This window comes from Pipistrellus hanaki (genome assembly GCF_964339955.1).
Source record: "Pipistrellus hanaki genome assembly, chromosome: 17".
Taxonomy (NCBI): domain Eukaryota; kingdom Metazoa; phylum Chordata; class Mammalia; order Chiroptera; family Vespertilionidae; genus Pipistrellus; species Pipistrellus hanaki.
Window position 1 is genome coordinate 33,897,672 of NC_140519.1, and position 72,089 is coordinate 33,969,760.

The following is a 72,089-nucleotide window of genomic DNA, read 5'->3' on the forward strand; positions in this document are numbered from 1 at the left end:
TTTATTTAATTTACACGTAGCATCTTCTCCAGCTTGCTGAACCCTTCTATAAGATCAGGAAACTATATAAGTGTCCACAGCCTTGATGTATAATGGGCAAGAAATTTGAAGCTGAATTAGTGACAAATACATAGAAAATCAAGCAAAGAATACTTTGACAACTCCTTTGGGACAAAAGGTGAGCTATCCTAGCTTGTCTCTGATACAATTATATTGCTGAACTATATGCATTTACATACTTGGTAAAAATAAAAACTGAAGCGAAGGCGGGATTTGTGAAGTACTGGCAACAACTCTTCATATTGCTTCACTCCTAAAATGAATCTATTCTATGAAGGCATTCAAACATTTCCCAAACTAATCTCACAATAAATTTCTCTTTCAACCTTGGCAAAATATGGAACAGAAAGGCTGGAAGACTGGAAACAAGAAGATGTATGGTTCAGCAGTCGCTTTAAAATTGTTCACATGCTACTGGCTTTTGAGAATTCATTAATCATTCACTAGATGGGGCTATCACACCGCAGAGAGGTGACAACTCACTGAAACAGTCCGTTTTATAAGTAATGCCACGTTTGAATTCTGTAGATTTGTAGGATGGAAATTTGCAATTAGGCAACATATTTAAATTATATTAATTTGTAATATATACAGAAATTTTTCACATGTAATAAAAAACAAAATATTATTATGGAATTTTAGATTTTTTTCTTAAAGCTTTAATGATTATCTAGTTGAACTATATGATGGTTTGTATTGGAAAAACTGTGGTTCAAGAAAAAGCACTTGCCTGTCATAGCGCTAGAGATAGTGGCCAGGCTAAAGATATATATATGTTTGTGTGTGTGTGTGCGCACGCGCACGCACGCGTGTACTTACCTAGTGGCCAGATTATTATGCATTCAGAGATAATAATAATCTGGCCACTCAGTGTATATTGACATTATGCTAGGCTCCGAGGTTAAGAGTTATAAAGATAAAGAAAACACAATTTCCGTCTTTAAAGGAGTGAACAATTTAATGTAAAAGATAGATATTCAACAAATATAGAGGAATCAGCAAAGCTGGGGGCAGGGAGAGGTGATGCAATATAGAGATTGATTTTGTATTCAGTGTGTAAATTTCCAAATTAGGAGTTAAATTTTTTTCTAGAAATTCAGTCTTAAGAAGCACAGAATCCACAAAAACAAGAGAGCTATCTAGATGGCCAGCTGCCTTTAAATACTTTTATATTCAGCCCTGCAATCCATGTTTAATTGTCAGTAAAATGGTAGGAAATACAATTATCTTTACCAATTACCTTCACCAGTAAGATAGGCAAGGCCTTAAAAAATGGATCATCCTTTGCAAAAAACGAACACACACACACCCTCATTCACACTCATGCTGATGGGAATCTAAGCTTGTCTAAATTTGGTCGCCATAAAATTGGAAAATAGACATTTCATTGACTTATTATGTCAAGTTCAAAATGTATCCTAAGTATTGATTTATAAACATGTCCATAGTTATATTTACAAAAATATTATAGCATTCCTTATAATAATAAAACAGTTTAACATAGATGCCTAATGATTGTGAATTGGACAAATAAATGTCAAATTAATCTCACTGGGCTGTCACCCATTTATGTCCTGGGAACCATTTATTACTCTGTAAATAGCAGGAAATTTCTAGCAGCCACTGTTCACAATGACGGTATCCTCCTTCAACTAAGTTACTTGGCCCAAAGTGGAGCTTTCTCTAGGAATTTAGAATCAGAACTAAACATAAACAATCAATGTCTGTGCAGCTGAAAGTACAGTGTATATACCTGAGACCGATTACTGTATGTACTTTCTTGCCCTGTGAATGAGTGATTCTGCAGGATGGGGTGAGGTTAGGGGGTTGTGAGGGGATTATAAAGAAGATTCATGGTTAGAAGACATGAGTGTATGAGTGTAGCATTACTCCAGTAGTTGGATCCAATTGATCCTTCTCTTTACAATAATTTGTTTATCCCCAGTCAAGGGTATGTTCATTGATTTGAGAGAGAGAGAGAGAGAGAGAGAGAGAGAGAGAGAGAGAGAGAGAGAGAAAGAGAGAGAGAGAGAAATATCAATGGCTGACTTCCAGTATGCTCCTCTACCAGGGATCAAACTAACAACCTTTCCATGTACCAGACAACACTACAACCAACTGAGCCACCCAGCCAGGGCAGATCTGCTTACTCTTTTTTGTTGTTGTTAATGCTCATCAGAGGATATCCTTTGATTTTTTTTTTTTTTTTTGATTTTTTTTTTTTGAGAGAGAGAGAGGGGAAGAGAGAGAGAAAAAACATTGTGTACATACATTGATGTTTCTCTCTCTTTCTGTGTCTCTCTCCTCCCTTCCACTCTCTCTAAATAAACATCAAAGGATACCCCAAAAAAAAGAAAAAAGAAAAAGAAACATTAATGTGAGGGACATATCGATTGATTGCCTCCTGCACGTGCCCCAAGCAGGCCCAGGGATTGAGCTTGCAACCCAGGCAGGTGCCTTGGACTGAAATCAAACCTGGCCCCCTTCAGTCTGCAGGCCACACTATAGCCACTGAGTGGAACTGGCTAGGGCCCAACTTACTCTTAAAACTGCAGCTCCATTCCTCATCTTGATTACGTGAGACTGCATTGTTTGTTATAAGATATTGACAGTTTGCAAAAATTGGCTCACACAGTAAAGAAAGTCCTATTTTTAAAACAGAAAATAAAAGAACAAACAAACAAAACAGAAGCAGGCTCAAGCAGAGAAGAAAATGATAAGTTGCCAGAGGGGAGAGGGATAAGGAGATTGATGGAAAAGCTGAAGGGGGATGTAGTCAATAATAGCTTGCTAACTTTGCACAGTGACAGATAGTTACTAGATTGTGGCGATTGCATCATAAGATATATAAATGTCAAATCACTGTGTTGTGCACCTCAAACTAATGTAATACTGTATGCTTACTTTAAAAATATTTGAGTGTATATCCCTATAGTGTAATAGAAAATTACATACACACACACACACTGAAATGGAAATATGTCCAAAATATGTGAGAGAAACAAATAGCAAAAAAAGTGTGTAAAGAATGAGCTCATTTATGTAAAAGTTAAAAAAAAAAAAAACTACTTTTTTATGTATGCATATGTGCATGTGTGGTTGTTTACTGAGAGCAAATTTTTGAAGGCATCATACCACCTGCTAATAATGATAGTTTCAGGAACTTGGAAATGACAAAAGAACAGAAATACAAAGTCAAAAGAATCTGAAAACACCTAGGAAAATATCTAATGTGACATAGCAAATCTGAATAATTAGTGCTGGCCAAATGTTCAAATGTTATTAAACACACCCACAATATAAACTGCTGATTACTCATTACATCAACAGTGCTCACCCCCTTAGTTGCCACTTCAAGTGGACCTATTGTTTAAATCAGTTTTGGTATCTCCTACTTGTAATCCAGAGAGTTTTTTTATTACCAATGACTAGAGACATAGGATCATCACAAGCCAAATCCCAACCTCTAATTATTCAGTGATGCTTCAAAGCATCCCTCCAACATGGTTAGCAAGTCAAATATTTAAATGAGCATTTAGCATTGATGATGTAATTGTCCAATTGTATATGAAGCATCAGCCCTTCATTAGAGTGTCATTGTTGAAGGTGAAATCTCCCAAGTCAAGTTGGCAACCGGCCATGCTGATTTTGTTTCAAAGTTTCCAAATATACAAACAACTACCACATCTAATCAGAACTTCAGTGGGTCCACGGGAGACAACTGTTACCCTAAAGCCCCTTGAAATATGCAAAATCCAATCTCCTCTACTGTCCATAGCCCACCCTATGAAGACTTCCATCTTCCCTCCATCACTCAGTCTTACTTTGAGCAAATAAGTGCTGACCTATTTTCCTGCAGAGAATGTCATTGGAGATGCCAAGCTGAAGAAGACATACCCTGTTTCCCCGAAAATAAGACAGTGCCTTATATTAATTTTTTTCTCCCAAAGTTGCGCTAGGTCTTATTTTCAGGGGATGTCTTATCTTTCCATGCGCTAGGTCTTATTTTCGGAGGATGTCTTATTTTCTGGGAAACACGGGTAGATCCAAGATCTTATTCATGGAAAGGGTGGCAAATAACTTAATATAGAGATAGATATAAACCATGATAGAAATAAAGATAGAGATATCTATTAATAGATACATCTTGTTCATAGAAAGGGTGGCAAAGAATTAAATATTTTCATCAAATCTGGCAAAGCTGTGCTTACCTTGCACATCAACCACGTTGCCTGGAAACAAATCTGAAAATATTCAGGGTGTAATTCTCCATCCCTTGGTATTTAATTTAATGTGAGAATTCTAAATATGTTATTCTTTCCACCAAGCTCCTATTCTCCTAAGAGGACTATGATATATATTGTTATAGAAGATAATATCTTTGTTAATATTAAGGTTTTCTTTCCACATCTTTCCTTGCTGCTCCTACATTCTCCTAGCATTTCAAACACAATGATAGTTTTCTATTCAAACTACCTTCAAAGATAGTTCTTGGCCTGTGTAATTCCCTCCTCCAGTCAAGCCTGTGATGTACTAAGGAAATTAAATTCCCTGTTACATGTCCTCTTGTGCAAGGTGAAATATATTGTTTCAGGAGGAAGTACTGAGAGGCAGAACCTGGGTGAACATCACCACTGTGGGCTCAGGAATCCCAGTAACCAAATCTGCTAGGTTTCTCATATGCTTTTAATTTAGTGAAAGTATGCAACAAACCTGTTCCATGAACGCAAAGCACATAAAATAAACTATGATTGGATTCCATCTCTTTTGACCCATGAAGTATTCCCATACTTTTAACCATTTTGAAACAAAAAAGAAAATGCTAGACTACTTCATCCATTTCTACATTCTCTCTCCACTATGCTATATGTCGAAAATACCACCATAACATAAAATAAAAATTGTGAATTATCTTTTGAGATTATAGAAATAATGCAGATTTGGAGTTAGTAAATTTGGATTTAAAAGATGTTTTAATCAAGTACTAACAAAGTGAAAAATAACTTTATTTCTCTGTGACACAGTGTATTCATTAGTTAATAAACACTACTCTAAGCACTTTTCATGTGTTAACTCATTTGATTCTCATTAAAACTTTATAAGTTATAACTATTAAAATCTCACAGATGAAGAACCTGAGACACAAAGAGATGAGTCATTTGATAAAGTGACACAGTTAGATGTGGCAGACCTAGGATTTAAATTCAGGAAAATGGTTCCAGAGTCTATACGCTCATCACTACATCACCTCTCCCAGAGTTCAAAATTATAACATTTTTCAAAATGTTTTAAGATATAAATGAGAGAACATATGCAAAACAATCAAGTCAAAAAGGGTTTGGCAGAGTAAAAAAGTAATAGTATCAATTTTCTGAATAATTTTAATTACTAAAATTCTGCAGCACACCAAAAAAAAAAAAAAAAAAATGTTTTTGGCCAATCTGACAAAAAACATAGGTGCAATTTTGATTCATTCACACCAGACATCTATTGTTGTATTGGCTGTTGTCATTGTTTTATTTGACAATCTAAGCCTTAGATTCTAAGGGAAAAGCGGTCAGTTAAAAAAATCACTGGGTTAAACTATAGTTCCATCAGTCTCACTCTCAGTTAAAATAACAGAAAGGACCAGTACTAATACCTAAATAAGTAGCAACCCTAAATTTTCATGTCCAATATGTCATCGGCTCCTAATCTTGACCTTACTGAAAGATTGCAAGGATAATGTTCCTAGTCAGTACTCATGACACCAAGTTAAGATTTAATAATTTTCAGACTTCCAAGAGCAAAGAAATGGCAGGGCCATAGACCCTTTCCCCAGTTCTGGTCTGAAGTGTTCACTACATCATTCTGCAAAACCCCAACAGATGGCATTAAGACAGTGGTGGGCAAACTGCGGCTCACGAGCCACATGCGGCTCTTTGGCCCCTTGAGTGTGGCTCTTCCACAAAATACCACATGCAGGTGCACACATACAGTGCAATAGAAATTTCATGGCCCATGGGCAGAAGTTGGTTTTCAGCTCTCAAAAGAAATTTCAATCGTTGTACTGTTGATATTTGGTTCTGTTGACTAATGAGTTTGCCAACCTCTGCACTAAGACACTGAAGCCCAGGTGCCATGCAGTTTCTGAATACAATACAAGGCACTCACACTCCATTGTACAAATGGTAACTAACAGGTTCTAAGTTTTATTTCACTGGAAAATTTAGTACATCGTGCACTCTTGACTCAAATAATTAGTAACAGCTCATAAAATCCTCATTGTCATAAGAGTTACATTTTTTATTATTCTTTTGAATTAAAGGGCAAAATGATTGAAATTGGGGTTACTTGTAAATGGCTTTTCTATAATCACAATTATTGCATTCTTATAAGTCAATTTGTACAAATTAATGAAAGGATGGGTAACTAGATCAAAAACTCAGTTTCCTCATTTATTTCTACCCTTCAATAATTAAAAAAAAAAATGTTGCCATGGAAATAAGATAAACCTGTCCTTTGGAAAACAAGTTTTTCACTAGAAAAAAATACATTCTACAATTGGGAAATATTAAAGCAGTTTTGTATTTCTGTAGTTGACTACATTAGCTGAATTTAAATAAAACCATGATAATAACTATGTTAAAGATACTTGAAGGTGGTAAAAAACAGACTGAAATTCCGGGAAAGATTCAGGGAAGCAGGATAATATAGTGGTTGGATATTTGGGCACAAAAATGAATTTAAGTCTAGACTTTACCAGTAATTTACTGTGTGACTTTAGAGGTTTCCTTAAAATTCTACCTTTTAAACTTTTTACTAATAAAGTAGAAATAAATTATCACAGTACCTTTGAGTGGCTGTGAGGACTTAGTGAATTAATACTGTGAAATTTATAGGAAAGTACATGGATGTAAAAATTCTCAGTAACTGTTCATTACTATCAAGATGACTTTATTTGAATCTGAGAGCAGTCAGCTTCAATATACTGAAGTAAAGATGAGATCATGCTGGAAAATGCCTTGAGTAAGAAAATGACCTAAGAAAGATTATTGAATAATTCAAATATTAAAGGATGGATGATGGGAATCAATCACATGAAGTAACTACTATTGAGGAATGTTTAGAGAAACAAGGGAGAATATTAAAGAGGCCAGTTTCATGAAAACCAGTTAGCAAATGCTAGAGAGTTACCAAGGCACGTCCTTAACAATTAATTTTCCCACCAGATTTCTTTGAAGTCAATTCCTTGGTATTAGGGTAGAGTTTACATAAAATAATCTTCAGCCATGTTAAGTGTACAATCTGGTGAGTTTTGGCAATTGTATACAATCATATATATTTCACACCATAACTTCCAATTCACCCATTGAAAGTGTATACTGCAATGGACTTAATAAGTGAACTCTCACTTATTCCTATACCATCTTTAATTATAATTTCTATATTCACAGAATTGTGCAAACATCACCACAATCCATTTTAGAACATTGTCATCACCCCCAAAAGAATCTCCATTCATCAGCTGATAAACACTTGTTTGTTTGTTTTTTATCAATGATGCTATGAATATTTATGTTTTAAAAAAAGTGCTCTTCTTTCTCTTCATATATAACTGAGAGTGAAGTTTCTGAGTCATAAGGTAACTCTATGTTAAACTCCTGGAAGAACTGCTAGGCTATTTGTCAAAGCAGCTCTGCCATGTTACCCTCCTGCCAGCAGGTATGAGGGCTCCAATTTCTTTTCCTCTGATTCTCTCAATAGAGGAGCAAGCTTGTATTCATGGAGTTACCAGGCTCCTTTTAGTTACTTACCACCAAAATCCCCATTGGTGTTCAGGGCACCCTTAGGCTTGAATCCCCCCCCCCACACACACACACACACACTGTTTCAAATAAAGTCAGTTCCTTTTGAGGGAGCTTCGGGGTTCTCTTGGGGACTGCTTCTCTGAGCCAGCTTTTCTCAGCATGACCCCCCGCTCTAGGAGCAGGGCGGTGGGCAGAGGTGATAGCCTTTGTTCTCCTAGACTTATATCCCAAGCACAAAACTAATACCACTAGAAGAGAGCTGTGTGGCAAGGATGACTGAGGTGCCAGTGCTGTCAGCCTAATGCACCGCAGCATCTGCGCCAGGTCTCTCCTCTGAGTGGGGACCAAGTGGGGGAAGGGAACTCCTAGATACCTGGCCACACTCCCCTGTAGTTTGGCCTCTGCAACAAGAAACTGAAGGTGATGTGGCCTGCCCTTCCTGGGGAGACGTCATAATCCCTGAGGAGGGGCTGGAGCAGGAGGAGACCCTTCTTCTTGGCCACACCTGCTGAGAGTAGAGCCTTCCTTGTGGCAGCTGGATTGGGACAGAGAAGGAAGACGGGATTTGGGTCACGTGCCATACACGCTCACTCTTCTTACAGAGATTTAGTAGGTTTTCTTGAATAAATGTTTCTCCTCCGTTTTCACTTTGCACTTAGGACAATTCCCAGAGACTTTAATTTGTTGATTTTTCTTTAAAAAAATTATTTCACCAGTTATGGTTGTTTCCTTGGAAACGGTCCACAGAGCTTACCTGTACTATCATTCTTGATGTAGAACTTGCCTTCAATTTTATTATGTGTCAAGAATTATAACTATAGGGTTCATGTTTAAATGGCATATTCATATTGAAATGTTGGTTGCTTCCTTTACAGACTCGCACTTAATATTGAGAAGTGTTTTTATATGAGTAATGTTAAACAGACAAAAGCCAGTTTTTTACTTGGTTTCGTGAGAATATTGAGTACTTTTCCACACCAATGGGTGGTGTATTCAACACTGAACTTTGAAGAGAACTCTCACTTATTCCTATACCATCTTTAATTATAATTTCTAAAGGGAGACAGGAAGTTCAAATAACAGCTCCTTTGCTCAACTGAAACAAACCTATTACCACTGAAAAATGAGATGTGAAAGAGCTGTTTCAAATTTCCTTCTGTCTCAAAAGTGCTGTCAACACCATTCTGTAGCCTTCTAGCTCCTTTCAATTATAAGACCCAATTAGCAGCAATTTAACACTAATAGCTTACTAATTAATGCATAGCCTCCTGGGCATTTTGTCTAGTCTATCCAAATAAAACACACAGCTCTAAAACACATACTGGGCCTATTTACCAAATTATCTTATTCTATGGAATTCCTGTCATCAAACAGTGAAATCATGCCAAGCTGGTCACTTACAAAACTCCTTTGTTCTGTTTTCTTGGATTAGCACTGAAACTATCCCAAGGCTAATCATAGCTATAATTGAGAATTAGGTTACATTTTCCTTGAATTTTTCCCAGGTAAGCTTGCTGCATTTCTTCTCAGCTCCTGGTGTCCCTTTCTTTAAATACAGTGTCACCAGATACTGTATTTGTTAGAAAAATGTCTCCACATTCGAAAATGACAGTCCATAACTGGCATCTCTCTCTAGATATCCCAACTTGGTTAACGCTAAGTTACACTAAATTGTAAGTGGACAACAGTAGTTCAGTGTTTTACTCTGTTCAAGGTTTATTTTTACATGTAGACACAATATTATATGCAAGGGACCAATGCAAAACACTGATGCTAGGAACTCAAAGATGAATGAAGCAAAAATCTGTGAATTCAGTGAATTGGTGAACTAGTGAATGAGGTAGATCTGAGAATAATAACATTTATGAAGCCTCCACTGTGTACCAGGTATTGTGCTAAGCATTTTATTTGCATTATCTTTCTTAAACCTCACAGCAACCTGTTAAAATGGACATTATTATTTCTTCCATTTTTATATGAAAAAACTGACTCTCAAAGAGCTTGGCTTCTTATTCAGTAAATAAGAAGCCATACAAGGAATTGAACCCACACCTATCGGACCCCAAAGGCAGAGCTACTTACACATGTGCTACCAAATATTAAACAATCCTGATAAAAAAAGAAGCACTTACTATGTTTCGAGCACCATGTTAAATTAAGTGTTTTATGATTTTACATTGAAGACACCAAGACTTTGCTTCATTTACCTAAAGAGATTTGAACTCAAGTTGAGACAGAACAATTGGGGTCATGCCAATAATCTGGTAAATTTAAAAGAAGTATTTAAAAATAATATAAAATTATAATATCTAGAAATTCATTCATTTACTAAAAAAACAAAAACAAATGTGTGCTTATTAAGTGCTGATCTCTAGAGTAAAGGCAGAAAAACAAAATGATGATCTAGAAACACTCCCTTTCTTAAAGTTTATTTTGGTCTTTCATGGAAAAGGGCAGATGGGTAAATAGGCAATAGCTCTGATGGGATAAACCCCAAAGGCCAAACAACAAAGGATAAGCACCTAGTCTAGATTCATCAGTATAAATATCTAGGCTGGAACCAAAAAGCCATGTAAGAGTCAGGCATATGAAAAGAGAAGAGGCAAGTTGTTCTACATAGATATAACCAAGGCCCAGAGAGAAAAGGACCCATTCTCTGAAGTAGGGGTAGTTTAGGATGGCTATAGAAAATGGGAGAGGAAACTAGAGAGGTTTATATGATAGATCTTAAACCACTTTGTGAGCCTTGATAATGAATTGAGAAAGGGTCCCGATCCTTTGAAAAGTTTAAGCAGGGGAATGACATCAGTTTATGTACTATTTAGAAAGATCACACTGACAGCTAAGTGGCAAATATGTTGGAAACTGAGAAAGTGAAACTTTAGTCAGGGAAATCCTATATAGCAAAAAGGTAATATACAAATAGACCAACAGCAGAACAACCAATCAAGGCATAATATGCTAATGATATGCTAAGGCTGCTCAACGGCTCTCTATGCACTGACCACCAGGAGGCAGATGCTCAACCAGTAGGTTAGCTAGCTGCTGGCGTCCTGGCAATCAGAACTGAGCCAGATGAGCCGGACACGCCATGGAGTCCTCCCACCATCCCTCCCCAGCCCGATTGTGCACTGGTGGGGTCCCACAGCCTGGCTTGTGCCCTCTCGCAATCCGGTATTCCTAGGGGGATGTCAAATAGCCAGTTTCGGCCTGATCTTGCAGGCCACTCCTTTTAGAAGGGTGCCAGATGCAGGGCTCATGGCTGGAGAGTGCTGTGGTGACAGCATCAGCCTCTCCTGATCAGGACTGATTGGGCACGAGCCAGCAGCAGGCACAGTAGGGCCAGGATGAGTGTGAGTGGCAGGTAGGAGATGCAGGTGGCATTGGACTGTGGGTTTCAAGCTGAAAGACCCCACCCATGCACGAATTTGTGCACTGGGCCTCTAGTCAATTATAATAATCCATGAAAAACACAATGATGGCTTAAACCAAGATACAGTGGTGCCTCGCATAACGAACGCCTCGCACAGCAAACTTTGGACAGGTTTTTCATGAAACCATCGGCCAAAAAGCAGAAAATGGATGAAGATGTGCAAGATTCGGTAGACTCTACTTAGTCTGTCTTAAAGTTTAAAAAAATGTGTTTTTTTTTTAAAAAAAAATTATGTTTTTAGATGTATCTAAATAAAAATATGTCATCTTAGCATATTTTTTTTATGTCATCTTAGCATATTTTATGCTACAGAACGAATTATTTTTTTTAACATGTATTGTTATGGAAAAACGCGTTTCACATAACGAACTTTTCGCATAACAAGCTTGCTCCTGGAACGAATTAAGTTCGTTGTGTGAGGCACCACTGTAGTAACAGTAGACACAAGGTGAAATAGAAATTGATTATACCTCTTATTAATTTGTTGCTATTAATCTTGCCAAATTTTACACATAATTAATTCATCTTTGGGCATTTTTTATCATTATAGGTGAAAATTCAATATACTATAGTTAGTGAGAATTTTTGTGCACATAAATCTTCTAAAACTCTTAAGTAGCAAATGTCTGCTTGATAAAATAGGGAAGCTTTCTAGCAGTAATTTGAGTAATCTAAACCATAATAATTCATGTATTTAATATATTTTCATATTTCAAAATGGATTACGGTTAGATTTTATGAACAAAACATATAATTATAATCTATGACATAAAACTGAGAACAAGAAGTCTTGAATGTTGTTTATAATCCCTCACTATGGATATAAAATGAGAAGATAATTACTTCATTAGTACTTAACATCTTGTTAGTTACTCTTACTTTCAATGAAGTCTATGGGAATGCCAAGCACTTCTCATAATTGACTAAATGTAATACCATAAGGCACAGTTAATCTTCATATAACATGTTGGTTGGCTTTAGTTCGAGAAAGTAACCCTCCAAAAGTGGAAGTTAATTTGCAACACATTCCACATTGAATAATATACCTGGAGGAGAATAATAGTTTGTACATAGCTCACTCTAATAGAGATGCACTTTCTAAAACTTTCTACTTTATTTCCTACCAATAAATTTATTTGAGCTTTGTGATATGAGATATACAATGAAGAGAAAAAAGCTTTCAATTAGAGGGCCATAGTGTATGATTTAAAATGTTTATGTATCATGATACAGCCTATAGACATTTGGTAGAATTGAAGAGTGGCACAAGGAGGCAGTTAATGGATACCAAGAGCTGATAGACTAGAATAGCAGTGAAGTAGAAAAGTGAATTAATTTTTTAAAAAAAAACAAAGCTCTTTAATTTTTAAAAATGCGACACATTTGACAAAAGAGTACATTTTTCATAAGACACCTCAATAGTCGGAGAGGGTTCCAGAAGACTTGGGAAATGTTAGTAGAAATGGCTCATCCAAAATTCATATCCTTGACCATCAAAAACTCATAGGAGGACTGTTCTTACAACACACTTCACAGACTCATGGATAATAAATGGCCTATTGATAAAATGAGAAGTCAGGCAGCCCTAATCTAACTTCAAACCACACTGGGTTAAAATATGGGAAGAATGGTGAGGTCATGATATCCAGACATCGAAGATCTATGGTGAGCTAAAGCGGAGCCATCAACAGGCAAAGCAAGAAAAAGAGAACAAATATCACTAAGGGTGTGCTGAATCACAGTTTCAAGGCCATAAAAAAGATTTCCTGGATGCTTAGATGGAACAGCGGTTAATCGTGCCAGGTGTGCAGTAATCAGAGACCAACTGGCTCTTTTTGTGTCTAAAAATCAATTTTAAAAGAAGACAGATGCTAACAGTGACTGAAATCATGAGGAAAATAACTGTCTTTTGTGTCTACAATATGCTGCAGGGGAAAATGACTATTGAGAATTTATGACTTCATTTTTTCCCCCAGTCAAACATACAAATAGCAGTCATGGGATATCATTAACACCTTTGTTTTGTATGCCCAGGAAAGAAAAAAAATAGATAAATTTTTTATAACTTTTAACCTCTTTTATACACGATCTCACTTAATCCTCAAATATTCCAATCACCAAAAACTTATCAAGATTTCATCACCAAAATAAAGGTCCGTTGACCCAGTTGACAGGGTTCATCACTCCTTTTCACTCTTTACCTGTCTTAGGGAAAATGCTCCTAACCCATCTGTTTCATAGATGGACACTTAGTTGAACTCTCTACATATTTTGTTTCTAAGTGAACTAACTATGGTTATTGGTATCTTTGAACCACAAATGCATCTTTACCCAAATTTTCCTAAATCAATACTGAGGTGAAAGCAAATGAACAGCAATAGTCACAAACTTGTGAGCAATAAAAATTTAAAATATAGCCAAAACCGGTTTGGCTCAGTGGATAGAGCATGGGCCTGTGGACTGAAGGGTCCCAGGTTCGATTCCGGTCAAGAGCATGTACCTTGGTTGCGGACACATCCCCAGTAGGAGGTATGCAAGAGGCAGTTAATTGATGGTTCTCTCTCATCGATGTTTCTAGCTCTCTATCCCTCTCTCATCCTCTCTGAAAAAAATCAATAAAATATAAAATTTTAAATATATATTGTTAACTCAAAACAACATTGTTATCTCTTATAGCCTCAAAAATAAGTCAATCTCTGACAAAGGTTATTCTTATTTTCAATGAAACATTTTAATAGAGAATCAGATGGAGAAGATGAATCAAATGTAAAATCGAAAAGATGACATGGCTTTCTCTCATGATATTGGTGTCAATAAACAGCTAGTTCACCTCAGGCATGCTGTCAGGCAGCAAAACACATTTGGAATATACACAAATACTGAATATTGTTACAGATTTTGCAACTTGTGTGCAAATTCACACATTATTGTCTTTAATCTGTCTTCCCAAATTAAAACATCTCAGAATTTATACTCCCTGAATCACAACTCAAAAAATACTCATCAAGCAAGTCCTTTAATGTTCTCTTCAAAAAAAAAAGTCAATTCAAATGTGTCTCTTTCATCAGGCATAACGTGCTCATTAATGAATGCATTTTGGGGAAAAAAGACATGATGGAAAAATTAAATAGATTGAAACTGTAAAATAGTTATAAGATTTAACTTTGAAAATAGATCATATTCCAATTAAAAATATCTAATCTGAATTATTTTGTTTGCCTTTTTCTTTTTTTAATTTTTCAATTACAGTTGTCATATATTAGTTTCAGATGTACACGCCTGTCATTAGACATTATAAAACTTACTAAGTGATCATCCTGATAAATATAGAATCCAATAATACCACATATATTATTAGAATATTATTTAAAATATTCCATGTGCTGTAACAACCAATTTGTACAGTACTTCTTAATCCCTTCACCTTTTTAACCCATTGCCCCAAACACCTTCCCATCTGACAACTGTCAAAATGTTCTCTGTATCGATGAGTCTGTTTCTGTTCTGCTTGTATGTTTATTTTGTTTTTTAGGTTCAATTGTTGATAGATCTGTATTTATTGCATTTATTATTCATATTTTTATCTTTTTTTTTTCTTGATCTTAAAGAAGGTCCTTGTTTTTCATCACTTGAAGTATTTCATGCCAATATCTTTTGGCCTAAAATATGCCTTTTGAGAAATCAGCTGACAGTCTTATGGAAGCTCCCTTGTATGTAATTGTTTTTTCCTTGCTGCTCTTAAGAGTCTCTCTTTGTCTTTAACCTTTGGCATTTTAATTATGATGTTTCTTGCTATAGGCTCTTTGGGTCATCTTGTTTGGAACTCTCTGTGTTTCCTGGACCTGTCTATTTCTTTCACCAGGTTAAGGAAGTTTTCTGTCATTTTTATCAAATAGATTTTCAATTCCTTTGCTTCCTTATTTTCCAAATCTCCAATTTGATACCCAGCTTCACCTTTTCTACAGTTGGTTGATTCCCTATAAATTATTCTTCATTTCAGTTAGTGTATCCTCCATTTCTGATTCCTTTTTTTTATGGTTTCCATGTCCTTTTTTATGCTGTTGAAGTTCTCACTAAATTCACCTCCCCTTCTCCTAAGTCCATTGAGAATTCTTATAACCAGTGTTTTGAATTCTGCATCTAGTAGATTGCTTATCTCCATTTGGCTTAGTTTGTTTTCTGGGGTTTTGTTTTATTCTTTCATTTAGGACATGTTTCTTTGTCTCCTCATTTTGGCAGCCTCCCTGTGTTTGTTTCTATGTATTAGGTAAAGCACCTACATCTCCAGAGCTTGGTTGAGTGGCCCAATATAGTATGTGTCCTATAGGGTTCAGTGGCCTTCTTATTCACCCAAGCTGGGCACTCCGTACACTGTCCCCCTGTTTTGTGGGCAGTGTAGTCTTGTAGTTGAGTCTTGATTGCTGTTGGCACATCAATGGGAGGAATTTCTCCCCAGACTAATTGGTGGCAAGGACAGGCTGTGACCACTGTGAAGGAGCAGGATTTACTTCAGCAGGGCTCTGTTCCTTGATTATGTCACTGTGGAGATGGTTGAGCGGAATTTAAATCATATAAATAAGTTGTAAGAATTCTGATTTCAGAATTCAATGTTTGCCAGTAGAGTTCTAGGAATTTTGAATGAGTATTATGCTTTTAATATGTAATTTATTAAATACTAAAGTTTAGAATATTCTGAGTGAACAGTATCAAAATATCTAAGGGACGTGTAATTAATTATTTGCTAACTCCTTTAGTTTTCTTCTGCATGCAAGCTCTTTTCTCACATGTGAGGAAGTCAGTTGATAAACTAAGTTAATAAAGGAAAAAACAGACTGATGAAGTGTAGGAAAGTGGCTAGTCAATCACAGCAGACACATTCTGGGAACAGCAAATCTTATTTGTAGTTTCTGTAGTTTCGGAGGTAAAATGATTAGCTAGGAATCTACCGTGTTTCCCCAAAAATAAGACATCCTCCAAAAATAAGACCTAGCGCATGGAAAAATAAGACATCCCCTGAAAATAAGACCTAGCGCAACTTTGGGGGCAAAAATTAATATAAGACACTGTCTTATTTTCGGGGAAACAGGGTAGCACAGAAATCATTTAGGGTGTTCTGTCCTTGAGAAAACTGACCAAAATAATCTTGGGTTTTTATGGATTCTTCTTGACACCTTGTAGATTCAGCTGTTGAGCATACATGACAAGCTGCTTCTAAAATGTGTGCCATTCTTAAGAACCAGCACCATCTCCACAGTTATTACAAGAAAGCAATGTTATTTTACAGTACATTTTATACATATATATATATATATATATATATATATATATATATATATTTAGTTCTTCCGTTTAATGTTTCATCCCTTTGGTAGTATAATTCAGAAGGCTAATGTATGTATATTTCATAAAATTATAATATTACTTTTTGTATTTCTGATGCATGACATTTTTTTTTTCAGTCAGCCCAAAGTATCCATCTGAAGGATGGTGACAAGACTTAGATAATTAGTGTTAAGTGTGTCATTAGAGACCATGACTAGGAATCTGTATCCTAGAGCAATGCTTCTCATGAGATCATGAGAGCACTATTAGCATTTTTGTAATGGCGATTTTATTGCCCACACATGGTAAGTACACAGTCTGTCTGGCTACTAAGTAGTCAATAATATTCTCCCATCATTGATACAAGTTAAAAAAAAACCTTCCCCCTGCACACCACCACCATGGCCACATTCCCAAGTGCCTCTTTAAAGGGAGATTGCGTGATTGAGAACTAACAACATAGAAGGAGGGGGGAGGGGAGACATGAATAATCATAAGGGAAAACATGGGGAGAGGGAGATAGGAACATCAAGTGCATCGGCTTCAAGGTTCCTGTATCCCCACAAACACACTTTATGATAAACCCCAGGAGGTCCCAGAGGGACCTGTAGAAATTTCCAGGAGATATAGGAGAGCCCAGGAATGTGTGTTAACATTGTACCAATTATTTTAGTTAAAAACTACAATCTTCCTAGGAGGGGCCCCATCCCCAGCCACTTCAACTTGGGGCAGGTGTGATCATGAGGAAGTAACAATGGGAAACTATAGGCAAATAAACCTGGGATAGAGAAACCAGAAGCAGCTCCCTGCACTGCTGAGGACAGAGATGGGCAGCCTGAGAGGCCTGACTAACCTCTTAGAACTAGGGAAAAGAAAAGAGAAAAGTGAGGTGAAATTTGGAGGCCAGAAGCAGATGCCCAACCATGGCCATGCATTGCCCAGCTTTCATTAGTCCCAAACACCCTCCTACTAGCCAGTGACTATCCAATTGGTATAATAATAAAAGCATAATATGCTAATTAGACAGCTGAACAACCTTCCAGACAAAGCTGTGGCTACGAGGGCCAAGACCCTTGCATGAATTCCGTGCATCGGGCCTCTAGTGTAATCTATATCGGAGAATCTGATCTTCCTGGGCCATAGCTTACCCATCTGAGTGAGGCATAAAGGATGCCAAAAATCTAAGAGACTGGGCATTTTTACCCCCAAAAGACTATACATTATCTAAAAAAAATAGTTTTCGCATTATATTAAATTTACATGATTTAACTAAAACCTAGGATTTACCTGCTATCCAATGTGAAGAAACATATATGAAATAGCTCATCAATTGGAGCCAAAATTAGTCGCATCTTCTCTGCATATTTGCAAATATGTAGAGATGCTCTCTGATTTACAATGGGTTACATCCCAATAAACTTATTATAAGTTCAAATATCGTAAGTCAAAATGCACTTAATGTTATACAGTGAAATATTAGTTACTTACCATCACGATCTTGGGCTGATGGAAAGCTGCAGCTTGCTTCTGCTGCCCAGCATCACGAAGAAGATTGTCTTGCTACTCCTGAAAAATATCAAAATTCAAAGTACTTTTTACTGACTGCATTTCATTTTCATACCACTTGTAAAGTCCAAAATTGTAAGTCGAATTATTTTTTGCTAAGGACAATCTGTACACATTCATATGATCACATTTCTGTGTGTGTGTGTGTGTGTGTGTGCGTGTGTGTGTGTGTGTGTGTGTGTGTGTGTAAAATCTATGCTTTGGGAGGTTCTAGTATGTATATATACTTATCTCTATATAGTGTGTAAAATACATATATTTCTTAGGACAGCAGTTTTGAAATGTAGTCTGTATACCCCTAAAGTTTTCTGAGACCTCCTTAGGAGTGTTTGACTTAAAAAAACATTTTCATATTCTAAGACAATCTTTGGATTTTCCACTAAATCTACATTTGTACTAATGGTCTAAAAGCAATGGAGGGAAGTTGGTAAAATTGCTTGTGTTTTTAACACAATTCAAAACAGTGGCACCAAACTATACTAGTTGTCATTGTATTCTTCACACATTTGCAGGGGGGAACAAAGCCAGTTTTCACTTAAACATCTTTGATGAACAATAATCACAGGTATTAATTTCATTAAAATATTAATTTTATTAAATCTCATCAAATGTATTTGACTAAATGTACTGAAGCACACTTTAGTATGTGATTGTCTCCAGAACAAACATTTGTGTGGTTATTTTGTTACAAGCTGAACTAGCCTCCTTTTTTCCCATGAATTACCATTTTTTACTTGAAAACATGATTGACATAAAAACTATAGTTACTCCCAGGTTTATGAATAGCTTCTTTAAAAAGAATGAATGGATCTGGTTACTGTCAAGAAAAGCTGACGATATTTGTTGCTGATGATAAAATTTGAATTTCCATGCAGAAGTTAGAATTTTGGAAAATTCTTTACTACCACCATAAGTTTGATAACTTCCCAATACTTGAATTTTTTCTGATGAAATTGGTGGTGATATTAACAAATGAGATTTTTTTGTGTGTGTATTGTTTAATTTGATATGTCACTTTTTGGAGATCTGCATAACCAAGGAACCAACATTTTCCACATGAACAATGCATGACATAAAATCATGTATGGATTTTTAAAAATCCAGTCCAAGGGCAAGATAGACCAATGGATTTTAATGGAACTAAATATGAAGAGCTCATTGACACAGTTTCATATTCCACTTTGGAACTAACATGTCAAGTTCTGGTGTAGCACAAAGGAGTATACAGAACTGTATGAAAAGCAATTAAATGCTCCTCTTTTTTCCAGCTACCTCTCTTCTTGCTACCAGATTTTCTTCATCAATTTTGACAAAAATATCAAACTGCAACAGTTTGAATGAAGAAGCAGATGTGAAAATATTGCTGTCTTCAGTATTGCCAGATACAAAAGAGAAATGAAAAACTATAAACCAATATCACTATTCTCCTGAATTAAGCAGTACTGGAAAAATATTTGATTTTCAAAAATATGTTATTTTGTTAACATGTCCTGAGCTGTTGCTGTAATTTTTTACTGATTTAATAAATATTTAAAATTTTTGTTTTAATTATTAATATGATAAATATCAATAGATGTGTCTGCCTTGAAACATGGGTCAGTCATCATCTATTATAGTCATATTTGAAAACCTGGAACCTCGAAAACAAATATATTAATAGTGTCCCTTATCCAGTACATATTCTGGAAGAAAGTGATCACTAGTAATTCACTAAAGAGAGACCCACTCACTCTGTGACTCATTGCCCAGAGATTCATTCAGAGAGGAGATGGAAATAGATCACCATTTCCCACGTCTGCTTCCTGTGTTCACCATGCTGAAAGGGGCCACATGCTCTCCTGTCATGGTCTTATTCAAGCGCCTTATTTTGCTCAAGTTCACCAGAACTTTTACTTACATTTAATCATTCACTAAACATTTAGCAAAGACCTTTGTTGCCCATTGGTAATGCTATTAACAGAATAAAAGTGAAGCTCACCAAAAATGAACTATTTTACTAGTTAATAATTAAATATTTAATTAACCAATTTTTGAAAGTTATGCTGAAAATCATTGGTGATAATTTTCTATTTATCGAACAATTTCAACTGAGGAAATAATCTTTAAAACACAAATTAACATACCTGTTCTATACACATATATACACTGAGTAGCCAGATTATTATGATCTCTGAATGCATGATAATCTAACCACTCAGTGTGTGTGTGTGTGTGTGTGTGTGTGTGTGTGTGTGTATATATAATAGAGGCCTGGTGCATGAATTAGTGCATGGGTGGGGTCCAGCCAGCCTGGCCAAGGGGAGGGGACATGGACGATTGGCCGGCTTGAACTCCTGGTTGAGGGTACAATTTGCATATTAGCCTTTTATTATATAAAATATACACTGAGTGGCCAGATTATTATGCGTTCAGAGATCATGATAATCGCCACTCAGTATATATACATATTCATCCATATAACTGCTTTTTATTCTCAAAACTTCTATATGGTAACTCTCTGTTCTTGATTTTTCATAAGCTTCTGCTGTTAAAAGTAAAACACACATGGCTTAGAGTTATTGTAAATAGTGAACCTTTTACTAAGTTAATGATTTCCTTTAAAAAAAAAATCCTATTTGTTTTAGTTCTCTTCTCAGAAATTATTTGAGACTTATTTTCATTTAAAATGCCATGTGATACTGAATTGAACATTCCTTGCCTCTTCCATGAGAATAAAACATCCCCAGTTACTAAAATGGGTAAATTTGACCTTATGGAATTTAAAAAAAAAAAAAACAGCATAAATTTTCTGTGCTTTGACTTATCTCTGGATTCTCATTTGGCTTAGATTTCTGGGAAATCTGTTTGTGAGAGAACTGGGAGGCTGGGTCTATAGCTGAGCTGTCAATCAGATGCAGTCTTGTAAAAGAGAGGCCATATGGCTCACTGCTGTTTTTCATATTGAAAAATGACACATTTTTCTGTTCAGCTCTCAGTGATGTAATTATACTGTATAGAGAAATATACTTTGGAGTACATGCACTGATCCAAGGCTCTTTTTTCAAATCAGCCAAATTAATGTGTACTGACTGAAAACCCATTTTTCTATGCTTTTGAATCACTGAAAAAAGCATAAATGAAACATGTGGTTAAAGATAAAAAGCAGTAATTTTGACCTCAGACAGAATTGGTTTTTTCCCATTTGTGTGCATGGAATTTAATATATAAAATATTTACTTAAATTGTTCCATGTATTTTAACTCAGATTATAGTGACAGCTATTCTATTTAGGTTTATAATCAAGTTAACAAAAATACTTTGGCATGGATTTCAGCATATATTTTCTAAAAAAGTCACTTTATACTTTATTTAATTAGGTATATTTTAAATGCAATGAAGATACAATTTAAAGGAACTACACTATAAAACTAAGAACTATTTTGTAAAGAAAAATTCTTCCTCTTATCTCTACTATTTTTCTTATATTACTTCTAATAACTAACTAGTTGTCTTGCATAGAGTGGTAACAATGTGATCTATTGACACAGAACTCATTGTTAACCTTTTTATATTTTTATTCTTTCATATGTGCATATGCTGTGTGTGTATTTACATATATAATATAATTATGTAAATTAGTATATTTTATCTGCACATAAATATAACCACACCCTCAGAGCTTGCAAAATTACACTTCTATAAATATTTATTGATTGGAAAGCTTCTCCATTTTGAGTTGATTTCAGGAAAATCATGGAAATGCAACTTAAAAATTCTTGTATGGAACACAGAGAGGACCTGTCTTCTGGAGGAAATTTAAGTTTACAGTTCCTTGATAATGAAAGAAAGTACCGAGTAGAATAAGGATGAGTCTAAACACAGTTTTGCTCCTAATATTAATAAATCACATATACTTGATGAGAAGCAGCTTTTAATGGTTCCGCATGACTTAACCTCTCTATCAACAGAAGAGAATTCAATAGAGCTGAGTAAAAAGGATTTAATTGGAATTTTCAAATTCAATATTGGGTTCACTTAACAGCTTTCAGAACATGATGAGCCCAGCACTTGCCCTGCTTTTGCTCCACTGCTTCTAAATCTTGTTTATAAACGTTGAATTTCAGTGTAATTATATGAGTTAATCAAGTGAACAATAAGTGCCTGATTCTACACATTTTCTTGGTAGCTCAGGAAAAGTTTGACTATGACGTTAGCATATCATAATGGCTGAGTGAGAATCACTTAATGCCCCATCCAATCAACTATCTCCTTAAGGGTGGTTAGAAGAAAGATCCAATTTAGTAACATGTGAAATCACAAGCAATGTGTTGGTCACGATATGTAAAGTATCATCACCTCTTAATTATTTGAAGCATAGAACAGACATTTTCTCTTGATAAAGGATTTTTATAAAGGAGACGAGTACTTCTAATAGTGATTTCTCATCATCATCACATTATTTTCACATTCATGACCTTCAGAGGCTGAGTCAAACAAGTGTGATCAATTCTATATCAACTGTCAGATGACACTTGAGACATTACTTGAACACTGTGATCCTGGTTTCTCACCTATAAAGTCAGAATGCTGATAATACTTTCCTCATAGAGTTATGTGAATTATAAATGAAGGAAGGTCTTAGCATGGTACCTATCATATTACTCAGAAAGGAGTGGGTTTAGAAAAACACCCTGAAATGTTATAGTAATGATAAAAGTGACAGCAAGAACAATGCCACTGCACTAATCATTTACGTAGATTATCTCATTTAATTTTAAAACAACAACGTAAGGTAAATACTGTTGTTCCCCCTATTTTAAAGATAGGGAATGTGAGACTTAGAGAGCTTAAGAAACTTGTTAATGTCGCATAGCTAATAAAAGACAGAGCAGGGGTTGACTAGGTGAAGGCAGCACCTATAATTATCATATTCTTATCCTCATCATCACCATCAACTCACCCAATGATCTCTTTAGCAGACTGGGCTAAAAGATGAGTTTTGGGGTACTTCCAAAGATAATTGCCTCCCCTTGGAAGGAATCCAGAACGAGCCCACATTAAGCTAAATTCTGCGTTAGAGTAGGCTGTTACACAATTGCCAGGATTCATTCCAAGCACCTAGAAGGCACATGAAAGATGAATAGATAGAATTCGTCAGATTTCTCTCTACCTTTAAACATATCCCAATGGAATCAAGGGAACCGGGACAAAGCCATTTGTCCATACCTAAAGGCATTTAAAAAAAAATCATTACAATTAGCTCATCTGGTTGTCTCACTCTCAAGGGAATCAAACACAGACCCAACGGTAGGCATTCGCACTTCACATGAACTATGCTCCACATTGTTAATGAATAATAAAAATTGAAAGGATTTGAGTGTAAATGTCTGAGTGAACAGTGAGAGTACCAAAAATGAAAAGGTAAGAGTTTAATCAAGTGAATTATACAAATCCCTTTACTCAAAATTATTCACTCATTATAATTTCCCTATTCAATTTTTAAAAAAATAAATGTAAATTTTATTTTGTATATTAATAAAGTACATTTTCCCTAAAGAATGTTTCAATGATTTATGATCATATATGTGTATTTTAAATATTCATATAAAAGGTGACAATTTCACAGAAACATCATAATATATTTAAATAAATCACAGAAAAGGAAACTATAATATTGATATAAATACATTCTCATTTTTTCAAAAACAAATGAAATGCTCTAAATTTTTTTTAAAAGAAGAGTCTATTGATTTTTAGAGAAAGAGGGAGGGAGAGGGAGAAACATAGACGTGAGAGCACAACATCAACTGACTGCCTCCTGCAGGCCCCCTAGGAGGCATCAGGGATGGAGCCCACAATCTGGACCTGTGCCCTTGACCAGAAACGGAACTGGCAACCTCCTGGTGCGAGGGACGATGGCTGACATCACACCGGCTCGGGCTGCTCTAGATTTCTAATAAGAGGAGTTTCTAATGTGCACAAATTACTTTTAACTTCTGTTTCAGAATTATCAACAAGAGAGTCACATTTAAAGTAGGCTGTGAAAAAAAAAAAAAAGTACGCTGTGATTTTTTTTGTTTTAATTCCATTTAAAACATGACTTCATAAATGTTGTTCACTTATAAATTTAGACATATTCATAAAAATTGGAAGAATTACCAAGAGTAGTTGTACCTGAAGATTTAATATGCAATTTGATATTTCAGAGACTTGACACATAAAGCCAAATAACAGTAGAGCATTTCGTAACAAGACTATAAAATGGAAATCACTTGAGTATGATATCTGGTGACTAGGGAAATATACCCAAAGCCATTCGATTGTGGAGTTTTCACATGTCAGTACTGTGCTTCCTCCTACATGACAATCACATCCCTCCCAATCTATATAGGAATTAAATCAAAAGCAAGACCTCATCACCCCTAGCTACTTAGCAGCAATTCTCATCTCACTTCTTGACGTACTATAGGGTAAATCTCAGGTCAAGATCAGACACGCGGAGGGCTATCCTTTGAACAGACTTATTCCTTTTCTCCCCCTTGATCACATCCTTTTCATTAGGCCTCTGACTCAATCCCGCCAATCAATGAGGAAGTAGAGAGGCAATCAATGTAAGGGAGTTGGGCAGGGAAGAAGGCAGGGATTTCTGTGACCCAGGAGACTCTATATTTTAAACGGGGTCATTGGTATTTATATGCTCCCAGTTACAGAGTCATTATCTCCCTTGTTATAATTGTTTTCATTAGTGGACATTGTTTTCATCAATATTAAAGCCCAAGTAAAGATGTTAGAACCCTATCGCTTGAGATGAAATCTGGAGTCAGAAAGACAGTGGTTTTAATTCCTTTCATACACTCCTTCCCCTTTTCCCTGGGTGACTGAGAAAGGTCCTCAGTGCCTGTAAGCCTCTGGGTTGAGCTCTATGATGGAGGAGGGCAGCACCTACGGGGATCCTTGTGATCAATCAGAGGCTTAGCCCGAGCTTTTCACTTAAGGAGTGCTTATTGTCACAGTGACTTCTCCAACATCACCAATTACAACTGAAGGCCAGGGTGCAGTGCACTGCAGGGGAGGGGGTGGCTTCCTGCCTGCCCAAGCCCTCCCTTCTCACCCAGAGCTGTCATTCTCCTCTGCGGGGGTTTCCCCCCTTCCTCACCACAGTCTGTGAAGCTCGGGCAGACATCATTGCTAATCATTGATAAAGTCATCCACACACAGTAATAAATAAGGCTCAACAGAACTGTGAACTCTTGCCTATTTTCTTCATGGATCTATTTGAAGCACCTAGCATAGTGCTTTGTACATAATGGAAATTTAAAAAAAAAAAAAATTTAATTTGTGAAAGATCAGTAAAGATATAAATAAATGCAAGGACGCTTCGATTTTACCTTTAAAAAATCACACAAAAACATTGTGTTCATGGGGGGGGGGGGGGGGGAAGTCTCTGACAATTCATCCTGAGTTTGAATTTGGACTGTATGACTGACCCAGTAATGTCTCTTCTGGGTCTCAGTCTCCCCATCTGTAAAATGGGTATACTGGTACCTCATACTATTATGATTTTTTTAAAGGTACTAGACTTTCTAAAACTATTTACAATAAGGGGTAGGGGTAGAGGGAGAGAGGGTTAGATATGGTTCATTCTCTCTTGCAAAGACTTTTGTGGAGGAGTGGGAGGGAAGCAGTTATTCCCAAGTGCCTGCTGGAAATGAAAAAAAAAAAAAAAAAAAAAAAAAACTTTGAATCATGCCACGCAAAGCAGATAATATAATAACTGCCTTAACCCTGGTTTTAGCAGACTTAGGCAAGTAGGCACTTTTGTTCTTTTTTGTTCCCTGGATTTGGGAGCACACCGATCCAGGGAAATGGGAATCGAATGCGGTAATCCTGGAGGTGTCTTCAGGATAAATACAATATTCAGTCACAGACCGCCTCCCTGCCTCCTCCCGCCTCCCCTCCCTCGGCTCCCTGCACTCCCCACAGCTGGTGCCCGGACCTCGAGTGGCTCAGAGCCGGAGGAGCGAGGGTGGGGGCGGCCCCTCCTGCCTCAGCCACGGGGACGGAGCAGGAGCAGGTGGAGGGTGGAGACGAGGCAAGGAGCTCCTCCGAGGCGCTCAGCTGAGAGCACGGTTTTCCTCCAGGACCTGCCAAGTTGGACCCCAAGTGCAGACGGGAAGAACCCAGCACAGCTACCTGGCCAGCGGCGCCCCCTGGCGCGCCTCCTGGATGGGCCAGGACGGCAGGTGAGTGAGTGCCCGTCCCTCCTCCCCAGGCCGCCCGCCCGGTGTCCAACAGGTGGGCGGCCAGGACGCCGCTCCCTCCCGGGCAGCAGCACCTCCGGGCTCACCTGGACGCGCCGCTGGTCCTCCCTGCGCCCAGGCCCCGTTCCCATCACACGGGGGCCCCCGGCACCTCCGCTCTGGTCCCCGCTCCGCTGTGCGGGCTCCGCTGTGCGCGGGCCCAGGACTCCTGCTCTGCCCTCCTCCGGGGACTCGCAACCGCCGAGATGGCTAACCCGGGGGCGCAGAGACTTCACTGAAAAGCCATCATTCGTGCTCCTTATGTCTCAACCAGGAGGCCAAACCCGGAGAGAGCCGGGAGAGGGAAACAGAGCGGCAGTGACAGTCAGACTAGGAGGAGAGTGAACCGGCGCAAATGAGGTGGCGCCCCGGCCCAGAGCCCCTGCCCCACGGCCCTCCTCCTCCCCACCCACACCCCCCGCCCCCCATTCCCTAAGGGGGCACTCGCGGGGAGCCCCATGAAGCCGCCACTGTAGGAGCAATCGGAAGGGACTCAGGCCCGGGTACCACTGCCTCTGCTTCCTGAACTTTCCGCCTGGCTGCCCTCCTGCAGGAGTGAGTCTTGCATTCTGCCGCCAAGAGTCACCTGGTCTCCTCCTCCTCCTCTTCCTCCTCCTGGACTCTACACCCCCTCCCCACCCGCTGCCCCCACCAGTAACCAGGCTCTCCATCCCTGCACCTCGCGGGCTCGGGATCTCCGTTACAAAGTCGGGGTGGGGGTGGGAGGGTGTGCCCAAGTCTGGGGAGGGCCGACCCTCCCTCCTCGCCTGCGCGCTCTGCCCTGGGATTTGCAGCCGCCACGCACTGGCAGCTCCCGAGCACCAAGGGGCGGAGAGAGGAGGGGTGCGCGGGTGGGAGGCAACCCCCTCGACATCCCGGGAAAGCCCAGCCGCCACCAGGGGCCGTGCCAAAGCCACCCCCCAACTCCGCGGCGCCCCCAGGCAGCGGCCGCCGGGATGGAGCTGCTGCCCCGGGGCCGGGCGGCGCCGCCGGACTCGCCGCCGGACAGCGTGTCGCTGGGCTCCCTGGAGTCCAGCGTGTTCTGCAGCGAGGGCGACGGGGCGCCCCCCGGGGCGGGGGACAGCCTCACAGTGAACGTGGGCGGCAGCCGCTTCGTGCTCTCGCAGCAGGCGCTGTCCTGCTTCCCGCACACGCGCCTGGGCAAGCTGGCCGAGCTGGTGGCCTCGTGCCGGCGCCCCGGGGCCCTGGCCGCCGCGCCCAGCCCGCTGGACTTCTGCGACGACGCCAACCCCGTGGACAACGAGTACTTCTTCGACCGGAGCTCGCAAGCCTTCCGCTACGTGCTGCACTACTACCGCACCGGCCGCCTGCACGTCATGGAGCAGCTGTGCGCGCTGTCCTTCCTGCAGGAGATCCAGTACTGGGGCATCGACGAGCTCAGCATCGACGCCTGCTGCAGGGACAGGTACCCAGAGGACCGGAGGCTGGGCGGCGGGGAGACGGGGGCATCTGAGGGAGGGCGCCAGAGGTGGAGATTGGGAGGGTTTGCACAAGCCTTGCTAAACCCTGGCCTAGGACCATTTGGCCACTTCTGAGCTGGAAGGTAGAAGGGAGGGGGCTGGAAAGAGTCAGAGCCTACTCTTGGTTGGAACTTGTTGAACCTTCTTTTTATTGATTTTCTACAGAGAGGAAGAGAGAGGGATCGAGAGAAACATCAATGAGAGAGAATCATAGATCAGCTGCCTCTTGCACACCCCCTACTGGGGATGTGCCCGCAACCAATGTACATGACCTTGACCAGAATCGAACCTGGGACCTTTCAGTCCACAGGCCAACGCTCTATCCACTGAGCCAAACTGGTTAGGGCTGAACCTTCTTTTTTTAAATGAGCATTTGTCATTGCATTTACACCAAGGCAAGGGAGGCCAGGCCTGCAATAAATATTTGGTGATTAAATGAATCACAAAAGCTATGCTCCAGAAGAGGCATATAGAGGGACATCAGTCTCACTGTGAAGTATTATCGTTTCTCAAGCCTAGGACCCTCGTTTAAACACTTGGATGGGACTCTGTTTTAGACACACAAATAGGAAGTTGATTCCTTGGCTTTTATGACCGCTTTGCTGTTATCTTTCTGTTGCTGTCATTTCTTCACAAAAATCCCTTTCCATCACACACAAAGTTCCATGCTGGCAAACTCCAGTTTCTGTTGCAAAAAAAGATGAGTAAGAATGCATTGAGGCAGCTTTGCTCTGCATAAATCCTTTTGTATAAACTTGTACCACAAAATTGCCACTTTAAAAATAATAAGCCTAAATGATAAAGATAGAATACTGTAGGCAGCAGACAGCCTGGGTGAGATAGGAATGGCCATTTTCTGCCTTTCACTAAAATAAGAAGCATCACCTCACGACCACGTTTCATTCTCTTTTATACTTATGTATTTAAATTAAAAAAAAAAAAAAAAAAAAAAAAAAGGTTGACTAATCACGAAGTTGTCTTCTCTAAAAGATACTTCAGGAGGAAAGAGCTGAGTGAGACCTTAGACTTCAAGAAGGACACCGAAGACCAGGAGAGCCAACACGGGAGCGAGCAAGACTTCTCACAGGGCCCTTGTCCCACCGTCCGCCAGAAGCTCTGGGACCTCCTGGAGAAGCCCGGGTCGTCCACCGCCTCCCGCATCTTCGGGGTCATCTCCATCATCTTCGTGGCCGTGTCCATCGTCAACATGGCCCTGATGTCGGCGGAGCTGAGCTGGCTGGACCTGCAGGTGCTGGAGATCCTGGAGTACTTCTGCATCAGCTGGTTCACCGGGGAGTTCGCCCTGCGCTTCCTGTGCGTGCGGGACAGGTGCGGCTTCGTCAGGAAGGTGCCGAACATCATAGACCTGCTGGCCATCCTGCCCTTTTACATCACCCTTCTGGTGGAGAGCCTGAGCGGGAGCGAGACCACGCAGGATCTGGAAAACGTGGGGCGCATCGTCCAGGTCTTGAGGCTGCTCAGGGCTCTGCGCATGCTCAAGCTGGGCAGGCACTCCACAGGTATTCGGATCTCATTGATGTATTTCAGCTCGTTGTTATTTTTTTTAGGCATCCGGGGGGTTTGGGCCCACATACCAAGGGAAGCGACTCTGCATTGACACGCAAAGTACCAACTCCTGTGCCCACCCAACTATGACCTCCAAAAAGTTATTGGGAAGCAGAACCTCGAAGTTGTTATCACAGGTATAAAGGAAACCGTGCTCTCACACTCTCTCCCCCAAGGCAGTGGAGATATAATTTGACCACTTGTTCACCTCAATTTGGTTTAACCCTGTGCCCAGAAAAGACTATATAAGTGTGTATATAGATATAGATATATAGATATAGATATAGATATATAGATATATAAAATACTAAAGACACTGCCTCTAGAATGTGCCAAATTAAATATGCATAAGCAGCACATAAAATTACATGCCTAGGTTACATATGAGATTTAGGGACATAAGCCAGTTTCTCTTCGGTGTCCACACATGTTCTTTGGCAGGAGAGAAAGCCTTGCCCTGCTGAGGCTTCGCTGGCTACACAGGAAGAGAGAGGACCAGGCACTGGTGGCCGTCTGGGAAGGTTTTAAGAAACAATGGAAATGTTTGTTTGGGGAGAAAGCAGAAGGCACTAATTCATCTGGTATCTGAGAATTTTCTTGACTGGGATGCATGAGAGAGGTGGGAACAAGAACTCCTTAGCTTTTTGTGTGTAGGAGAAAGCCTAGGTAATCAAACAAACATTCTCCCTAGAAACATCTCTACACAGTCGTACTTAAAAATGATAGCCAATGCCAGGGAAAATCACACAAATCCATTAGGGATGATCTTGCCCGTCTGAGGGCAGTGATTCTCAGAGGCCAGCCCTGCGCCTGTTGGACGCTCTGGACTACATACGTTACCTTCTGTTAGACTTTAATGCAAAGAGGAAGCCCATGAAAATCTTCTTATGAGGCAAATTCTTAGCCCAGTCTTTAGAGAGTCTGATGCTAGTATTTGGGGCCCAGGATCATACATTTTAACAAGCTCACAAGTAATTTTGATGTAGGTGGTCCCATTGGACTTGAACAAAAACCTTGGCATTATTATCACGGGAATAGAATAAGAAACAACTGGAGTAGAATGCTATATTATCATACATACTAATGCATTACATGTGAATACAAATAATTGGGCTAGAGAGTCCTTTATCCCTTATTTCTCTAGATATATGCCTGGCAGATCACCTACCAGGGGTCTTCAAACTACGGCCTGCGGGCCACATGCGGCCCGCAGAGGAGTCTGATCCGGCCCGCCAGGTTTTTTGGGCAGTGAGCGCAGCCGAGGTGTTACAGTAGGAATTAGTAGTTCATATAGTCCGGCCCTCCAGCTCTCTGAGGGACCGTGATCTGGCCCCCACTTTAAAAAGTTTGAAGACCCCTGACCTAAGCGAAGTTTATGATAATTGTTTCTCCTTATAGAGAGAAATTAACCTCAGATATCTTTTCACATCTCTAAAGTAATTGGGACTTATCTTAATATAATTTTGGTAGTGTGTTTTCCTAGCTAGTCTCACTACCGAGGATTTGATAATGGGGTTACCAACAACTTTTAGAAGTACTAGCCTTTGTTTTCTGACACACATAATAGGATGCTTGCTTCTAGTATTTATATATAAACTCTTCACAGGATTCAATTTAAAAACACCCAGTAAAGACTACATTTTTTCCCAAAAGAAAGGAAAAAGAAAATAATAGTAATTTCTGCAATGTCACCTCTTCAAAGATTTTTTTCAGTTCTAAAGTATTAATGGAATCTTCTTTTATTGAAAAGATATGGACACTTGAACAAATCCTGGACAATGTTAACCTAAGCATAACATTTAGAAAAATACAGACATAGATAACATATTGCCCTATGTAATAACTATAAGTACAAATTGAAAGGTATTTTGCAATAAGTTAGAGCAATGGTAGGCCAGAGAGCCCAGATTTAAGTCCTGGCTTTGTAGCTTGTACTAGAGATGCTTCCTATCTATGCCTCAGTTTTTTCGTATGTAAAAAAATAATAATAATTACAACATCTATCTCCTATTTTTTAAGAATAATCTGAGTTAATAGATGTAACATGAAGTTCACACCACTTTATGTTTCTTTACAAAATTGTTTGGGACAGTGGTCGGCAAACTCATTAGTCAACAGAGCCAAATATCGACAATACAATGATTGAAATTTCTTTTTATATATATATATATATATATATATATTTTTTTTTTTTTTTATTGATATTTTACAGAGAGGAGGAAGGGAGAGAGAGAGAGAGCTAGAAACATTGATGAGAGAGAAACATCGACCAGCTGCCTCTTGCACACCCCCTACCGGGGATGTGCCCGCAACCAAGGTACATGCCCTTGACCGGAATCGAACCTGAGACCTTTCAGTCTGCAGACCGATACTCTACCACTGAGCCAAACCAGTTTCAGCTGAAATTTCTTTTGAGAGCCAAATTTTTTTAAACTTAAACTTCTTCTAACGCCACTTCTTCAAAATAGACTCACCTAGGCCATGGTATTTTGTGGAAGAGCCACACTCAGGGGCCAAAGAGCTGCATGTGGCTTGCGAGCCACAGTTTGCCAACCACTGGTTTAGGAGATTCCATCTTGAAATGAAAACAGTCACCCCAAATACTATATGCTTTTCCTCATATGCTGTCAATTATTTCAGAAATACAACTCAATACAGACTCATCAAGGCCAGTTTTCTAAAATGTATTCTGAAGACATTCTAAAAAGCTTTCTTTTTAAGCCTCAAAATTAATATTCACTGATCTGAAAACGTAGCTGGTAAATAATCCAAGAGTATCTTAACATTTTAAGAAGAAAATTCAAAATAATGAGAGCATCAATAGTATTATAATGCATCTCAAGTAGTCTCTAGTGAGTGAATAAAAATTTTAAATGCGTAAGAGGAATTGCTTTGAACTTTGGAGACAATATCATCGTGACATCAGGTCGATATGGCTTCAAAATGTGGGTACATACACATTTAGCAGTGTCTCTCTAGTGTTGGGGAAGATACCTTATTCAAATAACAGCCCCATTACAGTCGCAACTTACTCTCCCAAGGCTTACTCTCTTCAGAAATGGGAATGGCCTCTCCTGGTTCTGTCTCCCAAGGGCCCAATGAATCCTCAGGACAGCAATGAGGAATTCACCAATGAGTGCATTTCCTAATGGCTCCACTCCTCCATACCTTTTTGCAATGGAGGGATAGTCTATATTCAGGTCTGCTTCCTTACAAGAATACAGAAATTCTATGTACTGAAAGGAAGTATTTTCCTGGAGCTTTCATGTGAAGGACTAGAATCTCAATGGCTATCATGGGAGTTCAAGACCCCCTCCTGGCTGACCTCTAAGATTATCCTCTGAATGTGCATTTGATGTTCTGACCCCGGTTGTGTCACTGATGCCCAACTTGCTTCACTTCGTTCTCCTGGCGTATGTCCTTTACTGCCTCTGCCTTTCAGATAATGATGTGCTCATTGTGTTAAACGTTATTGGGAGGGTGAGAAAAGTAGACAGCATAAAATTGGCATGAGAAAAGTGTGTAAAGTCGGGCACTAGTCTAATCTAGTGAGCACACCCCACCCAACACTGCAAAGACCTCCCACTGTACAGACTCACGTACACATTCCAATCATACACCCCTCCCTGCTTTTTTATTCCGTAACTCACTTTTTTCTGTATAAATAGTAGGTGTTTAACAAGCACACACGTGAGTGAATGGATCTAATTATATTTCTTTTTATCCTTCTCAATCCAGCCCCACCAACTAGACTATGAGCTTCCTGAAGACAAGGATTATGATTTGTCATCCATGTACCCTAGAACATTGCCCAGTACTGGAGACCTAGCAGATATGAAATGCGTGTTTGTGGGGAGATAGCAGGGAAGGGAGAGAAGGGTGGGAGGAAGGAGGAGGGAGGAGGAGGGAGGGGTGCCCGTGACTGACAGCAAATGTTCTGTTACAGGATTACGCTCCCTTGGAATGACAATCACCCAGTGTTATGAAGAAGTCGGCCTACTGCTCCTATTTCTGTCTGTGGGGATTTCTATCTTCTCCACGGTGGAATATTTTGCTGAGCAAAGCATCCCTGACACAACCTTCACAAGTGTCCCTTGTGCGTGGTGGTGGGCCACCACATCCATGACTACGGTGGGCTATGGGGACATTAGACCAGACACCACCACAGGCAAAATCGTGGCCTTCATGTGTATCCTATCAGGAATCCTTGTCTTGGCTCTGCCTATTGCTATTATTAACGACCGCTTCTCTGCCTGCTATTTTACCTTGAAGCTCAAGGAAGCAGCTGCCAGACAGCGTGAGGCTCTGAAGAAGCTCACCAAGAACATAGCCACGGACTCATATATCAGCATGAACTTGAGAGATATCTATGCCCGCAGCATCATGGAGATGCTCCGACTAAAAGGCAGGGAAAGAGCAAGCACCAGGAGCAGTGGAGGAGATGATTTCTGGTTCTGAATTCACTTCCATTTAGTTTATTTACAGAAGCTTATGTAAAACTAATTCAATCTATAAAGCCTTGATATGGTTGTCTTGTGTACTGCTGTGGAGTCTCTTTTGAGTACTCCCTGTGTTCATTTTTGCTGATACATTGCTTAGTTTGCTAGGATAGTTCATAAGTCCCCAACAACTGTATTTTGATACACTCAAAAATAACCATCTAACACAACCCAATACAACTAGACCAATATAACATGTCAGAATTGGGCAAATATAAAATATTGCAATGCATGCAAGAGTTAAAAGTTTTATGCATCGCTAATTTTAAGTTTGTTGCAGTACTAATTTAAAAAAAAGAAAATGTTAAACTGCCAAGCCCAGAGAAAAGAATAGTGAACATTTAAGAGTACACTAAACAATTTTGTTATTTAAAGATATTCCTCAAGTAAATAGATCATGCCTTTCTTCATCCATTAAAGCTGTTGAATACAACTATTACCTTTACAAGAGAAAAATCCTGATCTGTTGGTCATTTCTTCCCCTGGTGCATACCCTGGTCACAAATGGACTGAGCTCTGTATTCCACCATTGTTACCATAGATGGGACTCTCAACTGCTTAGACTTCAGTAGAAGAATGCCACACAGTGGCTTTAAGAATCACACTTCTTCATCCTCCCACCGAGGGCTATATGTTGAGTGTAAAGCAGATATCTCTTAGTATTCCATGGAAATTAGATGGTCTTTAAACATATCTTTATCAATGTAGTGTTCAAGTTATGTCTTTAAAAACATGAACATTTAAAAATGTAGTGAACATTTTAAATTTATGTACTGAAATCATTAATTAGTCTTATTTTATGAAATGAGAATCATATGTTGAGTGATACCACTGGATCCACTTGAAGATCTTTTATTTGTTAAAAAAAAACATTACCGATGACTATCTGACTATACGGGTAAATAACAAATGTTCAAACGTTGCATGCATTTTTACAGCATTTGGACATTCATGATAATAATAAAATTCTAAGACATTCTGTCATATAATTAAAGCCCAGAGTCTAAACCTAATAATTAGTTCATGTTTCCCAATATTCCGTAAGAGAGATTTTTAAAACTAAGTATAATATGGAGTATCACTTTAATACCTGTATTCTCAGTGGGTGTAACAGTGCCAACAATGGGATGAAAATAGGTTCTTGCAGGGCAAAAGTATCCTATTCTTTATTCATAAACCACATATATGTGTATAATAAATTAACAGATAAAGAGTATACCTATGGTATTAAAATTTAATGGGGTAGGAAATTAGAAAAAAAAATGGCTAAGAGCTTCTTGCCAAGGTTGGGTGGTGATAAGAAATAAATATGGAGCAACACTGCTTTAACGTGTGACTATATCATATTTTATCAATTATACTGAAATTCTATTATATGATGGACTGCAAAGAAGGAAGGAAGGAAGGAAGGGAGGGAGGGAGGGAGGGAGGGAGGGAGGGAGGGAGGGAGGGGAAAAAAGGGAGTAAAAATGAGAACCCAATCAAGTATACTAGTAAGATGCCATTGAATATAAAATGCATCCAGAGTTGGGAAATGTAAAAATTTAAAGTATGCATATTAAAATTAATGAACTATCATATATACTACCTCTGGTTTTCTGATATGCATTTTTAAGCCCTAAAAACATTTTTATTGATGGCATGAGTTTTAGATTATATGGCTAGAATATTTTAATTCACTTGGTTTGTTACCACTTCTCCTAAATTTTGTGATTTAGGAGTTATGAGTAGTAATAAAATAAAATATTTTGTTTTATACAATTTCCAATGCTAAAGCATGCCATAGTGCCACTAGTTAAATCCCATTCACAATCTGAAGGGGAAATAGAGGTTGGACATAGAAGGCAAACTTACCCAGGCTTCTCTGGAACTCTGCTCAATAAGAATAGTTACTTTAATCTAGGACTTCTATACTCATTATGTATCATGTCACTTTAGCCTCACAATATCTCTATTATACATTTGCTATTCTTGTAGTTGGTATACTTATTCATTCAACAATACTTGTTCAGAATCCATCTGTGTACTAGCCCTAGAGATTATTTGTTGAACCACATTAAGTCCTTTTCTCTTGTATTTAATATTCTATTCGAGGGTTTGAGGGGAATATAGATGGCAAAACCGAGGCATAAGCTGAAGTAACTTGTCCACATTCATACAGTCCATACACAGGTGAAAGAGCCAGGAATGAATCCCAATCTGCTGGAAATGATAACTCCTGAAGGTCACATTATAGATTTCATATCTCCAATAGCCTGTTTGTAGGGTATTGATGCCTTAGGCAGACAAGCCAATTTCTTATAGGTGGAGAGGTTTAATATGTCCTCAGAAAAGAAATCAGCTTATTCTCAGAGATGGAATGGTGCTTTTAAGGAAAAGTTGCTCTCACACCTTATAGTCATTATGAAAGAGGACAAACATTATCTTTAGAATAATTAAGTTGGAAAATGGAAAAAAACAAACAAACTATGTTTTATGTAGTTTTTGTATTAAACATATATGTTATGGATGTTTCAAAGAAATTTTTAAATATGTTTATTCAGCTTTGTTGATAAAATACCAGTAGAGTTATTCAACGCATGCACATACCAGTATAAGCAAACCAAATTTAAGTAACAAAACAAAGCAGAAACTGTTAATCTTATAGCCAATAATTTAAAAATATTTGACATTATTTTTTAAATCTAAGAATTATTGCTACAAAACAATATTCACTTTTTGGTAAGATAAATAATGGAATTACTTGGTTTTTGTAAGCTCTGAGAATACTAATTAAAACATTTGAGTGTACATTTTTTAAAGAGCTATTTTAAGAAATGACTGAGGTATCTCTGGTAGAAAAGGCATCATGTTCATGTTTTCTTGTTTTTCCAATATATATACAAGAAATTGTTTCATTTGTCATTGTAATGAAAATTAGTATTAAGTCCAATGTCTGAGATGCACCAAGAAATTAACTGAGGTAGAGATCTCAGTGCTGTGTTTCCGTGTGGAATTTTTCTTACTGTCATTAAAATCTTTTGATTAACTCTTGCAGAAAATATACATGTTGGCCCAAGGTATCTAAGCAAAACATCATCGGCAAATTTACTGATTGGACAAATATTTCTACTGCTACACTTGGGTAACATGGAAAGTCTGCTCTTTGGAAATATTAGCCATGAATATCTCTGTCTTATCAGTCTTTCCATTCAGATTCAAGAAGATATTGGTTGACTGGTGATGTGGCCCAGTGCTTCCCTTTGTCGGTTTCCTTCACAAAGCACCCCCATGCCCAAACCTCTCTCCAGGCCATGCTGATACGTAGCATTAAAATGTCACACAAGGAGAGTTTTACTCATAAACGCCACTGGCAATTGTTTACATGGTATGTCTTCAGGGGGAATGAGATAATCTGGATGCTCACTATCTTCATGCCTTTACTTGCCTTGTATTAAAGTAATCCTCTTATCTACCTCCTCAGCTCCATTGCCCTGTGGTCCTTCTTGCCATTCCATTGGTGAAACCCAAACCCTTGTTCAGTTCAATCCAGTGCCTATGTGTGCCTGCCCCTGAAGAGCTGATCATGATAACAAAACAAAAACAAAAACACTGTATGCTGGCTGCTCTTCTTTCACATTCATGCCCACAATTCCGAATGGCTTCTAATGCTGCTAGGCAATCATCATGCTATTTCAGAATCTATCCACTCTCTCTCAGTAAATATAAACCTCTAACACCTCCCTGTGATTCCACTTCACTTAGAAAATAGAATCAGTTAGAAGAGCTTTGCTACAAAGGCTGCTACCTGCGTTTATCTGTGTTTACCCAGATGTGCCTTTCCTCCTGGTAATAGGATGAAACTGTCCGTCCTGTCCCTTCTTTGCAATTCTAGAACATTGCTTCAGAAAGGCCTTTCCCTCTCACTACGCCACCATCACGTTCCCTGCCGGATTGCTCCTAGCAGCATAAAAACATGATTTTATTTTTCCCATCTTAAACACAAAAGCCAGCAAACAAACAAACTTCTTGAATCTACTTCAGTCTTGAGGAAACACCCGATTCCAGGCTCTCCATTTTGGCAAAACTCCTTGAAAGTATTTTCTATATTCACTCTCTACATTTTTATATTCACTTTCTTTCCTATTCTTTTTTGAAAAGCCTCTTCAAGTCAGCAATTACCCCATCAGTGCTAAACCAATAGTCAGTTCTCATATTTTATATTGCTGGATCCACTGGCAGCATTTACAAGGATAATTGTAAGCTCTACCTTGAAACACTTTCTTCACTTGTCTTCCAGCCCATCACACTCTCCTGATTTCCCCCTCTCCCCACTGCTCATTCATCTTTTCTGGCTGAAGTGGTCAGTCAATCCTAGTCCTCATCTCCTCTCTATTCGCATTGTTCTCTTGATAAAGTCATCCTGCTTCAATTGTACTAACTGTACAAACCTCAATAAAAAACAATAAATTTCAACAGGTTAATTTTAATGATATCCCTGTAAAAGAAAGATTTAAAATGTCAACATTGAAAAGTAATTGGAAATACAGCAAACTGGCTTGTTAAAATAGCCCAAGCCCAGCTGATGTAGATCAGTGGTTGACCTATGAACTAGGAGGTCACAGTTCAGTTCTGGTCAGGACACATGCCCAGGTTGCAAGATCAATCCCCATATAGGAGGCAACCGATCAATGAGTCTCTCTTGTCATTGATGTTTCTGTCTCCCTCTCTCTCTCCCTTCCTCTCTGAAATCAATAAAAATATTTTTAAATCCCTAAAATATATTCAAAGAAAAAATATTAATTTAAATAATTTCTTTTTTATAGCTGCTCATAAAAAAGGGTATTTTTACTGTATCATTTGGAACAACTTTCTAAAGAATCATTCCTACAGTATGATTGGAAATGAGATGTATGATAATTTTATATGATAGATCAATTTGAAAATTCAAAACTATACCTCTCAGTGATAACATAATATCCAGTATTTTTGCCTAAAATTAAACATTATATCATCCTGAAATATATTGGTTGTCCCAGAAAAAGTCTAAGAGAGATTACACTGGGAGACAATTTGCCATGTGTCTCTTGCATTTCTACATATTTTGCAAATGGAAGCAATGATAAATTTATTTTAGAATATCTTCAGGAATGTCAGGATAGCACGAAATATTGAAAAATAGAAATAGCATGTCTCCTCTGAGACCTTCGTAGATTGGTATGATGCCCGGGATAATAAAGATAATGTCTCCCTTTGAGTCAAGGTTGAACATGTTCACTTGAAGCCTTTTATAAGATTAGGCTCTTCTGTACTTGACTTTCTCATCTGTGGCACATTCGCTGCATGTGCAGTATTAACCAATGCAACCTCCACGCCTCCCCATGGGATTTGGGAAGCAAGAAGAAATACAAAGTTTGTCCCAGGAGTCTCATGTCTTTTGAAACTATGGCAGGCTAACTTGTTAGCTTACAAGAAGGGGGAAATCTCAGAAACCTCACAATTTTTGACAGATCATGAACTCAAAGTGAATTTTTTTTTTAATGTAAATGAACCACAGTTGGAAGATATTTTCTATGTGGTGATTTGGTAATAAAATTGCTATGGTATTTAACTGACATGTTAAGCGTTCCTTATGGGCAACTACACATACTGTATATAAATGTTTCCGAAAGTATTACTATTATTATTGCAAACAAAATTCTAAGTCATCACTTTATCTCCTACATGTTCCCAAAACATGTTGCATCACATTGAAGAGGACATGAATAACAAAGGGAATTTGAATTAAATAAAATTAAAAATATATTTACAACTTATTTCTGTCTCAAACTTTTAATCATTACTTTATTGAAAAAAGTAGAAAAAACTTTTAGAAAACCCATTTGCTATTCAAAACCCTGCATCGATAATTGAATTAAGCTTCATGACTAAAGGAAATAAATTATTACAATTCATTCATTATTATACTTCATTATAATTTGTTTCTTCATTTATATTGAAAGATAATTGTCAGGTATTACATTTATTGTTATTTTGGTTTAATAGTAAGAATATATTGTATTGTAAAACAGACAGAGAAAACTGTTATTTTTTCACAACTTGCTTAATTGAATCAGAATTTTCATCCTTGAATGAAATGGAAGAATAAAAGGGAAAAAATCTTAATCAAGCATAAATATTATGCATAGTTTTATTTTTATGTGTTCTGGACAACCAGAAACACTTATCATGGTAAATTAAATATTTTCTAATTCTTAGGGAGGTGGTTTAAGAATCTTTCTCATGAGCTATGAGATATCAATAGAATATTTGGTATAAAATTGGTTTTATAGAAATGGCAAACTTTATCTTACATGTATGAGTATATATGTATGTTTACTTATTCACTTTGTAAAGTGTATTTTTACTGCAATTTCTTTATTATTTGAAAACGCTGACATAATGAAATAATTACTCAGGGTTCTCCAAGGAAACAGAACCAATATTTGTGTGTGTATGTATGTATGTATGTATATTCAATATGTCATATATATATATATATATATATATATGTATATATATGTAAAATAATAAATTGGCACATGATTATGGAGAGTAACAAGTCCCAATATCTTCAGTGAATAAGCTAAAGACTCAGAAGAGCCACAGGTGAAGTTCCAGTCAGAAAGAAAGACCAATTTCTTCCTTTCCATCATTCTGCCTTAGAACCAAATAAAATTTGATGTTTTTCAGTATTATAGTAATGAAGTGCATAAAGCACTGTCACAAATCAAACATTTTTCCATAAAAAGTATGCTCCTGAATCTCTTGTGCAGTCACTAAGAAAAAGTACAGTTCACATAAATTATAAACCACCAAAGATGTTCTTTCTCTAGAGCTACAGTAAGATTCTAGAACTACAATTTGACATAGCCCACTTGTCTCCCTACTACCTCATCACAATGTCAGTATTATTTTCCCTAATCCACATCCTAAACTAAGCTGAGCCTGGACATAAACTACTCAACACTATGAAACAAAAATAACCCAGCAGCTATTAACACTAAAAGAAAAATATGCTATGATGAGTACCTAAGTGTCACTTACTCAGATTTATCAATAAATTATTTTGACAAAAGCATAATGTTATATATATATATATATATATATATATATATATATATATATATTTCCAATATCATACAGAATATGACACAGAATAATTTCACTGCACTAAAAATGGTGGTTGCCCAGGGCTCATACTCAGTGGGAGAGGATAACTAGGTATAGAAAAGAGAATTTTTAGTACAGTGGAATCATTCTTATGCTATTGTTCTTATAGATACATTACATTATGCATTTATTTAAAAAACATAAAATTTGACAGCACCGAAAATAATCTCTAATGTATGCAAAAATCTTTAAAACAATAATTTAGAAGGTTGAGGACTCCAGGAAGCAAAGCAGACTGTACAAGAGAATGTAGCTACATTATAAATATGTGGGGGGAAATGCACTGAAGAGGTGGGAGAAAAAGCGCTGACCTAACTTTGGAAATGAATGGATTCTGTAAGACTAACTGCAGAAGGAACTGGACAAGCGGGCTATACTCTAGAAAGCTGTTCCCCATAGGGTAGGCGTTCACATTTCTAAGGGTGCTATACATCAATATTGGAATAGAACAATTAAGAAAATAGATAACAGATGGTGGAAGCCAGGTTTCTCATTGTTGGAGTGAAAATACACAGATACGTAAGCGGAGGGAGCTGGAGTGATCCATCTGGTGATTGATGAGAGTTGGACATAGTATGAATTAATGTTTAGCTGAATATAGCTAGTGATGGTTACATAAAATAATATTTATGCATATGTGTACCTAAATAAGTTAGCATACACACATATATATCTTTGCTCTGTGAGGTGTAGGGCTAAAAGGAACAACACTTGAGTATCAATGGGCACACCTAATGCTCAGATCTGGGATTTTTAATATTATCCTTCAATTTAAACACACACACACACACACACACACACACACACACACACACACACAACACACACACACACACACACACGGATTCTTGGAGAAATAGTCGATTCTAGACCTGAGGCAGGAAATAAACAGAAGAGCCAGGAACATTTTATAGTTCTAAAAAGCAAGAAAGCAAAACAAACACATGTTGTAGGCCTATGTGAAGAGGACAGAGCCCACTGTAAGAGCTCCCAGCAGCCAAAGCTAGAACAATTTGAGCAACAAAATAAATCAAGCAATACCATATTCTAACCCAAAATATAAAATAAATATCCATGGGTCTATATTGATATAAATAAATGATTGAATAGATTAATACATGAGAGACAAGAGACAAATCCTCCATGCAGAAAAATATTCCAAATACTTTAGGTAGCTACTCCATCCTAGAGAACAGCATAGCACTCCGTACCCGTTGCGTTGACTGCATATGGAGGCTTTCCTTGAGAGATGATAGCATAGGCAGAGGCAGCAAAATATTCACAGTGGAGAAACTTGACAAACACTGCCATGTAATCTAGGTCAACATCAAATGGGTAAACCAAGTTGATAGTTGTACCCTGGCTCTCCTCTATACCCATAACCCCCGCCTAATTGTGAGAAAGATGTCACACAAATTCCAAGAGAGGGACATCTCGCACTATGCCTGACCAATTCTCAAAACGATCAAGGACATCAGAAACATGGAAAAGCGGAGGAAAGTCTTTTGGTCAATCCGAACTACTAAATGTAATGTGATACCCTGGAGTTAGGAGAAAAGGACTGGAGTTAAAAACTAAGGATGTATGACTAAACTATGAACTCTGATCAACAATATTGCATCAGTATGGGTTCATTACTTGTAATAATATATTACACTACTCCAAGGTGTTAATAATAAGAAAAACTTTGTGGGTCTGCATAGGGGAACCTACTGTACTGTGTTCTCCATTTTCTGGAAATCAAAACTGCTCTGAACACTGAGCTTTATTTTAAAAAATGAAGTGATTTGAAATATGTATTAATATGTTTCTGTCTTTAACAATAAGCTTTGTATCAAAATATGTGTTATGTCTAGTACATAAAAAAAAAATTTTAAAGGAGACACATGATTCACTGAAAGTCTCAGATTACTCCTCTAAATAATTCAGTTGATATGTCTGGTGACCAAGATATGCCTATAATGTTTAATAATGCAGCCCTTTAAAATGCAGAGATGGGAAAGTTACAAATGCAATGACATGAGGGTTAAAAAAATTTCCTTTGAATTGCATTTTAATTTTTTAAAATAAAATGCTTATTTAAATTTTTAATAAAATTCTGCATCATTTGATTAATCACTCAATCCTAGATGGATTGTTTCTTTCTCATGCTTACTTGGTCTCTTTTTATATCAGCATAATTTCAAAGGGCACTAGCTATTTCTTTGCTTGTATTAAAAAGATATTTCTTCCAAAGAAGCTCACAAAATAGTTACATGAATAAACATAGATCAATTTAGTTTGGCCTTTAAATCTAAGAGGATAATCTTATTGTATTGCTTATTCAACACCACTGTAATCTCCTTGATCAAGATCAATAAAAATTCCCATCTATTTTCCTTCACAGGAAGGCTGGAAGTTGAGTTATCTCATTGGCTGAGCAAAATTGATGGGTTAACATGTGGTTCCCATAGGAAGCACTTGCTTGTCAGAAAGACAATTCCTTTTCAGAACCTATCGCTTTTAAGCTGCTTTTTTCTACGCGGTTCTGCCAAAGGGTTAGGTTTCATTTTCTTAGGCAAGGTAGAAATTCTAAACTGCCACACAAATATAATGCATTTAATGCATTTTTATTCTTTTACTTTTCATGTCTTATTTAAATCATTTTTTTTTTTCCTGCCTGGATAATCTAATAGACTGAGAATACCTTGAAGAGCCATTTGGAAAATAAGACAAGTGAACAAACAAACATGTGCAATGGATTTTTACTCATTTCCTCTTCAGTGTTAAAAACAAAAAACACCTGTTTTTCCCTTTTTCACTATCTTCCTTTGGTTTTAGTTCTTCTCTTTACACATGTCATCACCCTCCCAGGTACCCCAGAGATTGTAAGCAGTGACAAATTCCGAAGAGATTTTACCGCCCCAAACATCACGCAACTAGGGTATTCTTACTTATCCTGTCAAATCTGAAGTCAATAGCTTCTAAAGAAAGCAAAGACTAGTTGAGGGAAACTTCATATTCCAACCGATTGAATGACCAATATGAAACTTTCTAAGTGATTAATAGGCCTAATTATATAAGTACTGACATGCAGGTATAGTTAGTGTTTAATTCTATCATTACTGAGAATGGAAACCATTAGCATTTGCACTTGCCCACAGTTATATCCCTTAGATTTCATAGGCACCTTCACTATCATAGGAGAAGAAAGAGCAGGAACCTGGTCCCTTTAATGGTTTTGTGGTATGAATCCATTTATTCATACCTCCATATCATTACAGGAGAGGGAAATAAACTTTTCTCTCACTAAATCCTCTCTACCTACTACCCTGTTTCCCTGAAAATAAGATAGTGTCTTATATTAATTTTTGCTCCCAAAGATGCGCGAGGTCTTATTTTCAGTGAATGTCTTATTTTTCCATGAAGAAGAATACGGTACACATTTATTGTTAAATGAAAATAAAGGAAATTTAATACCTGTATACACTACAGTAGTACAGTAGTTGTCAACACAAACCAGACAAACTGTGAATCCTACAGTATCAAGAATTTACTCATTTATTCAATGACAATCATGTCATCATCTTCTGGAACATCATCATAACAATCCAATTCCTAAATTTCCTGATGAATTTCTTGTGACTCCATTTCTTTCAGAATCAGTGGACCAAATCTCTCATGTTTAGCCGGGGGGGGGGGGGGGGGGGGGGGGCGCTTATTTTTCACTCAGATGCCTTATATTTCACTCAGAAGGAAACCTGTAAGTGGGTCTTATTTTCGGAGAATGTCTTATTTTCGGAGAAACACGGTAGTTATATCATAGTTAATAAAGAAATAAGTACCTAGAAGTGGAATCTACACTAATATAGAGAAACATGCAAATTGGCCGTGCCTCCACTACACCCACAAGTCATGCCCACCAGCCAATCAGGAGTGATTATGCAAATTTACCCAATACCAAGATTGATGCAGCAACAGAGCAAGCAGGAGGCTTGGGTTTCCACAGCAATGGAGGGAGCCAAGCTTCCCGCCCACTCTGGCTGGCCCTGGCTTCTGCTCAAGGCTACAAAGTTTCAATTATAGAAGATAAATAAATCCCAGATACCAGGGCCTCTGCTTGGGTCCAGGGAGCATGGCCGGCCCCTTGCCAATCAACCCAGGCCCCTTGCCCAGATTGGAGAAGGTGCAGACTGTGCACTGGGTCTCTAGTACAGTAATAGCAACCTAAAGATGTGTCGCCCATGTGAGAATTGGACAACACACAATGGGGAAATAGTTACTGACAACTGGAGAGCTGTTGGACTTGACTATCCTACTGCAGAAATTTTAAAAGCTGGTAATGTACCATATTTTTCGGACCATAAGACGCACCGGACCATAAGACGCACCAGTTTTTAGAGAAGGGAAATGAAGAAAAAAAGATTCTGAAACAAATAGTGTCCTAAAATATTTTATGTGCATTAAAACCCAACATCACAGTCATAAACACATGTAATCAACCCTGTAAAGTAAACAGCAGCATTTAGAACCATTTTAGAGCCGGGCAAGCACACAGAGACCACACAGACCCGGGCAAGTAAAAAAACTTTTTTTTACAGTATATGTGTAGGCTATATTTGGACCATAAGACGCAGGGACTTTTTCCCCCCACCTCTGGGGGGAAAAAAGTGTGTCTCATGGTCCGAAAAATACGGTATTTTCTCTGTCTCGAGATCTAGGGAAAATTGTTGGATATGGTCAGAGTATTGAGTTTGGCTGCTTGGTGTTGCTTTTTGCAAAGTACAGAAGAGATGAGATGAAGCCAAACAAGTGTTATCAAGTTTGCAAGCAGAGATGGAGCAGGGCTGCCAAGAGCAGCTTTCTGAGTTCTTACTGTAATAGATATTGACAGAGTCCAGTAACTTGGGACTTGGGAAGATTAGAAAAGTCAACTGCATCTGTAGCATAAGTAGAAGATAAGTTTTCTAGGTGACTTCTCTTAATCATCTCTCGTTGAGACTCCTCTCTCAGATAGTGAAAGCTTAGCTTCTAACTAATGCTAAATTATTTCATCTTAACTGCTGTACAAGTGATGGACCAAGCATAAAAATCAGGAAATAAAGAAGAGATTCCTTATCTTATTAAGCATAATCGGGCAAGATCCTTGGCTTTGGTTACTTTTTCACATAACCAACAAGGAATCAAATAGACCAGTTGTTCTAAGTTTTTAAGAAAAATTGTATTGTAAACAAATCCACTAACCTGGCTTGCAAAAGCATGTAATTGCTCAACTTTAAAACAACCTCAGATTCTCAGCCAGCCTGGCAGAAAGGAATTTCTAATATTTTTTTCCAAATTTTCTCTAATGAGTATGTCACAATTCCAGTGTCAAGGAATAAAGTAAAAAGAAAAGGATTTGCTGGTGTTTACTTAAATAAATACAAAAACTCAAAAATCACTAATATTTGGAAATATTGTTCATAGTAAATAGTAAATCTTTAAGAGTTGGCTTCAATAAAGCTATGAGACAGATATTATCCAAGAAGCACAGTCTATGAAGAAGCACACATATTAATAACCAAGTAAATAAAATGTAATGTCACAGTTGCTCCAAGAGAAGTAGGTAGAAAATGTCACGAAAGTTTTCTAAGTGAGGATGCTGAAGGGAAGAGCTACTTTACAAATTAAACAACATAAAGAAGATCACAGCGTGGAGAGATTGCGGCCAGCACTTGCAGCGGGTGCAAGCGGGGCCGGTGCTGTCAGCTGGTGTGAGCTGTGACTGCTGCCCTGATTGCCCCTCAGGATCAGAGGGAGGTGGAGAAACTCTGAGGGGCGATAAGGCAGCAGGTATGAGTGCTGGGTGGGACCGCAGCATGTGAGAGCAAAGAATTTTCAGTAAACCACCAGAGGCTCGCCCCGATGATAGCAACTGGTGCCCTGCCTTGGACTGGCACCCCTGCTCACCTGCTCCACCATCCCACCGTGGCCAGTGCCTACCATGTTCAGCATGCACCCCCTGTTGGTCAAAACATTTCATAGCAACTAGTTGTTCAGTTGTTAGGTTGTTCTGCTGTTCTATTTACATATTAGCCTTTTATTATAAAGGATAACCAGTATATAAATGCTATAATTTTATGAATATTATTACTTAGGAAGGCATTAAATTAACTGCTGTTACTATAATTCACCTTATGCAGAAATAAAGGCCATATTCACAGCTAACTTAGAAATGTTTCACACTTTCATTAATTAAACTCTCCACCATAACCATTTGGCAGTCATTTCTAGATAATTTGTTACTAGATTTTGAGTTGTTAATTTCTGCATAAACTAATCATTGTGGAAACTAACAATTTCAGATGGTGATGGCAACTTAGACTAGAAAATTTCAAGCTTGGCAAGTGCAATGGCAATTAGATAGTTGATACAGAGCAATGAATACAAAGAAAAATTATATACCATCTGTCAAAATTGATGAATATTGTGTATAGATTAATCTAAACATCAAGAAACATGCAAAAAAATGAAGGTAGTCAATCATTCCTTCAGTTGGATACAAATGGCACATTTAAATGATCTAGCCCTCAAAATCAATGCAAGGAAATTATGACAGTGGCAAAGGAAGAGAAGTTACTTAACTGACAGCAGCCTTGGATTTCAGATTCCAAGAAGTTTCGAAGGTGAATAAGAAGTTTCACATCAAGCCCTAACTGGTTTGGCTCAGTGGATAGAGTGTCGGCCTGTGGACAGAGAAGTCCCAGGTTTGATTCCAGTCAAGGGCATGTACCTTGGTTGCAGGCACATCCCCAGTAGGAGATGTGTAGGAGGCAGCTGATAGATGTTTCTAACTCTCTATCCCTTTCTCTCTGTAAAAAAAACAATGAAATATATTTTTTAAAAAGTTCTATATCAAATATCCATATGGAATGGAAATAGAAAGTAGGTCCCTATAAGGCTGAAAGCTTGACATGTAGAAAAACACTAGTCCTCTGAGTTACTGAACATTTATACAAAGAGAGGATTAATATCTCAGCCATAACTCATTCAAACTAACATTCTGCTCATTTTTTTTCTATATTGGCTGCCTATCTGAGATCTTACCTTCCCAATACATTTCTTTATATTCCAACTGCACTAAAAATTTAAACTGAGAAGTTCCTAGTTGCAACTGTGCTCTCAGATCTGTGAAAGCTTACAAGTCTCCAACCTTAAGGGAACCAAGCCATAGCATTTCAGGAATATGCAAAGCCAAGTACCAGGGGAGGAAAAAAATACAAATCCCTTTTTCCAAATATAGTCTTTGAAGGCTACAGATTTAAATACATATTTTAATTTACTATTCCAATAAAGGAGTAGTAATGTAATAACATTATATATAATTAAATGTTCTCTGTATTCATGAAAGTTAAATATCTTAAAATGAAATGTTTAATTTGGAATTTATTTATACTGCTAGCAAAGCTCTGTTGGGTTTCTGGATGAAGATGAACATATGAGATCATCACCACAGCAACCAAGCCTGTAAATAATATTGTGTTAGTCACAGGGAACAAAGTGTATGCTGTTTTTAATATTTCTGCCTTTACTCTCCATCACCACTATTTTCTGTGCAATCTAACTCTAAGTTTAACATGTGAAAATTGTCCTCTTTGAATTAAAAATTATATGTAAATCTTAATTATTTTTAAATACATGTCCAAATTTATTCCCCAAGAAGTGACCTAGTGAACTTTGCTGATTTGAGAGTTATTAACACTGCAATTTAAACGAATAAATCTTCCATTGAGATGCACCTGATACACTGAAAAGTAAACAGTCTTTGAAAGTCAAGATAAGTCTGAACTCTAATCACAATTTTTCCAGGATGACATTTTTCCTTTTATTAAAATAGGAATAAAAATGGAATCATTCAGTTTTGCTATGGAGAGTAAGGATAATGTATATAAAAAGTAGAGCACATATTAGATGCCCGATACACAATATATTTTTTGATATTGATTAAAATATATATATTTTATATATATGCAGTATTTTTAAATTTTTATGAAACATTTCACTGTGAGTGTTACATTATTCTGATATATAATTTATAAGTTTTGGACTGAAAACTTATTTTAGCTATTTTTATTTTATACTTGAATGGTCATCATTGGTTCCTTAAAAAAAAAAAAAAAAAAAAGTACTGCCTGGTCAGTGTGGCTCAGTGGTTGAGCAAAAGCCCATGAACCAGAGGGTCACAGTTTGATTCCTGGTCAAGGCACAAGCCCTGGTTGCCAATTCAATCCCCACTTGGGGCGTGCAGAAGGCAGCCAATCAATGATTCGCTTTCATCATTGATGTTTCTATCTCTCCCATTCCCTTCCTCTCTCTGAAGTAAAAAAAAGAAAAGAGAAGAGAAGAGAAGAGAAGAGAAGAGAAGAGAAGAGAAGAGAAGAGAAGAGAAGAGAAGAGAAGAGAAGAGAAGAGAAGAGAAGAGAAGAGAAGAGAAGAAACATAAAAAAATACTACTCTCCTACTTAGGTCATCCTTGTGGAGCAATCACAAGTCCAGTATCACCAGGGAAACAGAGTTTAGACTGATCCTATCAAGGCCCTCTCCTCCTGGACATTGTGCTGTATGCATTATGGACATATGAAGCAAGCGAGCAGTTAGTACCATCTCCCCTCAGTGGGGTGGCCACCATCAGAGGGTTTGAGTCTGGCACTGCTGGGGCCATCGTGTTCACCTGGAGGAGAGAGCCTACACACAGTACAAAGCCAAGCGTGAGCTGCCAGAGCAGAGAGGAAGACAGACCCAGCGTGTTTAGGATAGCTGAGGCCCGTAATCAGATTTCCCAATGCACTGCCCAATAAAGGCAATGGCTTAGGTTCATTTGAGTTGCATTTTTGTCACTCCCAATAGGACATGATAATCTTTCTAAAAGCTTTATCACTTTTATTTCTGCAATCTAATTTGTCTATCTCGTATCAATATCTCACTGTCTTAATAACAGTCGGCTTATAACAACTCTAGACATCAGATAGAGCAAGCAAGTCCTCCTATTTTGTTCTTCCCCAAGTTACTAGTTATTCTTAACATCTTACATATTCATATATGTTTTGGAATTGGCTTGTCAAGTCCATTTTTTAAAACTTCTAGGATTTAATAAGTACTAATTTTAAATAATTTATCAATTTGGAGAGATATCCTTAAAACATTGAACTTTTCCAATCTATGCATGAGCTCTCTAATTATTTGGATCTTTTTTATTTCTATCTTATTGTCTTCTATGGAGATATCTTATATTTGTTCTTTGGTAATTTGTATTCCTGATGCCTTTTACAAATGCAATTAATTTTTATGTGATCATCTTCTATCCAGAAACCTTGCTAAACTCACTTAGTAATTAATGGTATACAATTTCTTTTTACTTTCTATATACATAATTATGTAACCTGTAATTAAAAATGATAATTTCATTCTTCTTCTTTAATCCTTATATCTCTTATATCTCCTCTCTTTTTTACTGTACTAGCTGAAACCCTTGTTCCATATTTATTGGCAACAGGGATAGTGCACATCCTTGTCTTATTTTTTACTCAGAGTAAAAACTTAATTGTTTTCCAGTGTTGGCTCCAGGAAGATACTACCTATGACATTCAAAATATTACTGCCCTGCTGGTGTGGCTCAGTGGTTGAACCAGGAGGTCCCAGGTTCGATTTATCTCTCCCTCGCTCTTCCTCTCTCTGAAGTCAATAAAAACATATTTTTAAAACGTACTGACACTCTAACCACTGAGAAACACAGGCCAGGGCTCTACTTCTTTTTAACTGAATGTGCCCTTAACTACCATTTTTCCAGAAAGTCTGTTTTTATTTATTTTTTTTTTAACTAAGTGCTCTCTCATTAATTTTCTATATGTAAGCGGTTTAGGAGAGAAATTGAGAAGGAAGAGGAAACTTGATCAAAGAACAGAAGTATAGATGGAAAAATAACTAAAGTGCTTCTTTATTCTCTGAAACTCTGAGAATTAATATTATAATTATGTTAGCCACATTCTGCGACTCGCTTGAGAGGAGGCTATAACCTTATCTCTATATCATGACAAATTAAGACTCAGGTTTTGATGAAGAAAAGCAATTTACATGCAAATAATCATTCCAAAATATCAATCTCATTTCCTAGTAATTAAAGAGGTGACTTCTCACTCTTCTATACTCTGTAACACTTTTTTTTTTTTTTTAACTCTGGCATTTCTATTCTCTCCCAAACTAAAAAATAGTCTTTGAGCTAAGGACTTCTAAAGCTTGAAGATATATTGGGTCGGCAGCTAAGTAATTGCGGGTTTCACACATATATGGCTTCAGTTGAATTTTTAGTTTGCAGACGTAGTACAAATGTAAAACACATTTTGTTATTTGATAGTTGGCTATTCAGCTGTTAATCAGTAAAAAAAGTTTTTTGATCTGTTTTGTAGTTTTCGTTTGGCGTTCGTTGAAAAATGGAAAATCAAAAGGAACATTTTCGTCATATTTTGCTTTTTTATTTCCGCAAAGGGAAAACGCATCGCAAGCTCATAAAAAGTTATGTGCTGTTTATGGTGACGAAGCCTTAAAAGAACGGCAGTGTCAAAATTGGTTTGCCAAATTTCGTTCTGGTGATTTTTCACTCAAAGATTAAAAACGCTCTGGTCGTCCAGTTGAAGTTGATGACGCCCTAATCAAAGCAATAATCAATTCAGACTGTCACAGTACAACACGTGAGATTGCAGAGAAGCTTCATGTATCACATACATGCATTGAAAATCACTTAAAACAACTTAGCTATGTTCAAAAACTCGATACATGGGTTCCTCACGAACTGAAAGAATCACAGTTAACGCAACGCATTAGCAGCTGCAATTTGCTAAAGAAACGTAATGAAAATGATCCATTTTTAAAACGACTGATAACTGGCGATGAAAAATGGGTTGTTTACAACAATATCAAGCGGAAAAGATCGTGGAGCAGGCCAGGTGAACCAACTCAAACAACATCAAAAGCTGATATTCATCAAAAGAAGGTTTTGTTATCAGTTTGGTGGGATTACAAAGGAATTGTCTACTTTGAACTCTTACCACCCAACCGAACCATCAATTCTGATGTCTACATTGAACAACTAACGAAATTAAACAATGCAGTTGAAGAAAAGCGGCCCGAATTGACAAATCGAAAAGGTGTTGTATTCCATCATGACAATGCAAGGCCACACACATCTTTGGTCACTCGGCAAAAATTAATGGAGCTTGGTTGGGATGTTTTGCCACATCCACCATATAGTCCTGACCTTGCACCATCTGATTACTTTTTGTTTCGATCTTTACAAAACTCCTTGAATGGTAAAAATTTCAATAATGATGATGATGTCAAATCGTACCTGATTCAGTTTTTTGCTAATAAAAACCAGAAGTTTTTTGAACGTGGGATTATGATGCTGCCTGAAATATGGCAAAAGGTCATTGATCAAAATGGGCAATACATTACAGAATAAAGTTATTTAGTTCCATGAAAAAATTGTCTTTGATTTTTTTAAAATCCGCAATTACTTAGTTGCCGACCCAATACCTATGTATCTCCTTACTAAGTTTATTTACACAACCCCCTCCCCCCCCCCCCCCCGCAGTTCTGGAAAGTCCTTTGTCACCCTTTCCCGGACCATTTGATCTCCTGTGTGTTTCCAGAATGTGCCAGGTTTCTCCCATCTGAGGGCCTTTGTAGCTGGTGTCTCCTGGGTCTGAGATGTTCTTCTCCTGACCTTCATTCAAGCGTCTCCTTCTCAATGAAGCCCTCCCTGGCTTCACTGTCTAAAAGTTTACTCTTCCCCTTCCCCCTCTTCCCCACTCACACCTCAGCAACGATTGCCCCCATTCCTTGCTTTGTCATTCTTCGAGGCACTTAATGGAATTTGTTGCAACAACCCTTTTGCCTTTTTCTATTAGTTACATCCTAATTCAAAGGAAGGAAGCTATACAAGGACATGACTATGGGAGGGGACAGCCCATAGAAAGACCAAATGCTTTATGGGAAACTATCTTTGGAATCTGGCTACTGCATATACTCAATTGTTTATGTATATATCTTCTAAATTTAGCTATTAAAGTACAGGAATCGTGTTTTGGAGTTCCTATCGAATGCCAAGTGTTGAGGAAGACAATGTCAGTCATGCACCAAAAGTGTAACTGACTAAATTTATATAAGACCATTTCTAGACATTCAGAGCATTTTAAAGATGGGAATATATTATACATGTAGAGCAGCAACATTTAAGGGATTCTTTAAAACAAATGATGCAGACTGAGTACAGTTTAGCACTCTTTTATTTTTGCAATTTTTACTGAAAATTATTAGGAGTACTTTTTCTATATATTTTATACTATATAATAAAAAGCTAATATGCAAATTGTCCCCTCAACCAGGAGTTCGACCAGCAGGCAGGAGAGCCAACTGCCCATGTCCCCTCCCCCTGGCCAGGCTGGCTGACCCCCACCCATGCACTAATTCATGTACCGGGCCTCTAATACACACATACACACACACACACACACACACACACACACACACACACACAGTGGCCAGATTATTATGTGTAGAGATCATAATAATCTGGCCACTATATATATAGAAAAGAGGAAAGAAAGGATGTAAATCTCACATGCTTATGCATTCCAAAAACCTACTTTACAAGTTTACAAGATGATTATTTAGTAGAGATTCTTAAATAACCTTTATGGAATGATAAACTTTTAATCAATTTATCAAAAATAAATAAATAAATAAAGCTTTCCAGACTTTAAGACAACTAAAATGACAATGTGATATTAAGCAAAAAAGCTAAAGAACTTGATAGATTGAATAATAAGCTAGTAAAAACCAATATGGTTTCAAAATTCAATGTGGTTTTACAATTCATCTGCATATTTCTAATATGTATAATAATTATAATTTTAAATTATATTTTATGTTTTATAAATGTGTTACATGAAATCATATTCTCAGAAAGGATTTTACTTTGCTTTGAAATATTATTATTTCAAAACTGAAAAGCCTAAGTATAATGTTATATAAGAAACACCAGATGGTAACTATATCATGCTAAAATGAAATTTGCAAATGAAAACTGGAGAGGAAAATAATATTCCCAGTGGCTGATATGATGAGATGATTATGTGGCTAAAGAAAAAAATTAAATCCAATCTGAATGTTGAAGCTAGAATGCATCATTAAAATATTTCACAAAATAATAATCTATATTTTATATTTGATATATTTATCCTATAAGGTTGTGTTTAAAATGGAATTAATTCAAAATATTAGAAATATTTTAAAATTCAAATGTCATTTCAAGAATATGCCAAAAATATTTTCTTCATTCATTCCCAATCCCCATAAAAAATGCTAAGTTTAAAGTTACATTTAACAATTTTTTGTTACCAAGATGTTTCTGCATTGCATTTATGCTTGTCTTCTGTTTGAACCTTTGAGTCCATCTCTTTCATTTCTAAATGCTCTGTCTCCTCCTCTACCCTCCCAAATCTCCAACAACCCCTTCCTGCTTCAAGCTTAAAGGTTAATTGATTCTCCTTTAGCCACATCAGCCCTTGCTTTGCATTAGACATTAAAATAACTGAATAGTGGAATAGATGCTTCAAGATATACTTTATTCAATCTAATTTAAATGGGTTATAACTCAAGCTTTGACAGTTTGTCACATAAAACAAGTAAATAAGATGATAATTAAATTGGGGACATGAAGGCAAGACTTAGAATTTTTTTAAATCACATATGGTTCTTTTATGTAAAATTTTATTCAGACATCTTAAATTTTGGAACAAAAGGCTATTTCCTATAATTACTCAAGACTGCCACAGTACCATCTACTAATTCTACTACACTAGATTTCAATTCCCAATTCTTTTTTGACAAGAAAGAATTATTCTCATGTTTTTTAAGGAAAATACATTATTTTTAATATTTATTATTTTGTTATATATTAGCTGCATTAATAAATATTTTAATTATTTGGTTTTAATTTTTAATAAGGTAAATGTCATTAGAAGTAATTCACATAAATAAAAGTCACTTAAATGCTCAATAATTTGGGGGGAGGGTATTTTTAGTTTTAAAATGTTTTGTTAATCCTCACCCAAGGATATTTTTACCATTGATTTTTTTAGAGAGAGTAAAAGGGATGGAGGGACTGGGAGGGGGAGAGAAACATTGATGTGAGAGAAACACATCAATTGGTTGCTTTCTGCATATGTCCTGACTGGGGCCAGGGATCAAACCTGCAACCCAGGAATCTAGTCTGTGACCTTAAGGTGTGAGGGCCACTACTCCAACCACTGAACCACACAGGCTAGGACAGTGATACTCAATACTTTCTAAAACTACAAGAAGTCCCTGAGACCAGATTCAAGAGTCCCTGTTCTAGGAAATATATTGAACTTTGAAGAAAAGGAAAATCTAGTTTATAATTAAAATTTTCAAAAGCAATTTTTAAGGCCAGAAAAGAATATAAAAATGTATTTAAGATAGTCAAGAAGTGAGAATGTGAGTCAATATTTTATATCTAGTCAAACTGGCTTCCAAGTATGAAAGACTGCAGACAAATTGTTAGGATATAAAATAACTTAGGAAATATTGTCCCCTTGAGGAATATATAAGAGAAATTTCAGAGAAAAAAAACCACTGGTGAAGAACATAAAAAAACATATTTACCTAAATAATGATTGCAAAGGGGCACTTGTATAATGTCCATGTGCTCTAAAATATAAATGTATTTCAACTACCCAAAAATGAGTGACAGGGCAGGAATAGGAAGGGATATATTGAAAAGTAAACCCAGTAATTGCTTAAATATTAACTGAGATGTAGGTATTAATTTGAGTATTAAAGGGATTAATTTGAGTATTAAAAGGATATTACCAGTGAGTAAGACAATATTATCTCAAGTAAGATATGGAGGGGAAAGGAAGTGGATGGAAGAAAAAGGATTTACTAGATAATTTTAGTATCGTTTGTAGTAAGTAACCCTTAGCTAATAGTAAGGGAGAGAAACTGAGGGGAAAGGGAGCAGGAAGAGGGACAGAGGGAGGGAAAGAGAGAATAGGATATTATATAAAGACTTTAGTACAAAGCTAACTATTAGGAAAAAATAAAAAAACCTCCTAAAATATAAAAATCTATGCCCCCAAAAGAGAGTTTGAGTAAATAAACCACCAATAATACACAAGTCATAACATAAAATTACATGGCAAAACAGAGGCCAAACCTTTATCATATCAGTAATATAAGTGGGCCTAACTCATCTTTTGAGGAGAAATAAAAGAGATTTTGGGATTGACTAATAAAACAAAATCCAGTATTCCACTAACATTCGCAATCATTCAGCCTTCCCTGAACCTGACCAGTGCTTTTACACCTTTGTGTTCTTGTATTATGCCCTTTCCAATTCCTTTGTGTATAAGAATTCTATTTAATTTTCAAGTCTTAATGAAAAATAATGCTACTTTCTCCATGGAGACTCTGTGATTGCTTTGTCAGAAATTAGTCTCAAGACATCTTCATATGTTTATTAGAATAGTTCATTAAACGTGGCATATTATAGGCAGTCATTTATATACTTTCTTCCCCACTAGAATAAGAACTGCTTAAAGACAGGAACAGTGAGTGGTGTATTAGAGCAGCTCAATTATTGAACGGATGAACCAGAGACCAAAGAACAAGCCAGTCACTTAATTATATCACTATGGAAATTCCGTCTAATTATCTATAACTATTTTTGTAATTATAACTGATTTCTTCCTTTTAAATTTTACATTCACTTACATCATTTCAAATTGCCTCTAGGCATTTGATTAAAATTCTTCCACCCTAGATAGCTATTGCTTCTAGCTTGTTAAATGTTTATAAATAGATCTGCCCACTTTGGAATCTCTCCTCTCATGGTCGTGAAAGTCTCTGAATTAATGAACATTTTTTTATGGCATGTCTTTTCATATATGCTAGGAAGCGTAAGTCGTTGACTCTTTTGTCTTTCTCTTTCTAATTCCCATATTTTGTTTTTTGTTAGTAGTCCCCAAAATTTGCATTTGTTCATGCTAATTTTTTTTTACTAGAATAGTTGATGCAACATTTGAAGGGATTAAAAATACTGACAAGTCGGCAATGATTACAATACAACTAACCATGTCTTGCAATGCTATAAAAACATCTTCCTGTTATTTTATTACTCATTTGACTGCCCTTGAATACAGTGTTAGTGCTTGAAGAGGACAGTTTACTGTATTTTTTATATGTATAACCATGTCCTTCAGTGTCTATAAAAGCATCTTACTTTTATTGCATTGCTCACTTGGTTGACCTTCAGCACACTGTTTCTTCAATAGAACTGTGTACTTCCTGATTTTTATATATGTGTGAGAGAAATTACCTGAATGTTCCAGTAACTACTCAGTCCTTTTTGGTTTCTGCTATGCCTTTTACCTACCAAATTCATCACAGTCTGAAACTCAGTGCTTTCAATGACATATAGGGTGGGGCAAAAGTAGGCTTATAGTTGTTCGTATGGAGAGCATTGCAATAATTAATAAATGATACAAGAATAAACTCTGCATTTCACATACTCCTAATTGTAAACCTACTTACTTTTGCCCCATCCTGTACATAGTTCAAAAATCCATTTCACATATGTATAAGGATATGTTCATTCAGTATGGCAGAAAAATAAACATACAGATTGATCAGAATACGTGAGTCCCTGTACCCCACAGTGTCACAATGTTCTCTATGTTAGCTTTGTTTCTTCTTTTTTTTTAGTGCTTAAAGTATTACAAATAGTAGTACATATGTCTCTTCCCCCTCCCTCCCCCATTGACCTCCCGCTGGCCTTCCTCAATCCCCCGGCACTTGCCCTCAACCCCTAGTGTCTATGTCCATTGGTTATGCTTATATGCATGCATACAGGTCCTTTGGTTGATCTCTTACTGCCCCCCCTGCCCCACCACCAACCCTCTCCTGCCTTCTCTCTGAAGTTTGACAGTCTGTTCCATGCTTTTTTGTCTCTGTATCTATTTTGTTCATCAGTTTACCGGCAACGGTAGCTTTCATTTTCAAAGACTTTGTATTATGTCCCTAGATTCAGATGATCTCTCAGATACCGCTCAACCTTGATGTAAAATTTGATTTATCCTTTGAGCTCGGCTTTTATAAAGGAGACATCACCTTTCAAGAATTGAGAAGGATATGAGTTTTTACTCTGCTTGCAAGGTAACAATTTCGCTTGTCAGACTGTCATGGCAACAGCAGATAGGGGATCCTGGGCAAAGACAAAGGACTTCATTACAGCACAGAAGAGCCACCAGCATGAGCTGCGGCATATTTACCCCAGTTCCCAAAGGTAAGGGGAAGGGCTGGAGGCCACCTCCACACACAGTGGGTTGTATCACAGGAGAGGCCAAGGGCCCCAGCCTCTTTTCAGTGAGCAGCAGTCAGCAAACAATGCAATACCTCTCTCCTGGAGGAGCATCTAGTTACACATGGGAGCCATGCGGGTAACCTTGAGCTACATGGCTGCCTATGTGTCTAGCTACAAAGATGAATCAGTATCAAATAGATATATAATAAGCTCCAAGGTCTATAATACTCAGCAAGAATTTTGAGAGATGCTCAGGGCCTGTATGTAGCTTATTGCCTTGCTCAGCCACCATAAATCTAATATTTCTTCCACACAGAGAGTTACATGATCTTAGACCTGGATCCTGATTCCACTGACGATGACCTCATGCCAGAACTTTCTAAAGCAGATCAAACTTAACCATATTCAGAGCATCAAGCTCTTCCCTTTATTTTTGCTCATGTGCAGCCTTCAGCTGCCTTTGACAAATTGCATTGCTTTCACATGACAAGCGATGAAGTGTCATTGAAATCACAGATGTGCTTTGCCTGCATGTCCTTTACAGCCAAAAACAGCTGCTGCCACCTACTTCTCCATTTCTTCCTCTTTTGAATTGTTTTGTTACGTGGCCAAATATTCTAATACCCCTTCTAAATTCGCCCTTTCCTCCTTTTTCTTTTCAAATAAATGCTGTTCCTATATTTCCCCCAACATTATCATTAAATCTCATTTTAAAAGTTGAAAGCAAAGGTTCTTAGATAAATTAGTCTTTATAAAATGTAGAGTTGCCATTAAATAACTTTGAATCATAACAGTAAATTTAATTAATCAAATATTTATTAAGTGCCATCTAAGTCCTTGGAATATAAAGATGAAGAAAACATGTTATTTCTTTTAATAGCTCACAAATGAGTGAAAGTTCACATGAGATTGTCATTAATGTAATAATAGATATATGTACAAGTACAGAGTAATACTGGGGTAGATGTTAGGAAGACTTCACAACAAAGACGATGTGAGCCAATGTTTTAAAATAAGAATAAGAGTGTGTTAGATCAAGTGGGAAAGAATACCTCTGGTAAAACTAGTGATTTGTTTATAAAGAATAACATAATGAACCTCAGACCGATAACCTATTATAAGCAATATCTTTCCTTTTTCAAAACTCATGTTGTTGTTTTAAAAGTCACCTGCAAAGGAGATCGCTAAATTAGAAATATTTTTATTCAGTCAATATTTTTGGAGCCCACATCAGTGTTAGACATGATGCTTTATACGAAAAATTAATGGCATTGGAAATAATGTAGTCATTACAGTATTTCCTTATTCATCAACAGAATATTCAAATCTTCATTTTAACAAGTTGACCAGAAAACATAGAGATGCAATTTTAGAATTTTGGTGAGTATGTGTTATTATTATATTACTTAACAAATCAGGATGAATCACATGAAATTGCCCCTAAATAGCTCAACCTAATATTTTTTCAAATAATGTAATGTAAAGAAGATCAGCTTCAGAGTCTCTAGACTGAATTTGAATCTTGCTACAAATACTTCCAACCTGTGCAGCTTCGGTTAAGATACAAAAATCTCCCTGACCCTCCATTTCATCATCTATAAAACAGAGAGAGTAAAACCAATCTGAATTAGTTACACTTGTGTTGAGCTGTAGAAGGAAATCCAACCACAGCAGTCTAACTAAATAAGGACTTCCTTGTTCTCACTTAACTAAAAATACAGAGGCTGAGAATCCCAGAGTGAAATTGTAGTTTCATGAAGTCAGCGCAAGGGTAAAACTCATGTGGGGAAGAGAAATGGCAAAGCATGTTCAAGGCGGGGTCAGCGGCAGTAGGGAAGGAGAGGAGGGCAAAGATCTGAGAAATATTCAAGAGATCAAATCTATCTACTTCGGATTAAATTAGCTGGTTTAATTGTTGTTTACCACCGAAGTGTTTTGCTTTTGGCTGATGTTACTTCCTAAATAAACTACCTGCTGTTCCCAGTGATTCTTCCTGCCTCTCTCTCCTTACCATGCTAGTTTCCTCGAGTTTTCAAAGTATCTGCTGCACTTGTCATCAGGGCAGGTTGTAGATAAACATGGGGCAAGGAGAAGGGCAAAAATCACCTTGAAATGCTTTGGGAAGAGATTCTTTCCCAGAAATTTCCACTTCTATATCATTGGTCAGAATTGTATCACATGGGCACATGTAGTTACAGGCGACATTGAGAATTTTAATAGTTCACTCTCTAATCACTATATTATACAATGATAAGGGAAAAGGGAATGAGAATATATATTAAGTGAGTCCCCTTCAGTATCTGCCATACTACCTTTATGAGTGTCTAAATATTAAATGAGAAAAAATATGTAGAACAGCTGGTCAAGTATGTGGCAAATGCTACTTCCTCAGTAATTGCCAGCAATGATCATGGTGTTGATTAAGATAAGGCTGATTTAAAGCTGATAATAAAATTAAAAAGTTCAAATCTTGAACATGTGTAAATAATTGTACTAACTCAAGTGTATATTTTTTAAAATCATGAATTCAATCCTATCTTCTAGCAAATGACAACTTTAGTACCAACAAAGGTGAAAATCAAAACCATATCATCTCTAGTTACCTCACATCCATAACTTCATCGGGGTTAAGAGGTGTATTTTTAGGTTGGAAAATCTTATGTTTGATTTCTTTCCAAAGTTTATTTTCTTGGAAAGTGTGAAGACCATCTGTGGAGTTATTTTGAGGTAGGAATATAAAACTGCAATCTTACTCGTTTTAAATGTGGTGTGTGTGTGTTTAGAATCAGAATATTCCCACAGAAAAAGTAAAGGGAAAGTTAGCAATGTAAGTAACTTTTTATAAACACCCCCCAAAAATGTATCATTAATCAATGTGTATGGTTTTGCATAACCAATAGGCCTCTAGTGATTATTATCAACTAATTGTCAGCTCTTTTTGGTCCTATAGGTTTCATCTTGTCTTTTCTCTTTCAGTTACAATCCATAACAGACATTTAACCATTTCCATGATGCCAAAGAAAACATCAATTATCTAAGAGTGAGTGGCACCTTAAAGTTCCATATTTCCAGAATGTAGACTGTTTGCTTTGCTAAAAGGACTTTGTTTTCATGTTAATTCAGTGGGAGAAAATATCTGTCCAGTCAATTACCAAAGGAGTTCAAATAACTCATTAAGTTCATTTTTTAATTTTTTACTGTTCAACTGGCTACTGAGATTTTATGTAAATATAATGTAATTCTCATGGTATGCACACATTAAGAAAAAAAAAGTACCAACTTGTACTGCAGTTAAAAAGAAAAAGGAGAATTGTATACCCGTCCCTTCCTTAGAGTAGCGGGATGACATTATCTCTATTCACCTTGTGAATTTTAAACTCTTGACTAACCTAACTTGGGGAATCATATATATATATTTTATTGATTTTTTTTTTTTTACAGAGAGGAAGAGAGAGGGATAGAGAGTTAGAAACATTGTTGTGAGAGAAACATCAATCAGCTGCCTCCTGCACACCTCCTGCTGGAGATGTGCCCACAACCAAGGTACATTATCTTTGACTGGAATCGAACCCAGGACCTTTCAGTCCACAAGCCGATGTTCTATCCACTGAGCAAAATCGGTTTCAGCTAACTTGGGGAATCTTTATACCTGTCTAATTAATTTGAAATTTTACTTCTATTAGGAGTCACTCAAATGAACCCCAACCAAACATTATTGAATCAACCAGATGTCATACTCACAGGGTAGACTTTCAGAAAGGAAAATATCTGCAACAAATCAGCAAGATGTTACTCATATACTAACAGAGAATTTAAAGTAGGAACCCTTATCTTGCTTTTGAACAGAATAAAATATTACAAAACCATGTGGAAAATTTCAGTTCCCTTATTATTCACATGGCTGTCAATCATTGCTCACGGTCTTTCAGACACACTTGATTAGAATCTTTCTATAAATGAGTAACAATAGAGCTTTCAAAGCAAATACGATAGCCAATATACTGATGCTGAGTTCATTTTAAAATTTGATATTTTAAATAAGAATTCTGTATTTTTATCCTCAAATTATTTATCTAAAACACTTGCATTTGGAGCTAATAATGGCTTTCATGTTTGCTGAGAAGCACAAAGAGATGAAATCTCATTTATAATTTCTTCAGCTACAAAGGCAGCTGGGTCACATTGTGAAAAACTGACTATTGTAAAATTATTTTATACTTCAATTAAAATGTCCGGATGCATATTTCCCTGTGAGATAATAATATTGATATCCTTTGTCAGTCAAATAATCACTAGCATCATATTTTAGTTGTTAACAGTTTGTTAACATTTATAGAAAGAATAAATTTGGCAAAAGAACTAAACTATACCTTAAAAGTTGAAAAAATCTACTATTAAAATAACAGTAAAAACTAGCAGATCTAATTCTGGCATTTTGCTTTTCTGCTTTAATTTACTTCAGTTCCATCAAGCATGCCTCCCTCATCTAATCTATTATAGTAAAAGCTTTCACTAGTTTACAACAGTCTGTAGAATGTTTAGCATAATGTACATAAAAGTAGCCATATTTTTGGTCTAATTTTTGCATAAACTTTAATATCCATTATTTTGATTTAATTTTTGCATAATAATGTTTACAACCTCCAAATTTACTCTACTTGATAAAATCTTAAAAGAAGATTCACAATGAAATTTCCCAAATTCTCAGTGAGTGATGTTTGGATTGTTACTATTATATTCTTTGTAATATCATCCTTACTTTACCTAATACTCTCCATAAACTCTCATGGGGGGAGAGAGGGGAAATCGATAAAAAACTTTATTTTATAAGTTTATTGTCACAGTCCATCTGGATTGCTATAACAGACTATATGACTTATAAACAGCAAACATTTATTTCTCACATTTCTGGAGGCTGGGAAGTTTGAGGTTCTGACACTGGCCTGTTTGGTGTCCATCTCTACATAGCATCTTCCTACATAGCCGTCTTTCACTATAACTTCACATAGGAAAGGGACAAGGAATATATCTGTGGTCTGTTTTATAAGCCCACTCATGAGGGCTCTCCCATCATGACCAAATCACCTCTCTTAGGAATTGCACATTTATAGTAATGGTGCTGCCATTGCTCAAAAAGAGTCTTCAGAATTCCTTTCAAAGTCAGTTGATGAGACATACATGAAAGCTATTCTCCTCCTAAAGCAGTGTGTGGAGTTTACTCCCAATGATACAATAATAATAAGGGGATGGACCTACTGTGTTAAATTCTAAGCTCCACTACAGAATTTCAACAGTTTCCCTTCAAGATTGGCATCTTGGGCCTATGGACTCAGGTAATCAATACTGCCATTGTTAAGTATTGTGTCAGTGACTTAAAAATATTCATAACTGTATTCAATTAACTAATTATTTAATTTTAAAAGACATTTGTTACTTAAACGCCTACTATATGCCGGTCCTGTACTAGGGATGCAATGATGAATGATGCATCTTCTGTCAGAAAGTTTATTCTCTACATGAGGAGAGAAATCTAAACAAGTAATTGGTAACAGATGTCTGCAAAACTCTGAGAGAAGGAAGAAGATAACTATACCTAAAATAGGAAAAGACTTCACAGAGTAAGATGGAATTTGAGTGGGTTATAAGGAAAACTGGAACTATTGATTGAACCGATTATTTACAAAAATTAGCTTTAGATGAGTCTTACCTCCAAAAGGTAAAGGTAACCAAAAGAATAGACCAGAAAGCAAAGGTCTCCACAACCTAAAGATTTCCGGAGAAGGATGAGCTATCTAGGAAGAAAGGCTGAAGGGACACACCACCTGCTACTAGTCTTTACTGCCCCAGAGAGACAGTGCAGGAGGACGTGAATAATTGTAGCCATCTTCAATTATTAGGATTCACTTTTAAAGCATTGGACCAGATATATTTACAAAAAAAACAGCTACTCAGTAGGAAAGATATTTGATAGAATTGGGAATATTTATCCATCTAATTAGCTTAAGTTTCCAATTATCTTTTCTTTTCTTTCTTTTTTTTATCTCTGTGAATATTACCTTTTTCTTTTTATTGAATTTATTGGGGTAACACTGGTTAATAAAATTATCTAGGTTTCAGGTATGCAACTCTATAATACATCATCTGTATATTGTTGTATGTGTTCACCACCCCAAGGCAAGTCTCCTTCCACCACCGTTTATCTCCCTGATATCCTTTCCTACCCCCTTTCCTCTGGCCAGCCAGGTCACTTGAGAACACAGTCCCAGGATTCCTACTTTGCAGGGAACCTTTATTTGTAGAAGTTCTGAAATGGTGTTTAGAATTTAAGAGAGTATCAATCCCTTTATTATCACTGTATCTTTAAACCAGTGGCTTCCCCTTCTGGTATCTGTTTTCTCAACTCTAAAATGCAAGCAATAAAAATTAATTTTCAGGATTATTAGGAAGATCAAATGACAGAATTATAAAATGCATGCACAGTATCTAAAGGGCATTGAATAAATATAATTTCCTCCTCCACACACCACTCCATCTTCTTAAAATATCACTTGCATTAATCCTATAGTCATCCTCAAATGTGATGCACATAAATGAAAAAAGAATGAAAAATATTTAGCATTGTATTTGGCATACAGTGTATTGTTAATATCTGGAATTTCCTACCTCCTTTCTTTTTTATGGGTTAGCGTAGCACTTCCTTTATTTTTACAGAAGTGAGAGTAATAAGTCAACAGTGAGAAGACGATTATGCAGCAGGGTAAAGAGGGCTAGGGGACAAATAGTGGGAATAAAAAAAATTGTAAAGAACCTATTAATTGCCACTCAGTTATTATAAAATATAGGTCAAGCACTCTGCTGGTTGCCAAGCATGCATTGTCTCCTTTAATTGGTCCAAGCCATTCAGATCTGGGCTCAAAAAGTGGCTCTACAGCTGGGAAACTGCAATTGTGGGAAAGTTTCCTAATACCTCTATCTTTGGATCTGCATTTCTCATCACTAAAATGATAACACATATCTTCAGGGTTGTTTAGGGCAGTGGTCGGCACACTCATTAGTCAACAGAGCCAAATATCAATAGTACAACAATAGAAATTTCTTTTGAGAGCCAAAATTTTTAAACTTAAACTTCTTCTATTGCCACTTCTTTGAAATACACTCGCCCAGGCCTTGGTATTTTGTGGAAGAGCCACACTCAAGGGGCCAAAGAGCCGCATGTGGCTCGAGAGCTGCAATTTGCTGACCATGGGTTTAGGGGATTAAGTCACATGTGTAATGTGCCTACATCCTAGCAGGACTACATGTAAGGTGGTTATTGGGGTTATTTAACTCATGCCCTATCAATACCTCTGGTCAGCATGGAAGCTTCATCCACTGCCCATCCACATCCTGTGTTGGATGTAATTCTAAAGATGTTCTTCCCAGGATTCCTGATATCCGGTTATCCAATGAGACAGTTACTGCCGTGAGTTACGTTGCAGGTGTTATTAGATTATTGATCATAAAATATGGAGATTGTCCAGGATGATCCATATCATCACTTGATCCCTTCAAAAACATAGAAATTTCTCCAGCTGGAGTTAGAAGAGAATTCAGCAGAGGAGCGAGGAGACAGAAGGAGAGGTAAGAGAGAGTCAAAGCATGAAAAAGACTTGGCTCTCCACTCCTGGCAGTAAAGATGAAGAAAGGGGGGTTACCCACCAGGGAATACTGGCAGCGGCTAGAAGCTGAGAACTCTTGGCCGACAACCAACAAGGAAATGGAGCCTCAGCGCTAAAGGCCCAGGGAACTAAGCACATCCAGCAATCCCTATCAGCTTGGAAGCAGACGCATCCCTAGAGTCTACAGAAAAGAGTGCATCTTGCCAACACGGTGATTTGAGGATTCCTGAAACCCGGATCAGAGAACCAGCAAGGACACATTGCACCTGTACTTCTGACCTGCAGAACCATAAGGTAACAAATAGCTATTGTTCGAATACTGTCTACTGCTAAATCTGTTGTAATTTGTTATGGCAACACTAGCAAATGAACAAACCCTCATGGAGAAGGTTCAAAAGAGTATTGAAAATGGGAAGCATTTGAATTCACTAAAAGATGCAGGAGTAACCTTTATCTAATGCTTACTATACCTATCATCACGTGTAGTTAATGTCGGGATGGAATACAAATCACCCTCTCCCAGAAACTCATAATAATGAGGCCTTCATTTTCACCAGGCTACTAATGTACAAAAAGGAAGATCATCTCTACATAGGTCTGTTGTTACATTTGATTTTTAAGATAATTTGCTATCCCAGCAGATGAATGTTAAAACATCCCCGGGTTTCAGGAAACAGAAGGGAACTTTTACAGCTATACTTGATGGACATTTTCAGTCACATTATTATAAGCCAACGTTGGTATCTGCAAACAGCAGGCCCAGCAGCTCCTATGTGTGCTGAGCGGGAAAAATTAACACCAATGTTCCTGACAGCTGAGACTGAACGATTAAATAGTGTGGGAATGCTTTCGGTGAAGACACTACCAAAATAGAATGTAATCTCTAATTGGAGAATGACAACTTGTAAGAAGGCTCTCTATTTCCCTCTCTCCTGCTTCTAGTGGCCCAATTTTTATGTTATAGTGTATGCTGCAATTGTTCTTTCTCTGATCTTCTTGTTCAGTATTGATTTTAAAATAAATATTCTACTACAGGACTTGTAGGCCCTCTGCCATCTTCTTGTTGGAAAACAAAAACTTTCACTGACATTCTTATTCATCAAGCAAAAAAAAAAAAAAAAAAAAAAAAAAAGGCTATTGTATCATATCCCTTAAGTTTTCAAAATGCTCCGTCCATGAAACTGATGGTGCCATGTCCCTAATCAAAGCTGACATTCCTGCAAGGCAGTTCTGAACGTGAAAGTGGAATGGGCTTAGCGCTCATTAATTTATTAATTCAATAAAAGATTACCAAGCAGCTTCTATATTTCATAATGTTAGGTGCTGTAAACACAAGGATGGACCCTCTAAACATAGCTTTTCACCCTACAGGGGAAGATATGTAATAAAACACATGTAATGAGAGTGTGGAGAGATACATGAAGTCAAGACAAAATCCAAGGCGAGAAGTTGAGTCTACAACTAAAAGGGGAATCAAAAGTTAAATTCAAAGAGCTGGATAGCCGAAACTGGTTTGGCTCAGTGGATAGAGTGTTGGCTTGCAGACTGAAAGGTCCAGGGTTCCATTCTGGTCAAGGGCAAGTGCACTTTGGTTGAGGGCACATCCCCAGTAGGGGGTGTGCAAGAGGCAGCTGATCCATGATTCTCAAATTGATGTTTCTAACTCTCTATTCCTCTCTCTTCCTCTCTATAAAAAAAAAAAAAAAAAAAAAAAAAATCAATAAAATATATATATTTTTAAAAAAAGAGCTGGATAAAGAGGCAAAAGCCTGGGGAGAAAGGAAGACTAGCAAAAGGTGGTATGCGAAACTTAAGGAGGGAGGTTCTGGTGAGATTCCCAGAGGTCCCAAAATTTCTTCTCAAGGACATATTATAAAGTGTTTCAGATCTCTCCCCTGGGTGGAGAGAAGGCTATTACATCAATACAGCCTCAAAGAGAACCACTGGAAACAGCCTAATGAAGAGAGGTTATTCCCAATTCTATTGAACTCTCTCCTTTCGGGAGAAATGTTGAATTGTATTAGAGATGACACCTTTCATACTTCCCCATGATCCAGTGAGGCCACCATAAACAGGCAATAAAAAATTATTTGTTCTAAATACTTCCTCTACTGCCGCTTCTTCAGAAAGCCAATGTTCTGTATCTTTCAAGATAAAGAAAATGCTCCAAAAATTGTCCTGGGCAATTTTGGGGGCAAGGTTAATCTTCTACTGCACAATCAGACAGTGAGCTACTGTCACAAACAATATAATCCTCTTTTAGTATTTTAATAGTTAAATTTCATCTTGTTCATAGCATTAAGCAACTTAGTGAATCTTCAAGTTTTTAGTATCTCAAGAGACATATTATTAAAACAGGAATTTTTCAGGGTGAAAAAGACAAGTGTAGGAAACTTCGGAAATTAAGGGGACCATGGAGGAAGCACAGGGCTGCAGAGCAGCAGAAGGTATATTTCCATAGAATAGGGGAGCTGAAAAGCTGCAACAGGTACATTTCCATAGAATGAGGGAGCTGGGAGCAGCAAAGGGTCTATATTTACAAAATAAAGAAAAGGAAGCTCTTCATCCAGAAGAAGAAGAAAGCCCAAAGGGAATAAGAAAACAATAAGGAAGGAGGGGGGAGGACCTCACAGTCTCATGTGAGGAGATACTATAGTAACCAGTCCAAGGAATAGTGACCAATCAGAGGGGATATCAAAGCACCAGGATCTGTAGCCTTTATAAGCTGTAGGGAAAAAAAAACTTAGTGGGACTCTTTCCCCTTCCGCATGTAGGAGTCTGTACTAGTACTTATCTTACCTAGTAATAGACAAACATGTAAATTGACTGTACCTCTGCTATGCCCACAGCCAATCAGAGTGAGTATGCAAATTAGAAGGCCAGAGATGGCGGCCTCCCAGCTGCTCCAGGAGCAGACTGTCCAGGTGGGGCAGGATGCCTGCTATGAGAGGGAGGGTGGGGGGGGCGAAGGGATCTATAGGAGCTGAGTGCCACAGCAAAGACAAGACTGCAGACTCCGGAGTCTGCAGCGAAGACAAAGTTGGCAAACTCTGGCCAGAGCAAAGGCCTGGGTCCCAGGTGCTAGAGGAAAACCCACGCTGAAAACCAAGGGAAGGAAGATCTATTGTAAGAATCTCTGTGCAATGGGCCTCTAGTTCTTTAATAAATTTCCACCTTTGCTATACCATCTTCTGTCTGTGGATTCATCTTTCTATTCTGGCAGACAAAGAATCTGGTTCCAGTCCAAAAATTCTACATCACTATTACTTTTCATGTCAATTGTAATATAACTAGAGCAAAAACATTTTACTCCAAATTTCTTTTAAGAATCTCATAAGGTTCTCTAAAGAGTTTCACAACCACACAGTGCTTAGATCTGATCATAGGCTCAGGGTAGAATCAGATAGACCCATCTCTGGTCACATTCTCTAAGTGGCCAGTGCCTTTCAATCCTCTGCAATAAACCAGAGAAGCTGAGAAGAATGCTTGCTGCTCAAGACGCCAAGCCTCTCCCGGATGCCTCGTTGTGATGGGGGCAGAAATTGAATATTGGGGACCCGCTCTCATTGTAAGAAGCATTCATCATACTCTGTGAACCGTGATTGTTTTGTTCTGATTAAAGAAAGCACATTCTAACCTGGCTGGGACCTGGGGGCTCACCTGGAAATGTGGCCCATCCTCTCCATCCAGGAGCTTCCTGTTATCATGGAAAAATCAACAACCTTGTTGCAAAAACCAGAGCTGCCAGCCCTTTGAAGATCCCCAGCCTTTGCATACCCACAGGCCTTTGAAAATTTCAGGCCTGCATTACCTGTAAACTGCCCATGTGGCATATCCTTTTGTTTACTTCCCCGTGTAATCTTTGTCCCCATACCCAATACAAGCAGCTGGCTTGTGGTGGGTGCAGAGCAGACTTTTGCGGATGACCTCCTGCTCTCCCACGCTGCCAGCAGTATTGGAATAAACGATCATAAATGATTCAACCCTGTCTCTGCTGAACTGGCTCAAGTAGTGACAGGCAGCCCAAACCCATTGATTGTCCAGTTACAGTGGAAGTGAAGCCACTTCCGAGTGAACCATAAACGTGTTTTCCAACATCACAACCTTGAAGAACAAGCAAAGCAAGGAAGGAGCAGTCTGGGCCACCCTTTCATGGATCAGCACCAGGGGAGATGATTTGCATGAACAGTGAGCCCGAGGAGAAAGCAGATCTACAGATAGTTAGCAGGCTCAGGGCATTTCTCTATCGTTGAAGATCTTCAAGGAACTTTAAAAATGACTAGTGACTAGATTTGCAAACCAAATCAGAGTGCAGCCCTCAGATTCAGGAAAAACTGTTGCTGAAATGTCTATCTTCTCAGCCATCGCCCCCCTACATATGCCGAACACATTATATGATCAACGGAGGGTTTTAAATGATAAAAAGCAGCACTGATTCTGTGTAATGTACATCAAGAAGTCCAAATTAAAAATGGAACTCTTCTTTAAAAAAAAAGGGGGGGGGGGGAGCATGTAATTTAGACACTTATTTTTAAAAGGAGGAGGAGGGAAAGGGCTGTGCACGTGTGATCTCCCAACACAGGAAAAAGAGAAAGGAAATAGAGGTATAGTGATGCAGGCATGAAACTCAGCAACTCTAACAACGATTAGAATATTGGAACATACCACCAATCAGATTTAAGCCACCGAAAGATAAATAAGGTTTTCTTAAAAAAAACAACTGAAGTCATAATTCCTTATGTCGTCAAAGAAATATGTAAGTTCCTTTCACACTTATTTTGTGGAAAGATAACACGAGATCAATCAAATTCTTCTTCGTGCCAAAATGAAGCACTTTGTATATGAAGAAAAGTGGCAGAACTGATATATCTTGCCACAAAAGAGCTTCATTTTTAAACTAAAATCCGTGTAATTGTTTAATAACAATCTGGGAAATGGTGGTTTAGCTCATAACATGTGTGGGTTGGCATACAGAGTCATGCAGAAAATTACTCCAAACATGGTTCCTGTAGTTCATTATTGACTTGAAATGGGGATTTTGAGTTAGTCCCACTGAAGTTAGTCAGTTTAGCATGTGACCCCTTTTTATTCACACTTTCCAAATCAATCATGTGCATAAAGGTCTTTGTCTTAAGCTGTGTTTTCCAATGAACCTAGACTGAGATCAATGCTTAGGTTCCCAAATTTTCTTCCTGTAAACAATTTGAAGTCCTTGAAGGATTTTGAACAGCAAGGTGACATAATTGAAGCATCCATCTTGTATGAAAACTGCTGTTTGAAATTTTAACCCTGTTGTTTGGCTTCTGTGGATTTAACCTTCCCCAGACAAGGTCATCAGTGCTGGTGCCAGGCCAGGCCTCTGGTTGAGGTCTCAAGGCCCCCAGTACACACTGGCTCTTTAAGAACTTGCAAAAGGGGGCCCGAAACACTCCATATTTGGGAGACAAAGAGGGTAAAATCATATAAATAGGGAGAATTCCTGCATGTTGGGGCCCAGAATTCGAGATACATTTTCCTTTGGGCCCGAGCGTAATAAATGTAACTCCAACTCTCTAAGTATTGCTTTGTTCTTCTTCGGTTTTCTGTAACATAATCATTTTTTGCAAATAAGTCAGTTTGATAACAGTGTGAAGGAAGAAATACAGAAGTCAATGAGGATGTTATAATAGCTAAACTAGTCAGCGGATAAATCCAATAAGATAGATAACAATGAAAATGAATGAAATCATTGAAAATGGACAGGGGGAAAAGGAGAATGAAAAAAGAATAGGGATTGAGAAGTAAAGTTTTATAAGGACTATTAAGTAGGATACGTAAGCTTTTGTTATCACATGACCTGAAGGTGC

At 37.6% G+C, this 72,089-nt stretch overlaps 1 protein-coding gene across 1 annotated transcript; it reads left to right on the forward strand.

Annotated features, from left to right (window-relative positions):
* Positions 1-26,926: 26,926 nt before the first annotated feature.
* KCNV1 (potassium voltage-gated channel modifier subfamily V member 1) lies at positions 26,927-35,350 on the forward strand. The gene is made up of 3 exons (XM_084864467.1): positions 26,927-27,876; positions 28,922-29,451; positions 33,444-35,350. Exons 1-3 carry the CDS (start codon positions 27,407-27,409, stop codon positions 33,953-33,955), a joined length of 1,512 nt encoding a protein of 503 aa, XP_084720593.1. The 5' UTR covers positions 26,927-27,406; the 3' UTR covers positions 33,956-35,350.
* Positions 35,351-72,089: the final 36,739 nt, after the last annotated feature.

Excerpts from the sequence above, each read along its gene's own strand:
- KCNV1 (XM_084864467.1), top strand. The coding sequence starts at position 27,407 with ATGGAGCTGCTGCCCCGGGGCCGGGCGGCGCCGCCGGACTCGCCGCCG. Across the intron at positions 27,877-28,921 it reads GACGCCTGCTGCAGGGACAG|ATACTTCAGGAGGAAAGAGC; the intron begins GTACCCAGAGGA and ends CTTCTCTAAAAG. Across the intron at positions 29,452-33,443 it reads GCTGGGCAGGCACTCCACAG|GATTACGCTCCCTTGGAATG; the intron begins GTATTCGGATCT and ends GTTCTGTTACAG.